The following is a 72,089-nucleotide window of genomic DNA, read 5'->3' as shown; positions in this document are numbered from 1 at the left end:
TCATTTGTATATGCTCCACTGAATTGCTGCCACATTGGATCTGGCTTCTAGGGATGCTGCCAGAGGAGAGTAAAACCTTCCATACCTCTATAATGAATGGGTATTGTTATTATTAAGTAAGCAAAGGGATATCAATTTTGTTCGTTTATGGCTTACAAAGTATTCTTCCAAGTCAGTACTGGGAAATACATGGTTGCAAAATGTTTGTTTGAAGAACAGGTAAACACAGTATGAATTGTGATAAATCAACTCAGCTGAAAGCAGCAGAGAGCAGTGTGATTAATCTGCTGAGAATAAATCTCTGGATATTCTTTCCATTCCTCATTACCACAAGACAGGCAGTGAAAGGATGGTGCTATGCAACTGAGAAGGTAGCTGGAAACTCAGGAAGGACAACAGCCAGAGTAAGGGCCTGTAACTAAGCTGATTTTCTGGAATCATCACATGCACATGACTCTAAAACTCACCTTAACATCAATCATAGTTGATACAGAAGGAAAACTGAACAAGCCTGTCCCCTAGCCTCATGCATTCAGTTTACCCTCAGCAATGCAAGCTGGAAAACAAGCCAAGCACTCCAGGGATGATGAAACCTTTAGACTTGGAAGGCAGAAGCACTTAACAGTACCATGTAACAGCGGAAATCTAAATGCAGGTGAAAGAGCTGAAGAAAACAATCAAGAAGAGAATTGCTTTCACTTAAAATGTGTCAGGTTGTTAGGACGTGCACTGACAGATGATGCATAAGCAGGCAAGAAAAAGAACAGAAGGAAAATAATGAGGAATAGGAAAGAATTAATCCAGTGTAAGATACCTTCTCCCTCCACAAGGTAGTCTGTAGTTGCTTGATAGAAGTTTTCATTATGTTTTCTTTGAAAAATCTTTGTGTAATTTACTCATCTGATTTGCTATGACGTTCCCTAATGCACAGCACAGGAAGTTTTACGATGAGAAAACAGCAATAGAAATTGAATCTAATGATTTTTGAGGACTGAGGGACTTTGAAGTAGGATCATAAGAAAATTACATGGGAGGGAGGGAGGGGAAAAAAGAAGAGAGACTAAGAGTTACCATGAAAGACATTAATATGCTATGTTGTATTATAAAAAAATCAGACTAGTATCTGGGTTAATTAAAATTATTAAACTGAATATTCTACTAATTTGGATTCCTAAAATAAAGGGGTTCTTGAAATAAAGAACTAAAAAGAAGATTAGAGTTGATTAAAAAAAAACAAAAAACAAAAAACTGATCACCAAACACTGATACATTTGAACAGTTTGCTTCTTTTACGATTTCATAAAACCAAATGCTGATTTTATTACAAAAGGGCCACACCTAAAACTATCACTTTGCACTGACATATACCTGGACATTGTGAGTAAGTCCACAGTGTAACTGTTAGCATGCAGATTTGCCTGGAAAAAACTGGACATCTGAAACTATATTGCAACTCCATCTAAGACCAAGATCACACTGAACTATATATAACTAGGACTATGTTTCTACAGTAATGTGGACCTAAAAGCCACAGAATTTTAGGCAATACAGAAAAATACACCAATATCTTGTCACAATTGCAAAGAAGTTCCCAGGAAAAAATACAGTATTACTGTCATGATCAGCACCCAAAGAGATTTTATTCAGTTTGCAGATCTTGTTAGGAAAATGCATTATGAAAATAAGAAACAGATTTTACACAGATGCTGTATGACAATATTTCACATCTTTAACTACCTTTTAAGTGAACTACTTCTAGAGTGCTAACTACATTCACTCCTCTGCCACGTGGTGACAAGTTTGGCCAAAATGGATGGACAGGCACAATCCAAGATATTGACCAGGATGTCAGGATAGGTTAAGAGAAATCTCAGCAAAAGTAAAATTCTTGTATAAGAGAAGTGCTGATACTTGGTACAACTCTACAAAAGCTCTTCAATAATACTTCACTAAAGCATAATTCCCAGAAGAAGCACTTCAGAATGAACACTTTTAGGAGTGACATCACTCCATAAGCTCGCGTGCTGGGTTGTTGTTTTTTTTTTTCCTGACAGATCATTTGGCAGGAAATGTTTCTAGGATTGATATTCAAGTATCTTAGTGAAAAAGATAGTGGTACACGTAACTGAAGTACCTGCAGGCAATCTACTTGATGATTCACATGTCCTCATTAAGCCTCCCTTCTCTGGGAGTGTGTTCTAAAGCAGCAAGATTTTACAATATAGATTTTTTTTAAATGTTCATGGAACAAAGATCCAAATCAAAATAATTGTCTCTAAATGCAGTGCTTGCTAAGTAATTAACTTGTATTATTATACAGACAAAGGGCTCTTTTGTTTCCATAATCTTATTTCCTCTACACCAAAGGTTTATGTATGACTAAAACAAGTACATATTGAGAAGATGATTCCTGTTCTGACTGATGACTTTGATTCCAAAAACTTAAAATCATCCCTGAGCCAAAAAGCTGCATTATTACTGTCTTAAAAAGTGAATCTTTTTGTCTGTGAATGTTCAGAAGCCTGTTTTATAAAACAGAACATAAATGCATTACCTGAAACATAAATAATGTGGGTGTTAGCAAACTATTCTTCCTCTCTAAACAGAGGTTCTTCAAGCCTAGTAAAAAGAAGGGGTGAGAAATCGATGTTATGATCAGTAGTTGACATTTGTCCACAGCAGAGAGGCACCATATGATTTGACAGTTGCTGATCCTATGCTTAGGGCTGAAAAGATATAAAAAGGCGGAGATTTGTAGGTCAGAAATTAGCTCCCTTGCCACTGCTTCGAGAGAAGCTGGCAAAGCATATGGCCCTACTGAAATGTCTGTTCTGTGCTTGGAGGCTACAGACAAATTCACATCCAAAGAGACACTTCTTTAGTTTCACCTAGTCTCTGCTTCAGTGCCTGGATTTTGTTCCGCTGTCACCAGGCCTGGGTAAGATCAATCACCAAGACTGCTGACAGACTGACAGCATTTTCCTCTGTCAATCCAGCACTTCTGGGATGAAGCTGGTCCACCTTCTCAAACAAGGCATCAGAGATAGCTTTGGCAGCAGCAGTAAAAACTGCACCCCAAAGGGAAAAAAACCCCTGTCCTAACAAGACCATGCACGTCTGTAATCTGAAATGCACACAATCAGATTTTACCACCCTTTTACTGGGTTTAAAAACAGCACTCTGAAGTCTTTGTAGCCAACTATTGCAAACTCGAAGATTATGCAACATTCATATATTAAACAGAAACAACCTTTCAAATTATAAAGTCTTTACTAAGTGTGCCTTACCCTGCCTCCTTCTCATCACACATCCACCTGAACACTGTCTACATGAACTGAGTTGTTAAAATTTCTGAGATGACGATACAACCACCTTCTGCACGGAAATCGAGCAGCTTAAATCTGCAGCATGCTCAACACCTTCAGCCTCCCCAAAATTCCTCATGAACTACTGGCGTGAATCGCCTTCCCTCACCTACAGACTGTCACCAGCCCGTGGAACAGACGAAGGAGGTTTCAGCTGTGTGTGGTAAGCATCAGGTACAGAAACAACAGGTTACTGGAGCAGGGAAGAATAGCCGTAGCCTGCGAGTAATACATGTACAGAAGAGCAGCTTAACAGCAACGTATTCTTACATATTCATCCTCCAAACAACCGCAAGGTTCTTTTGACTTACGATGCTTCTACGGCACAGAGCATCCCATGTATGTAATTAAACAGCATTTGAGGGTGGGGGCGAAGACAGGGGTTTCGGGCGTCTTAGGGGAGCCGTCAAACTTTTCCGACGGCGGTGACCGAAGTTGAAGGACGGGGAGCTCCGGCAGCCCCGCCGCCCTGCTCCGCGCCCCCGCCCCGCTGCCGCCGCCGCCCCGGCCGAGCCCCGCGGTACCTGCGCTGCCGCCGCCGCGGGCAGGGGGTTGTCCAGCAGCTCCATCTGCACCTCCTGCGCCGGGCTGGGAGGCGATTTGGACATGTCGCTCTGGACCATTGGCGAGGAGAGCGGGTGGCTGGGCGCCGAGACCCTCGGCGGGACAGAGCCGAGCCGTGCTGAGCCGAGCCGAGCCGGGTCGGCGGGCGCCGCTCAGCGCCCGGCCATGCCGAGGAGCGGGCGGGCGGCCCTGCCCAGCCCGGCCCTGCCCAGCCTGGCTCTGCCCTGCCCGCTCCGCTCCGCTCCTCTCCGCTCTGCCCTGCCCTGCCTGCTGCCGGCGGGGAGCGCTCGGCGCTGGGGGACGGGGCAGCGCCGGCGGCGGGCGCGGGGGGAGGGCAGGGGGCGGCGCGTGGGGAAGAGGGAAAGTGACAGCGAGCGGCTCCCTCAGGCAGCGCCGGCGGGGCGGCGCCGCGTCCGCGCCCGTCGGACCCAACGCGGCCGAGCGGCGAGCAACCGAGTCGGGGCTGTGGACCGGGGTGCGCTGGGTGCGGTCAGGCCCTGCTTTTCCCTTCAGCCCTGCCGGACGTCTGGACCCTGGCCGCACGGCATCGCCTGCCTCAGCCCGCATCGAGCAAGACCTCTGGTTTTAGTGAGCAAACCGGCACTTCCACAGAGAAAGTTCCATAGGTCTCTCGAGTTTGATAGGGGTTTTGCCTGTACTTGGAGGTTCCCGTGCACATACCAACAAGGAATGTGTGAGATGAAGCCCACTGTCTAATTTTATATAACCTGTAGCAGCACAGTCTCAATCGTCCTATCGGGTACCCCCCAGGAGGCTTTTGAAAGACCTGTTCGAAAACTGATCTGGGAAAATCACCCTCCACCCCTGAGATGATCTGTCATTATTTATGAATGACAGATTACTTTTGTGACAGCCAATTTAATGACTGTCCTGACAGAGACTAAACCCTCTGACCCCATAAAGCCCACAGTGGGCTGATACCTGTACTCTTTATCTTCACTGGATGGGACCTAGCTGTGCTCCATGAAGCATGAGAGGCAAACTTATGTTTTCAGAATCACTTTGTGGTGGCTTGTGAAATCTCTTACCAGCTGATTGTAAACACTGAAAACTCAGTCTAGAAACTGACTGGCCTGAAGTCACATACTTAAAATCACAGCCATTACTAAAAGCAATAAAAGTCACTTTCAGGAAAAGAAGCCAGCAAACCAAAGCCAGCACAAAAGCCAGATCAATTTCAAGAAGTACTTTCAAGCTGTCCGGATTGCATGGCTGATTTATTTCATTTTTCATAAAAGCTAATCAGCTTCCTTTCTGAATTAGCTTACCCCTGTGGATTTTCTCATATGAATAGTGAAAATCTTACAGGAACTGCTCTTTTTTTTTGTGAAGGAATTAGCTTTCTCTGCAAGTGGAAGTGCTCTGAGGTTTGAAGAACTTTCACTTGTCCAAAAAGTTTCATATTTAGTTTTGAAGACAAAATTTCAAAATTAATTTCCAGAATTTTTTAAGTTGTTGTCAATGACAAAACAGAACCTTAATTTAAAGTGAAAGTGTAGCTTTATTGCTTAACTTTCATTCAAGTAGCTCAATAGAGATGCTCAACGATCTTGAAACTATAAAGGTGCTGGAGCCTGGACTGCTTCCAGATGTTCTCCAAGTGGCAATAACCAAAAAGATGTTTTCTTTTTAGACATTTGGTGTGAAAAATGCATATTTCACCTTCTAGCAGAGTCCTTGAAGTAGTTGTTGCTTTGTCACTTACAAATTAGATTGTTTAAATTGAATTACTTTTTGTGACCATCATCATTATTGAGGAATTTACTAAAAAACCTAAACACAGTATTCCTGCTAATGATTTCTAGGTGGCATATTATTATTGAAAGATGTTGGCTTTGAATTTCTAACACCTTTATAGCTTTGGAACAATTTATTCTTCTGTTTTGAACCATGTCTAGGAAAGGCACTTGATGATCTACCATGATTCAGTACATTTACTTGGTAGATTTTCAGGCATCTGTCAGGGATTGCCTGTTCTCTCTCACACAGAGAAGGGAGTGGAAGTTGCTTAATCATGTAACAGTGGCCCTTCATATTGCCTTCTGGATTTTCACTTGGTAAAGAATGTATAAATAACAGCAGTTTTTAAAGTATACCATCCTTCTTTAAGAATAGTAGTGATCATTTTTGAAACATTACGGTTTCTAAAACCATAAATTGTGAATCTGGATTGAAAGAGTACTTCTACTCTCTTATAAATTAGAGCTTGAATATATCAATTGAAGTTCATTTTTTGTGTGCTCAGTCTTACATCTTTTTGTGATTAGTTTGTCTTTTTTTTTCTTTCCATTATAAAAATATAATGGCAATGATTTTGCTTTTTAAGTACACACATATAGGGTCTGTAGAAAGCAGACTCAGGAAAGACATTTCTCCCCCCCCCCCCCCCCAATAACATCTGAATTTTTAGTAAGTTTATTTGCTTTTTCTTGCTGAGGAAAAACATTCTACACAACAGTTCTTTAGCAGCAATTATCATTCATTGCCTTCATGTAATGAGTGGCTAGAAGATTAGCATTGAAAAATAATTAAATAATTATGAGTATCTTATTCCATTTCAGTCCTTTTGTTTAGCAGTTAATCCAAGTTCTCTAACCTTGAAATGTGCAGTGAAAATCCTTCAGCCGAACACATATGCATGCAGTCATCCCTCTGCATGCTGTTTTTGGCCCCATCTGCTCCAGGATAAGGGTCAATGTGTAAAAACAATGTGCAGAGATTCTAAATTGCTTGTTCTTTCTCAAGGGGAAAAGCAACCTGGTATGTCTAACCCCTTCTCAGCAGAAAAACACACTGCTGCATTTATTTACACATTTATCTGCAACGAAGAGGTGTTGTGCATGCTTATTTGGATTTTTATAAACAAGTAAATATTAGAAAACCAGAAGAAAACACAAGCTGTTTTATTCATAGGGCTTTTTTTTTTCTTTAAAAAAACAACCCCAAAAAGCTTAGGCTGAAAAACAAGATAACCTGATTTGGGTGCCAAAAATAGCTGGGTTTTTTGCATGAGAGTTTAGATGTTCTTTTAGAGCAAGGTGGGCTGTATTACTTTGCATGTTTAATTGTTCTTTACCACCGGTATAAGAATGTGGTGTCAGCACCATGTCCTAACATTTGTACCCATGTATGGCACGTACAAGTTTGGTTTAGCCTATAACTATCACCTGAATGTGCAAAAATAGGCCTAGGAGGGTTGGCTGATATTTGTGCAAATGCAGCTAAAAGATAGTAACTTAGACCCAAGGGACTTCATTAGAAACTTGCACGAATACAGACCAGTGAGCTTACAATTATTCTTATGAAACTAATAAAATGCTTCTAACTGAGCGTATGCTTAGAGCCCTGATATAGACAATTTCTTTAGGACTTCCACTTAAAAAGAAATGCTGGCCATCTATTAGTCTTTGCCACCTCCTACGTAAAATGAATTGTAGCCAGAAATTCAATATAGTGAAAAGAAGAATTCACTTGATTACCTGTTTTTAGTATCTCAAAACAGACATAGTTCATCTTCTTCGGTGATAAACTGGAAGCTGCCTGTCACAAGTGCGAATTGAAGGGATTCCTCTTACTTTTGTACTTTATCTTTCACACAAGTCTGAACAAAACCACTCCAGACAGGCTCACTTTTGAATCCGTTATCAGTCTGTATCAGAGCACAACACCACCTGGCTGGATTTAATGAACTGATCCGTTTTCCCAGCTCGTGTTTATTATGCTTTATTCTTGGATATAGGCGCCATGCAGCAAAAAAAGCCCTGATTGATATTGTTACAATGTATTCAGGAGAAGACAGGACTGGAAGGAGGCAGGTTTCCACATGGTGGGAGATAGGAGCAAGATATAAACACTGGCAAAAATGCTTTTAATGCACAGAAAGGCTCGCAATACTTCAAAAAGCCACAACACCTACTAAGCACATATTTTCAGCCCTTTGCAAAACGTGACCAAAAAAGGCACGCTCCTGCTCGCAAGCTGTTCACTTTGTGAGAGGCAAATCTGCTGTCGATGGGTTGTATACAAAGTTCATGTTTGATTAAGCACTTCTGCAGAAGTTGCTGGTTTCAGTTGATATTTTCTTTGCTTTTTCTTTGCTCTCCTGTCATAACTGAGATTGCATATCTCCTTTTGTATCCCCAGTCCTTACCAACTATGGTGTTCCTATTTATAGCATCATTTCATTCTTATTAAATACTTGAATCACAAGAGCACAAAAAGGCTTTATAGCACTCTCACCAACAAATATGCTCAGCCCATGTGAGTTAGTGACATGAGAGACAGATTTTAATAAATCATGTGGCCTGTGTCCAAGGACAAGCATCCAAGCTCTCCTCAGCTCCTTGAGGATGGCCTTTTCTCCACCCTTCATTGAGTCCTGTGCTCAGTTTGGGCTTCTCTACTTTTGGGTAGGTTTTTCTTTTTCAACCCAACAATCATTTATTTGTGGCACTGAGGCAAAACTTCATTCAGAATAAATGGTGTAAGAAAAGACAGTGACAACCTCTAGTCAGTGTGAGGATTGCAAAACCATCATCGTGGTTGACAGTTAACTCATCATTACCAAGGCTGCTGGCAGAGTTAATACGTCTGAGAGTACTGAAATTCTTTGCCAATTTATACATGCACAGATCTGAAGTGCAAATCGCTGATGGCACCGCTCCATGTTGCCATCAAGTCAGTTTTAACAGTGAGCATTTGCCAGATGTCATTTCCCTTCCTCCTTGCCTTGGCTGAGCTAATCTGATCCTCCATGGCACACTGCTTGGCTCTCAGAGCATGAGGGACTCCACTCCAGAACTAAAGGTAAAATGTAGCAGAAAATTAATTACCTTTCAATAGGGTAAATCTGCTGCTTTGTCTCCATGAGCCATCCTACCATGAAGACTGAGTAGTGCAACTGCCAGGGTGAAAGGGGAAGGAGAGACAGCAGGGATACGCAACTCGGAGCAGGGCTGAAAAATTCCTTCCTGGCAGCACACCAACCCTTAAGGAAGCCTAGCTATAAACATCAAACTGCAAGGGCTTGGTTTTGAGAACATTACTGCAGAATAATGCTGATTTGATTTCAGAAAAGTAATTTTTGGTAAGTACTTTGAGTTTATGCAGCAAAAGCAGGCAAGGAAAGACAAGTCTTCAAGCTTTTGTTTGCTCCTCCTTTTTCTCACATATTGCTAAGCCTCTTTTACTCAACTTTCACCCAATCTTTACCAAAATTGAAGTTCTCATTTTGTAAGAAAATGATTTTCAATTAAGCACCCTTCAAGTTTTATAAGAAAAATAATTCTGAGAAATAAAATATCAGCATTCACATCAATACTGTGATGTAAATGCTATAATAACCACAGTCAATTAATTGCCATCAAAACCATCTTATCTATTTCCAGAGAAAATTTTTCAAGGGAAACCTTTGTGCCCCTAAAACATGAAATGGTGCATAAAGTTTCACCATCTTCTCTGACTCTGTGCTGCCCTGAATTTTATTGAGACAACTGTCCTTGAAGTGTCCTTCAAAAACCTAGAAACCAAGTTAGTACTGACATAATAATTTTCTATTGTAACATTGCAACGGTATCCCATATGACTTCTCTAGAAAAAAAAAGCCAAAAGCCTAATAGCAGCATTTTGATCCCAGTCACGTGCAAAGAAGAAAACAGTGGCAAGTATCAATCAAATGTACTACACATTTTGAAACTAAATATATACTTTTATAGTGTTTTGAAATCATGTATTTTAAAACACACTCTCAAATACTTCCTATGACATGTTTCTCAAATCTTTATGGTTTCCTTATATCATTAGATGCTAAGAAAACAAATTTCCCTTCAAATTTGCCCTGGTCTATTTTGTAGGAGAAATAGCTTGAAATAGGTTTGTTTTTTTTTTTTTAAGTTTTTCTTCATGATGGAATTACACTTATAAAAATAATAGGAAAAGAACAACCTCTAAAATTACATATCTACTAAAAGCAACAGCTAATGTATTGGTGTCCCAGCCTGTGCCACCCAGGACTTTAAAAATCAAACCACTCTGTACTATTCCAGTGGGCAGCACAGGAGCTGCTGGTCCTGGTGAAAGCCATGGTGAAATGCATCCATGTTCACTCTTGGGTTGGTTTCCTGAATGCGTATATCCGAAAAAGGCAGCAAGGAGCAGAAGTGATGAAGCATTGCTTTTTCGAGGAGGGCATTTCAGGCCATCAGTGATCCCACAAAGCATCCATAAAAAACCAAATCTTTAGTATTACTTAAAATAATCCCTTAATAGGAAATCTGATCAGAACTGCTTTTCCTTATGGCATTTGGGAAACTCTGTGGTCACTGAATACAGGTTAGAGACAGGCTGCATCAGCTCTGGTGTGCCATCAGAAGTCTGCCCAGGTGAATTCAATAGGCAGAGGCAGCTCCATGGCAACAAATACTAAAGAAACATCCTGTTAGCCAGAGACCTAATTCTTCAAAGATACATGGAGCATATTCTAGCACAACAGGAAGAAAAATAAATTTCAAAGAGTGATAATGAGCAAAGCCTTAAAAAATTTCCTCCTCAAGTGAAGAAGCAGATCATGGTCTTTGGTAATTAGCCATAAAGGATTTTTCCTGAGAACAAAATATATTCCGGATGAGATTTTACAGCCTTTGTTTGGACAATATTCAAATAAATTTCATGCAGTTGTTTTGTTTCCTTTTATTTTTTTTTTCTGGTATAATCAGTGTGCATCTGTTTATTCACTCAAAGCTGAGGAAGTCCTGCAATTTTTCATGTCCACCTGAAGACAAAAGCATCAAAAAAGAGAACCATTCCTGTTCAGCTATTAGTTAAGCCCTAGTTTTCCAAGATTTGTGAATGAGCTGTATATCGGTGTACCAAAAGGAGTCCTGAAAATCATTCATGGATGTAGCTTCATTAGTTTCATAGAACCCTTCCTGAGTTGCAATGTGCTCTACACTAGTTTTTGACTGGATGCCAGAATCCCAAACATGATTTCTCATGTATTGGACCTATTTCAATGTGGCTTATAAACAATAACACTATTCTTACTTCATGCAAGTTTTTTTCTAGCACTTTATACAAACTAATTCAATATTTACTGTAGTAAATATTCTCACCTCTTCCTTCTCACTTCTTCACATCTACTGCTCAATACATAGCAAAACCCCCTGTTTTCATTTCTACAGGCTGATACAAAACATTTAGAATAGATCAAACACATTTAAAAAGACAACACTGTGTTAAAGTAAGTCTTTCAACAACAGAATAACATATAGGTGAATGGCCGCTTGTGTAAGTAGTATGGGCAATGTCATAAATATTACGTACTAGTGTGAGTCTCTGGGATCTGCAGTTTGGGTCACTGTGAGGTTGCTTCTTTGAGGTAAATCTCTGTTGCATGCTTTTACAAAAAAATAATACTGTTTTATTCAGTTTTGCTATATATGTCACCCAGCATAAAGGCAACAATGACAGTGAACATAGTGAGATAGAACAAAATTTTAGCTGTTTGTAGCCAAACTATTGTTCATGAATCAACTCCTGAACTCCTGCTGTTTCAAATCCAGTATACCAATTTAAAACAAGATTAATTCTTTGTTCTCACTCATACATTCAGTAATGGTTCTCTAAACAGTAGGCACTGCTGAAGCAGCAATGTCCTAAAGCAGCAAAGTGGCCAGCTGAGTGTGGTCACCCACTCAGCAATTCCAGCTTCATTTGCTGTGTATTTCCTTCTGGAAGAAGCCTCAGTTTTTCTGCAGTGTTTGTTCAGCCATTAGTGTAAACTAAAAGGGCTTTTACTAGGAACTTTTGCCTGAGTGTTTTTTTTCTTTTTGTTTTTTTCTTTTTTTTCCCTAAAAAAACAAGGTTAAAGTTTTAATAAGGGCTTTTACATGTCTTTTTATCACTTAGCAATGAAAACAGAATGCACACCAAAGTATCTACATGAAGATCATGTAGAAGAAAGAAACTTGTTATATTCTCCTTGCTCTGAGAGTTCATAAACAGATTAGGTGCTGCTCGTAAGTGCTCCTTCACGCTGCAGCTTAGATCACTATGTAGCCGGGTGTCTGCTCTGCTTTTCTTGGATTGCACATATGCTGTTGTGCAACAAGTCTATAAACTCTTTTTAATTAGCATTCTTGTTGATGTTTGCCACTGCAAGGAAAGTTCATTTACCACCATCTACTATACTGTCTATATATAATCTCCATATGCATGGCTACATTCTATGTGTTTTAAGAAAATTCACCACTCTTCTGCATTTGCTACCATGCTTCCATTAGAAAGGCAAAAAAACAGCTCTAAGAGAGGGGTCTTTCTTGCACAAATATGTGTTCCAGTATATTTAATGCTTTCATTATTCTGAATGTCTTATAGAATTAGTAATTTTCCCAAATGGCTTGCACTGTATAATTTAAATGCTATCTTTTTTTCTTTTGAACATTTTTAAATATAATGTCGGTTAGAAATAATATTATAATTATCTAGTGAAATTATATAACCTGCAGAGCAGGAAAAAGAAGTACAGAACAGTTCAGTGTTTCCAAGGTGAGACTGTACTGGCTTTTTAACCAAAATAGGCACTGGATAAATTATTCTTTAAGAACAGGAATCAAATCTCAGGATATTTCAAACTTCTTGGAATATTCAACCATCTGACTAAAAATTAATATGTACTCTACCCCTCATTCCTTGTCCTATCAAAATGGGTGTTCAGAATAGGGACCATTCGTGATCATAGAATCATAGAATTACAGAACAGTTTGGGTTGGAAGGGCCATTTAAAGGTCATCTGGTCCACGCCCCTGCAATGAGCAGAGATATCCTCAACTGTATCAGATTGCTCAGAGCCCTGTCCGATCTGACTTTGTATGTTTTCAGGGATGACACATCCTCTGCCTGGGATGGTTACAGGAACTACCTGACAGATATATACTGTGGATATAAGCATCCTTATAGGATTTTCTTAGGGGGAAAAAAGTTACCTAGTCTTTGGTCCGAGGTGCAACGTGAAAGATATATACGAAGTTCATTGAGTTGAGTGCCTTTAAAATCACTTGGCACCCCAGGAAGGTTTTTCAGGTTTGCTCTTTGCTACTGCTGAACCTCAATTCAGATCCCATTTTATGAGAATAATCCTATTTTTAGATCAGACCTTACATTTTAGAAGTAGCTAAAATTTCAGAGATACTATACAACATCTTTTAGAGAAAATCCAAACTTATCAAATCAAACAAACAAAATAAAGTCAATTTCAAACAGAAAAGCATGACAAAAAGTACTGAAAACACAAGTGGTAAAGCTGATCTGACATACCTTTTGGCTTTACCCAAAAGGCTTTTTTGGCTTTTGAGTAAAGCCAAAAGTAGATATCAGATTAAAAACCAAAATATCCTTAAAAACAGAAACAGAAACTCTTTCAGTGTAGTTGCTGTTTCCTCAGTTGGTCTATGCATACAACTTTTTTTTAATGATGAGCAAGATAAATATTAAAAAGGTAGACTGGTTGTAAATGTAACATACAAGTACAAAAACTAAAAGTGAAAAATGTTTTAAAAATAATTTCTTTAACAGAAAAAAAAAATCTCTATAAAAATGTCCAGGAGGTAAAGTGCTGTATTGCAAGCCACCAGTGCAATGGAACATTCGGCATTCACTATCGCTTTCACATCCTCCTTATTAAACACACACTTCTGTAGGGAACACACTGAAGAATAAACTTCAGTATAATAATATGAAAATGTAGTTTGATTATCTTTTCAGAGCTCAGAGAGTTAGGAGTAGCATTGTATTACAGCATTCAAAGTTGATGGTCGGACTGGGAGCCGTTTGCAATGAGTGTATAACATCAGTTTGTTACAAAACCAAACATCCTCCCACTCCAAACCAAAATGAAGTCTTTCAAGGCTTAGTATCTTAAAATTGTTTGTTGCTACCACTCTTATCTCTCAGAAAAATGGAATTAAACTTCTTTGGAATAATTCAATGCAATTACTTTATATGTGGGCTTAGCATTTGTACAAAAAAGAAGGACTAGATTTGACTGGCCAATTTTATTGCCAAAAGTATATAGTAAATCCTACTTGTAACCCTTAGCACAGGTTCTGTCTGTGAGCCAAGGCCAAGTTTGGGGCAAGAAAAAGGAAAATACAGAAAGACGAAAGAAAGAGACAAAAGAAAAATGCTGGTAAAATAAAAATAATAAAAACCTGAAAATTTTTAGAAGTGAAAGCACAGACAGAAAGGTATTTGATAAAAAAAAAATTCTTTCCTATAGAATATAAAATAATTCCCAAGCAGTTTTGATCTTTACTTAGCCATTCAGACTAGCAATAGAAAAATCACGTAGTTAACATAGAGAGGCCATGGACTCTACTATAAATTGTCCATTTCACTGCTATCAGAGCAGTACTATAAGGTCTCCGGTGTGAAGCCCTCAGGCTGTACAGTACAGAAGAAATATACCTGCTGCAGAAGTAAAATCAGCACCCTTCACAGTTTGTTAGGTGACAAAGACCACATGATCTTTGAATATTATCTTTGTCAGTAGGAAATTACAGTTCTCTGTGGGATCATAGATTAACAAGAACCTGCCTTGTCAAGAGGCATTTTTATAATCTCTATTTCAGCTTCCCTCGCACTGTAAAAATGCCCCAAGATGTTAATACTGTGAACAAATGCATCTGCAGATAGATAGCATCTTTGCATTTCTAGCATAAAACATATGTATTGATAAATATTTGTCAGTCAGTGACTTTGCTGAAAGCCAATCACTGCAGATTGGAAATCGAAATTATTTCATCACCTTCTCCCCTGCTTCAAAACTTTTTTGAAACCCTACTGCTGGTCCACAAAGATTTCTGAAGCCAAGGATAGATGAAAGCTTGGTGTGGAGCAACCATGGCTGTGTGACTCCACAGTTTAGCAAGGTGTGTGAAGCTGTGTCCCGGCGCATTCCTGGCAGTCAGAAGTCTGTACCGAGAATGGCTGAAGGTAGCTGGCACAGACAACAGGAGGAGAGTGTTGGGATACAGTCAGGGCTGCACATTCCAGCTGAACAAGCTGTAGTACTCAGGTGGCTGGCACTCACTGCGCTCTGTCCTGCTGGAAGCATGCTGCTTCTACACTGGCCAGCTCTCGTAAAACTGCCTTTGATTTATGGCTTCAGCCTGTGTGATCCTTGGCTATAGTGGGATATGTGCTGAAACTCAGAGGCCAGCTAAATGTAGGGCTCTCAGAGTCTCTAACCCTTCTGCTGTTCATTTTCCTTACTGTCTTAGAGGGAAGGTGATTTAACTGAAGATTTCTCCATGTGGATATGACTTCACACATGGAAGCTGTAAGGCCAAAATGCCCTAAGACAAACGCAGCAGAATGTCATGAATGGGAAGTGATGCTTGGCTGTTCTCTGATACTGTGAGTGAGTCCCACACACAACTTCTGTTAGCACTAATCCCCATGCATTTGGAGCACAGACAGGTTAGACTCCTGTGCTGGCACTTCTCAGATTGCATCATAATCAAAAGAAACGAGCCTAAAAATGTGTGCGCCAAAATCAGTTCACACAAAGAGCCATATAACTGCAGCCTTTTAAGCCCTACAGGAAATAAAATACAGTGCCAGAAAGGCAACAAGCACATGTACCACAAAGCAAAGACATCAGGACTGGTTGCACTAATGATAAAGTTTCTTGAACATCTGGCTATTAGTCTTAGTTTGGAAGGACTGTAAAATGTTGGCTTATATAACCAATTCCCTTTCACTCTAGTAGGTATGTATATGCTGAGACCTTTGTTTCTATGGCTCCTCAGTTGCTTTTCATGAAGTTTAAGAGAAAAATCTATTTAGAGGTCTACATCACGCTTAGAAAAAAGTCAAAATGTCAAAAAGCTACATTGTGCTGAGATGTACCACAGAAAAAGTTTTACTGTAAGCAGAGCAGAATCAAAAAGTAAGTTCATTGACAGAGATGAAGTATGATTCTGCATTTCAGAGTTTGGAATTTATCTGGTGACTGCTTATACATACCTACCAGGCTGGCATATTGAGTGGCAATCAGCCAAATATCTGTGGTGTTGAAATAGTGTCTGATTCAGTAGCTATTGAAGCCACCATATAGAAGGGAAATAATTGGTTGCCTAATAAATCTTATCACTTTCTTTAGGCTAAAAGTGCTAAATCTGCTCTCTGCTATCCTTCCCCTTTCATCAAAGCAACAGTTGCTCTATTGCTCATTGGTGTTCCATATTATTCCATGTAATTCCATTCCAAATACTTTGGTATTTATTCTGATTGTAATTTGAGTTATCAGTGCATTTCTACCTGATGATTTTATTAATAGAATTTTACAGCAACTCTTGTGTCCTGGTTATTTTAAGCACATATTGGTTGTAGCACTCGTTGAAGCTTCTCGGATTAACAATACTGATGTGAACACTCATCCAAGAGCACCAGTCTCATACACAAGAATGCTGCTGGTAAAAACACGACATATGATAACACTTCCAAAAATAGTGTTTCACCAGTGCTACTTCTGAGCAACAAAACTCTCCTGAGAGACTTGTAAACATCATACCTACATTTGCAATTTTGTCATGTACAATCACATCACACTGTACCAGGTCTAGGCAAAAACATTTTTTTAAAAGTCAGCATTTTATTTCTGCTTCATAAATATAAATCCAGTCCAGTAACAGATATCTTAGCAAGCAGGCTAGTATAAAAGTAATGATAATTTTAAAAAAATCCCTTTCTGTGACATCAGCTCTTCTAAAATGACTAAAGCTGAGTAACAGCCAATTGGGATAACTTCGTTGTTATTTTGATTGATAAACTCCTATAGGAGCGCTCGGAATTGAGGTAGAGACCAGGCAAGCTCTAATTATTTTAATAATAATTTAAAGCAATCTATTATTCTCAACAAAACTCTTCTTCTGTATTTCATAAAGATGAACTGTTTTGGAATTATTATCATAAATCTCTCAGAGAAAAGGAAAATATTAACAATATCAATATGCACTCTTATTTATAAACAGTCATCTCATTTACAGGCCTTAGGGAGTGTTTCAAGCTATTACAGAAGCATGCTTTAAATCATAATTGTCTCTAAAATGATGAATCATTTGAGTTCCAGCTAAGACAGCTCAGTCTGTAGAGCTGCTGGCTGGGTTGATGAGGTGGGATATGGACACAAGCCACCCCTTCCCCCTGAGATTTTATCAGGAATAGTTTTTAAGCACTCTTGTCACATTTCACGTTAGCATGGGCACAAGAAGAGTAGATCAAATTAGGTCAGGTTCTCTGAGCATTGCCAGATAAGTCACTCTAGAGAGGAGATCAGATTTTTCTAGTTTGATTGTTGCAGTGCTCTGGGCTTCTATCAAGTATTAAGGCTGCCATAAGATGAAGTTGGTTTATTGCAGTTCACTAAATTTGCTAAGACTATTGCTCTTCAGAGGATTTACAGCACTGATAGCTACTGCATAGCCCTTTTTGCATAGTAGCCTGAAAACCATGCTGGAATACTCTGTGTATATCTCTTCTCTATATGGATGCAATGATTTCGTACTGTAATACCAAAGAATCCAAATTTCAGTCCTAATCAACAAACCCAAGTTACACATTTATCTAATGCCCACCCTGATATGACTCCCCTGTAGTGCTGTAGCTGGTGGAAATTTGAAACCTGTGGAAGTGAAGTAGCAGTGCCCTGAGCTGGGCACTCCAGGGAAAGCCACTTCTCTCATCCTGAGACTGTCTTGCTCTACAGGCTGATGAAAAAAGAGGAGAATGCTGTAGCTACATTTACTGCCATCTTTTCCATTTCTCAGTAGTAACTTCACATGGATGCAACTTAGCTTACTTTAGTAACAAATAAATAAATAAATAAATGCAAGGCTCACTTCAAGATTTTGCATCACCCACTGTTTTAAATGCTTAAATCTTTAACATGAGATCTATTCAGATGGCCATTATTATTTCCTTATAAACTATAATCACTGAAGAGACCAGAAATATCCTAAGCCTCTGAACCTCTACAAGGTCTTGGGAAGAAAACAAGTTCACAGGTTAGTAACCTTAGTAACCTGTTTTCCACAGCAGCTTCCAAATCTTATCTTCCATTATGTTAAAATTTGATCTTGCTGGGAATTCCCAAAGGCATTTAAAAGAGAGGAATGCTATAAAATGAGAAGAAATAAATATTACTTCAGCAGTTTTTGAAGGTTTAAAGCCTTTTTCTCATTAGGCACAGTGCAAAAAACCACAACCAAATGTAAATATTTATTGCAAAGCCTGGTTTTGTATATATGAAAATTTTAAGGATGACAGCCCAATGTCTCATCAATTCACCGTGAGAGCCCGAAAAGAAACAGCCCTTCTTTATTGTGATATTCAGTGCATAATAATGGAGTAAATTTTCCTACCAGAAAAATACCTATTAATTTTCATTTCTACTATCTTGGATCTGGCCCACACCATAAATAAGGGATTAGTATGAAGTATGCAGCATTCAAAAGAATGCATTTACTACCACTTTCATTATCTCCAGATTTTCTTCAGACTATAAATGTATTCTCAGGGCAAACATGCAATATACAGGTAGTGTCACCACTAAAACTGTTGGTATTTTCAAATGACTGATGATATGAACTGTTATTTTCCGTGACTTTATGAGCAATGTATATCTGACCCAGAAAAAATTACAACATTTAGAAAGTAGGTACTAGTTTCTCTAGAGCAGCCATATCATCGACTTCTGTTTTATTGTTTATAACTAAAAGATGTCAAGAAACAATATCTTAAAAATTCCACAGTTTGCAAACTAATGAGCTTAAAATGGATTTTATTCTAAACCCACTAATTTGTGTCATGAGAAGGATAGAAATTACATTTCTGAAGGACATACATTTTAAAGATTTCACATTAAACCTTTACATGGGATTAAATATTATTGAAACATAACATTTCTTGGGTGAATAGAAGTTGTTTACAATTCCATAGCTGTTTACAGCACAAAAGTTGGTCTTTCATTGTACCATTGTAAAGTATCAGTCTTAAGGCAAATAAAAGCTTTCCCTGGAGGAACCAAATTTTGAAAATTTTGGAAAAAAGTCAATAGGAACAAATATTGCTGCAATAAGCCCACTGAATACCGTCCTCTCTATCTTGTAGCACCTTTGTGAAATGACAACTAGTTGTAATTGCCTGATACACCTTTGAGAAAGAGTGTGATCAAAGTAGAAAAAGTAAGTGGAACAGCACAGAAGTGTGTATTTGTGAACTTCCAAAGATTTAATTGTGTTTTTCTACAGAGGAAGTATTGCACAAGTTTCTACATTTGCAACTATAAATACTGATAATTTTTTGACAGCAAGAAATAAGCAATTTAGAGTCAGAGTGAACTGCTTCCTACAGTGATTCTTTAAGGGGCTCTGAAAACTGTTTTAATTAAAGGGTCTGTGATTTATAATTTTTTTATTTATTTAAATGCACTGAGATCACCTTTGAAATATATTCAGTTTGTTATTGTAGTTCACTCACATTTACCTTTAATTTCTTCCTGTTTTCTCCTAAGGTAATCTCTGAAGTGTAAGGGGCAATTTCTTTAACTGAGGACACATTTACTCAGATAAAGAGACATCTTACAAACTTGGCATTTTAAAGCTTGTGTTCCAGACTCACTAACAACTTTGGAAAGACAAGAAGTGCTGTCCAAATAGAAAATTTTATCTGATGGGCACATTTTGGGATTAACAAAATCATGGAAAGTACAGTCAGATCCGTGCAGTGCAGCAAGCTGAAGGAGTTTTTTGATAGCATGTAAACTGTTAACTTATGAAAACAAAACATAATTCTTTTAATTTCAGATTTTCAAATAAGCTTATTAATGAGAGAATATTTGGGTACTTCACATATTGACATAGCTTTGGCAGAAATGAAGACAGTAGTAAGTAGAGTTTGCACTCTTTATTTTTATTTTTCAAAAATGCTTACTTGTTTAAACTTTTAAACATATAAATCTGTAGCTCTAGTGGTTTTTGTACAGCATAAATTGTACTAATTTGCAGGGATGTGGAATGACTGGGAGTGTTAAAATAAAATAACTATGCAATATCTGTCTCATTCTCTTCCCATCTCTAGAGTTTGTAGCAGTAGTTTGACAGAGAATATTGTACACTCTTGGAACTCTATAAGGCTGGATTGAAAGGACAAAGTCAGGGTGTAGTTGCTATGTATGAATAATTTTTAAAGTTATATAAGCTTGTTAAATAATTCCATTTGATTGGTAAGCTCCCTAAATTCAGCTTTGGCTGTAACAGTCTGAGCAATACAATTTGGAATGTATCTCTCAAGGATTCAGGACCTAGAAATTAAGAATTTTCTAGGGCCCAGCCAAGACATGCTTCAAAATTGCCTAATGTGTGAACTATCCTCTGACAAAAGGTATGATCACTGCCTTTCCAGAGATGGTTGAGAGAAAAATACAGATCCCTATTCTTAGGCAAGATATCTAATGAGTGAAGAACATTGCTGGGGACATTGCCTTGTTGCTTTTATCAGGAGGAACTTGAAATCCCTGTCTGCTACTCCCCAAAGGACTATGCTTACATCACACTTACTGGCAGCTCTGAGGAGTGACACTCCTCTGTTCTCATTAGAAATCCATAGGAATTAATTTAAGGTAGTAGGTTGGAGAAAAAGAAAAGAAGGAATGTAACCTGCAGGTGGTACAGAACTGGGGGTTGTGCTGCCATTGAGAGGGACCTGGATGGGCTGGAGAAATGGGCAAACAGGAATCTCACCAAGTTCAAAAAGTCAAAATGCCAAGTCCTGTCCCTGGGGAGGAATAACACCATGCACCAGTACAGGCTGGGATCAAGCTGGAAATCAGCTTTGCAAAGGATGCTTTTGCCCTTTTGTGCTGTAAGGACATGTTGCTGGCTCATGTCCAGCTTGTCCCACAGCATTGCCAGAAGGCCGAAGGAGGTAAACCTTCCTCTCAGCCCTGATGAGACATATCTGGAGTGCTGGGCCCAGTGCTGAACTTCCCAGGAAAAGAAACACATGGAAGTACAAGGCCAGCAAAGTTCTACAAAGATGCTTAAGGGCTTGTAGCATTTGCTGAATGAGGAGAAGCTGAGACGGCTGGGACTGCTCAGCCTCGGGAAGAGAAGGCTTGCAGGCATCATAGCCATGAGTATGGATACTTGAAGTCAAACTGTTGTTGTGCAGAAGATGGAGCCAGACTCTTCTCAGTGGTATTTAGTGATAGGACAGGAGGTGATGTGCACAAATTGAAACAGAGTGCCTGAGCCCTGGCACAGGTTGCCCAGAGAGGTTGTGCAATCTCCATCCTTGGAGATTCCCAACACTTAGCTGGACATGACCGTGGGAAACCTTCTCTAGCTGAGCCTGCTCTGAGCTAGTATGGTTGGACTACAGAATCTCTGGAGGTGTCTGCCCACCTCAGGTCTTCTTTGACTTACTCTTCAGCCTGGTAACCAAGTTTATCACTTGGGGATTCTAGTCTTTGCTCCAAGGAAGAGTAGGCCTTGGAGAAAATGCACAAGCAGTCTCTGAAAATGGGATTAACTAGTTTTGGATTAGTTTTTGAGTATTCTGATCTGCAATTTTGTTTCATACAATTTGGCAGAACAGCCTCCTTCAGCCACTCTCTAAAAGAGAGGAGTGATCAGATTCAGATCTTTGATAGAAAAGGTATGCACTCTCAGGAGAGGATTACATCCCATTCTCTGTATCCACACTGATTAAAGGATTATCCCTGCCATCTCAAAGGCCTCTAAACTGTAGAGAAAAAGGCGGGATTAATATATTTTACTACCTTTTGCATTAGCCATACCCAGAAACAGATGATTTCTGTGCAGATATTTGGGGTTTTTCACTGGCAATTCTTTTCTGTCCTACTGCCCTTGTGGTCCCTTATGAAGTCTTGTGCAAAAATAAGATCACAGAGCTAAGGAAGTTTCTTTTGCTGTATCTAACTACTGATAGACAAATTGACAAACTTACCAAGTCCTAGGGATTACTTGAAGCATCCAAGGATGCTGCTTAAAACTGATTGGAAATCCTCATGTTTTGAGGTTTCTGTTGAACTCTAGTAGAAGTCTTTCAATTTTCTTGCCATTCTGCAGGACTCAGCTGATGAGATAACGTGAGAGACAAGACATGGAAAAGTCTCATTTGTGAAGGAACTCTCTTCTTCATTAAATTTTCCCTGAGAGAGCTTGACTGATTATTTTCTCATTTAAGTAGGTAATAGGGAATATTGCATAATTAGAGTGAAAATAGTAGAAGTAGCCAACAGGCAGAGTTAAAGACAAGCAAAATAGTGCCAAAACTGTTACATTAGTATTGATGATTATTATCTGGCATCACAGACATATCAAACACTGCTTCTTCCCTGTCACTGCATGGGAAATTGTTTTGTCTTATTTGTCTTACCTTCATAGATCTAAAAACTGCAAGGACCCATTCACACTGTAAGGTGCAGGACCAAGTAATTTAGAAGTTTACTTTCAACTCTTTTTTCTTTTTTTTCCCTTGGAGCAGATTAATTATGATAGAAGTATTTGCAGCAGCCTATCTGTCACCAGAAAATAATAATACAAGGCAGCTAGAACTGTAGGGGTAGATTTACTGGAAGGGTATAACATGATCTGACTAAACTTAACAAATTGAATTTACTTTTATTTTGTTAAAAATCAGTTCCACAATGGATTAGCTAATGAAGTGTCCTTGTGGTGACGGAAAAATGTAAACCAGATATAGGGTTTTTGAGTTGTTCTCTAGTAGAGATGTTTATATCTCACATTTTAAATAGACATAGGGGATAAATGAACATGCAATGTGTTTTTCATCAAACATACTGCCTAGGAACTTTGAGTACTTGAGAAACAGTGCTGGTTGCCAGCTGTATTTCAGATGATCTCCTTATCATGTAGATCTCAGTAACAGAGGCACTGTGCAGACTTGGGAGTTTTGTTATAAAGAATCCAAAAGCCCATGTTGTCTTTTGTTTAAAATAGAATGAAGCAGAAGTTACTGCTTCTACCAAAATTTTGCCAGTATAAAACGAACATGAGAATTCAGAAGTGGTTTATTCTTTACATGCTGCAAAGTCTCACTGATTTTAAGAGCATTAAAGAGCAAAATCTTGAGGCTGATATCTGATGCTATTTTGTAACCATGAATATAGTGAATGTAAATGTCTCTTCTGCCAAAACTCTGTGTGTCTTACCATGTGAACCACCAACTTCCCTGGGGAACAAGCTTGTCAATTCTTTGTAAAAGGTGGCTATTTCTGAAATAAGTAGGACAAAAATGCAGAAAGTGGGAAAGGGCCTTTTTACTATTCAAATAGCCATTTTGAACATACAAAAATGTAATTCTTGAGAAAGCCAGGGACCTGAAGCTTTGTTCTTACTGTCTGAGCTACCCTTTGTGTTGTGAATTCTGAAGGGAAAAGTATGGAATATTTCTTACTTGAAATCAATATGAGATACTCAAAAGCAACTCTTGTTATTGCTACAGTTTACATTCATACCAGAACTATAAACCACAAGAGTGTATTGCAAGTACATATCTACTTCTAGTCTTCAGCAATTTTCAGTTTATATTGCCTAAATCATATATTTATCCTTTATTAGAAACTGTTTTTCTGTCTTCATCCGTAATACCAGTAGGCTGTAGAAATGGAAGTGGTTAGCAATTGTTTTACTGAGAATTTGCAAAAGATTAGGCATGTGCCCAGGGTCAGTTACCATGTCTCAGCTGGGAAGCAATAGCTTTAAATAAAAGTGATTGGAGATGTGCAGAAGACCTGATCACTTGCAGTCTAATGTAAACTGGTGAGTACCAGTGTCACTATTTGCACCTTGACATTTAAATACTTTGTTGGGGTTCTAATTGTTCCTTTTTTTCCTTTTAAAGCTTTCTAATAAAAAAATAAAACAAACAATTTAAAAAAATCCCAAGCAACAAATCAACCAAAAAAAAAAAAGGTAGGAACCTCTTGCTCTATTTATGCTTCCTTAGAATTCAGATAATCCTTTCTGAAGTCTCTCTTGCCCATGATCCAACACACACTATAATAATGAAATATCTCTAAAAAATCAGGTTTTCTCTACCAAAACTGAAACTTAACACACAGCAGGAATTATATTGGTGGGAGAAATTAAGTGAGAGAAAGGGAAGGAAAGAAAAAATGCTAGAAAAGAATTTACAAATAGTCATGTGCTTTCTTAATCTACCGTAATAATGCCAGAAACATCAGATATTCAGCTACTCTGTTGTCTAGACAAATGGCATATTCTTGCTAATTGCAAGTACAAAATGCCAATTTGAAAACTCGGTTTTATGGTAGTAGGAAATGATAGAAAATGGCCTATGCTCTCATAAGCTTTTTTCCCTCTCATTACTTGAGATGGAATTGAAATCCTGTGCACAAAATTATACTGATTTAATCAACTATGAATATGTATTTTCCAAACTACATGGCTATGAACATACAGATCATATTTACAATGCCTGTCTCAAATTTAAGGGTTATTAAAAGTCATCTATTTTGTAATATGTGAACTATTTCCAATGTTAAAACTTGACTTCTTAGCCACAATATTTTCCAGCAACATTTGAGAGAATTCTGTGGGGTTTGTGTTTGCCAATGAGGAGGTACTGAAATGAGGAGGGAGTAATATTCTTTATGTATTTCTTGTTTGTTTTCCCATTTACACAGTCATCTACAAAAACTTTCTCCTGGACACTTCCTTGTTCTGGTTTTCCTGTTATGTATAAGTTTTGCCCTGTTTGTCTCAAAGTGAAAAGGGAGATGCTTTGCATTTGTGCAGGATGAGGAATCACTGTGCAATTTAGAGTGCCCTGCCCCTTGTGTTCAGTTTTTTACTATATTACAGGAAAGGCCTTATTGTCCATTGCATCTTTTTCCCTGAAACCTTGTGCAAAGTGCACAAAAAGTTATCATCAGTGAAGTTCTGGAGTGTAACAGAATGATTCTAACATTCATGGGACATCTCATGTGGATAGAACCTGGGAAAAGGACTGCGTTCATGGCTACAGCTCAGTGTGGATGTTTTCTGAATGCTGCTGTGCTGTCCTGGGCATCCTAAACCATCAGATGTATATTGCCCATGTGCAACTTTCTAAACTTGCTGATAATTGTAGCTACCTGCTCCTGAGTCACTGTACCATGCATATAGCTGACATTAGGTGGTATACTTAAGTTCAATACCCACCGCCTTCTGGATTGGGATGACAGTCAAAAAGTAGGTGTACTCTTGCTCCAGAGCTCATACTATGCCTTTGCACAGGAATACGCAGATGGCCTTTGAAGTCCTGAAACTAGGATACACTACCAGTTTTTTGTGATAAAACCACCCAAGGCCACCAAGACAACACCAGCGCATTTCAGTGTGGAATCAAAAGATAAATTACTTGTGCTTGTGCTCAGTACTCACAGCAGCATCTCTCCAAAAATGAGTTGCATTACTGGTACTGCTGTGTATATAATAATATCTCCTTCTGTGTGATTCTCAGTGAAATCTCCAACATTCTGTTTCCCTTTCTGAGGAAATAAACTGTTGCAACATAGAAACCTGTCCTTATCATCAGAAGAGGTAAACAGTTGCAACACAAAAAACCTGTCCAAAACCATCATTATGGGTGGTGGAAAATACCAGGTAACAGCCCGTATCATATGGATTATGGTATTTGCATAGCAGGGGGAAGGACAAACACTAGAAAGTCCTTCCCAGAAAAGCTAGAAAAGAGTTTTTCTGAGGTAGTATGATGGTGGATATACACCAGCAATACAGGGACACCTGGGATACTCTGAAACACTTGCCAGGCCTCAGCTATGGCTGCTACTCACCTACCACGTACCCTGACAAGGATAGGCTGGGTAGCTACCCAACAGAGCAGTGCAGACATTGTCCTGCTGCCCTTCCTGCAGCATGAGAGTCCATGGAGAACAATTTGGTGGGATCTTAATTTAAGACTGGACAATGTCATAATAATTGACTAATCTATTTCCCTATGCTTATCTCTTATCACGTCTCTTGGATGGGCCAAATTAGGTCCTTCTGGCCCTTGGGAAAAGGAGGAGGGAGGGTTCCCCAGCCAGCTGCAGTGGAATAAAATGATGTCACATATAGACACATTACAGCACTGCGTTTGAGTTGTTCGGCATTATCCTGGGCCGATATGCAAATGGTTGCTGGGCAGATTTAGGTTGCCAGGTAATGCTGTGCTTAATGATTTCTGGCAATGTCAGAGCAGACCCTGGCGAGGAGAGACCACCTCGTCGCGCTCTGTTTGGGCGCCCTGCAGCTGCAAAGCGGAGATGGACCTCCCTGGGTATCCCTGGGATCACCCTGACTGCTGGGCTCCTGCGGATTTTTGCCCTGCGGGAGCCCGCAGTCACGGGGCTATCGGCCAGACCGCTTTCACGACAGCTTTCACTTGCTAAGCCAAGGCAACATGAACCATCTGAGAACGTGCCCTGCAGTGAGCAGGGTGAAACAGAGACAGCTGTAAACCCTTGGATGCTCCCGCTGCAGGCGCTGAAGTGCCACCCTGCGGTGCCCCCTCGGGAGTCCCCGCCGGCTCTGGGCGCTGTCCCTTGCAGGGGAGCGGCACCAGCCCGGCACGGTCCCTGCACCCCTGCCCCGGGATGCTGCTCTGCGCTGCCGCCGACGGGAGCTTGGCAGAGACTTCAATGCTTCCAGGCGTCTGTGCAGGGTCTCCCGTTGTGCTTGGTCCTGTTATCAGGGACATAAAAGGAAAGAGGCACCTCTTACATTTCTCTACGTGACCCAGAGCAACAGCTCCATGTGTGGATTTTTTGTTCTTTTGGGGAGAAGGGAATGTAGGTGGGTCTAGTAAAATAAATTGCAGGACTTTTTGTTTTGATTAAAGCCATTGTGTAACTACTGCTTGTATTTTCTGTAGTCACATTCCTACAGCTACAGTCACAATAGAAGGCAGCTTATTTTTAAAATGAGAGGAAGGCTTGACAAAAGGTTACAGTAAAGAAAGAAAAAGCTAAGGACATTGATAAGGTATCAGCCCTAATCCATACATCAGACAGATATAAACCTGCTTAAAACTGTTACAATGATAATTTGCTTTCCCAAGTGCAATGGCAGGGTGATAGCAAAACAATCCAGGGGTAAATACCAAAAACTAACTATGTTTTCTGTATTTTTCTATGTCTATGTTTATATGTCTATGTTTATGTATTTTCCTGTCTCTGGAGAAATGCCACATTCATGTTTAAAGCATAAAATAAAGGAATAGATGGCAGTATTTAAAACATGCAGATGAGCTCCAGAAACTTCTGGGGGCATTACTATAACTGCAAAGAAGGTACTATTTATCTTAGGAGTCACTGGATAATGTGTAACATATACAGAAAAGTGAGGTACAAGGTCAGCTCTCATGCTTAGGAGCGCTGGTAGTTTGGAATTGGAAGTATTCTTCATGAGGCACTCTGCCATCTGACTTCCAAGAAAAAAATACTGTAGCAAACAAATTCTTTCAACCTTTCGTTTTCTCTCTAATTTTCTGTGTAGGAAAGCAAGACCTTTTCATCTTAAGAGTGCCTGAAAATTAAGAATAGATGAAAGGGAGAAAGCTAAGCAGCTTCTTCCAGAAAAATTCCTTTATCTATAGATTCATGTATTTAAAGTTTCAAAGGAACATTATGATTATCCAGTTAGAGCTGCCTGACTGGCTGTAAAACCTCACCAAGTAATCTCTCCATCAAGCACATAACATCTGTTTGAGTAATTGCATACTGCTTACAGAGAAACCTAGTCCTGATTTAAGGGCTGCAAGTGATAAAGTTTGGCAGTCCTTACACAGATTTGATTCAATGAAAATTATTCAATTGGCATATTATGCTCTCTGTCTGTTAGGTTTGGAGCAACAGAAAGATGTACCTGGCTTTAAAAACAGGTCTGTTTCAAATCTCTATGATCAAACTCTACAGAATTTAAAACAAACTAAAAGAGTTCATAAGAATACTTGTGCAGAGTCTTCTCTTTTGTAGGGACACAAAAACATACTCTGTTATTTTTTTTGGAATTTTTAGAGAACATTGACTAAAATTAGGAATTCCACAGGTGAATATCTTTGGTGTAAAACTCATTTACTTTTCTGTTTCAGTGATCTACAGGAACAGTTTCCAGCCCTCTGTAAGGCTAGAAGTCTTGATTTACGTGTGGTAATACTCCACCTTCTTTTTAAAGACACTAATGTAAAGAGATTTACAGCAGAGGCACTAGTCTTAAGCAGTGAGATAAGTTCTCTCATAAGTGCCACAGGAATTCAAACTTTCATATGCTGATGAGATTTCAGGTGTTCAGATTTGACACCAGGGCAAAATGATCATAGAACTACTCACTTACTGACAAACACCACAAAAGCCTAAGAGCTCTGTGGCAGAAATAAAGGTTAACTGGCATTCTGATCAACATATCTGTGCCTGTGGTGGAAGCTGTATAAATACACTTGGTTGTAAAATGTGATCAAGGTGCCTGATAAACATATATAGCCAAAAGATGGCATTTTCTTAACAGATGTGGGTACAATATGTTCACAGATCATGTCAGGATGGGAACCTATGCTCATATGCCACTTTAAAGTACACACTGCCAGAAATTACTTGCCCTCTTTCAGACACATTAATAAATAGTAGACAAATATTTCAGAATACAATAACATTACCAAAACATGATCATATTGGTAACCTTGTTTTCCATGGTAGCAAACATCAGGCATACATAAGCATTCAAACTATGGTAACTCTTCTCTTTGAAATAATGAATGTTTCCAATATTTATTTGCACCATCTGCTCCAAGAATGGATTTTGCTTACGTCCAGTGATGCCCTGCTATTGCTTGAATTGACTGCCACAGCTGAAGATCATGAAGTGACTCAGTGCCAAAACAAAGAGATGAAATATCAAGGAAACCACTTTTTAAAAATATTACCTTAATAAAATCAAGCACAAGCTCCTGAAAAAAATGTGAACTTTGAAACAGAAGCATTAGACATAGCTTCTCAATTCACCTTTCAAAGTTACATCAACAGAAAAAGCAATCGTAATATTTGCACACCTAAATAAAAGAAGCTAGGATTTTACTTTGAGCCTTAAAAAGAGCTCAGTTCACTCCCCTGTCAGATGCAGACCTCCTGTGTTACCTTGGATAAATTGTTTGGCACAAGGTTTCTCAAGGTATGTAAATGTCTAGGTTTGTCTAGATTTGCATTGGAGTATTTGCTACAGATTCCCATAACTAACAGGGACTGAAAATGAATACATATCTACTTTAAAAATTATCTCTAAATATTTTGTTTTTTTCCTGAGAGTTAGTCTGTGATTGACTAAGGGTTCACAAGCCCATGTACCTGGGCTATCATAAACAGTGAAATTCGGGGGTTTTTTCACTTTGTATTTTGATAAGTTAGTATGGTGCCCATGAAGCTTTTGAGAACTAACAGGTCTGACAGTCTGCTCCAGGAGAGTAGACTCTGTTCCCCTCTGTAATATGAGAATAATTGTACCTTCACTAGGAGCTATCAAAAAAACACAGGACACATTGTGAGACAGTCATGTTGTGTCATAATGTAGAGATATTTCAAGACTGAGTTAAGACAAATAAAAGAAAATTTTCAGTCGCTGAATAAAGAATATATGTCTGTTCTGTAACTTACTCTCCCTATTTCCACATCTCATCAGAGGAGAAATAAAGAACATAATTCAGTTCTCATACAAAAGTATAAATAAGGTGGTGGAGAAGTCCTTGCACCAGAAATTGAGAGCATGCAAATAGCTGAAATCACTCAGCTGAGTGTTGCTCAATACCTCCTGGAAGCTGCTCAGCACATGAGAATCAGGGCAGAATTTGTATATTTGTTTCAGACCTGGTTCTGCAATACTAAATTAAATTAATCATCTCAACTTATGCAGAATTACCTTGAAATCAAGAGGACTAATTACACAAAAATCACTCAGGATGGGAGGAGCTGCAGTGAGGCCACATTCACTCTAGACAATTGAAAAAGCTCTTTCCACAATGCACATCCCATATCTATGATTAAGCTAATTGCTGACAGGAAGGCAAGTGTTTATTGAATGTGATGTCTCAGAAGCAAGATTTGGCTCAAGAAATCCCTTCATTTGAGGAGCCTGGAAGGGATATCAGGGAAAAACAGTTCATAAGCAGTTTCTATAAGCAACCACCAGAGGTGAGATAATGCCAAAGTGGTTAGTCCAGTGCCTGACTGTCACAGAATCCATCACACATATGAGAAACTGCATTATAGTCGGGAAAGAGTATTCTCAAATTTCTATATGATAAACTTCAACATTCACACTTACCATTTTTTTCCTGCCACAGTGGACCAGCAAGTTGTAACTGATGAGAATCTTTATGTTGTCAACATAGATAGTGCAGACTTTATGAGATTGCTTTATGCCATTTAGCAGTTTAGCTTGGCTATGCTTTTTAGATTTAAAGAAATACACTGATTCTTTGTACTAAAAGGCAAAAAAACCATTCCTTATTCAAATTATTCAACTATGGTTAGTCCACTTTAATTATTGCATATAAAATTGTTTTATTCTTTTCTTCAATCAGACTGGCAGAGATCACTTAGAGCATTCAACTAAAACAGTCTCAATAAAAACTAATTAAAAGCTCCTGTGAGTTTGAGCATGGGATCTGGTAAACTCAGTAACAAATAAAACATAATTCTAAACATTCATGTTTACAAAAAAATAATTACAAAATCTGAACAATAAGTTAATAAAGTAAAATAGTTATCTACTGTTCAGATATAAAATCCCAGCAACTTAATTTACATATCACTATAGCAGACATGACAAAATTGTGAATAATGCTATCCACTGTCATAAGTGGTACTTCAAGATTTCCAACAGAAAACTTATATTTTAATTTTCTGTTCAAATACAGCCAAAAGTAAGAGGCAAAGCCAGCCTAATAGTAATCCAAGGTTCTGTAGGAGAAACATCAACCAGGGTCGCCGTGTCTGAATATGAGTCATTTCAGGAAGCTAAAAAAAGAATAAGACACAGAATGAGAGCCAGATACATTCATCTGTGGGAAAAAAAAGTTATGGGAAAACAAGGCAAACTTCATTAAAAAAAAAAACAAACAACTTTTAAAATGCTGAGCTTCTGACTATGGTTATTAATGTGTAGCATTTTCTGTACATTTTGACCAAAAGTGATCTTGACAGTGAAATATTTCAATTAATCAAATTCAACCCTCTTTGGTTCTTTTACTAGCACTGACAAGAATTATAAACAAGATTCTAAAATTTTTTAACTTCTCAGTAGTTTGTAGTAATTTTATACAGATGTCTGCAAGGAAATACTTCTTTAGTAAAATTAGTGATTTCCTTTTGTGGGAATAAACTAGTTGGAGTATTTTTGCTTCAGTACTATATATAGTGTCAATCATGCTTTTTCTGAAATAACTGGCAACACTCCTATTTACTTGGGCTTTAGTAAATGTACAAGTTGAAAACAGAACTTTTAAAATGCTTGAAAAAAATCATGTTTAGTATTTTTCTCTGTCAGTTTTACATCAAGTAATGGAGCAACACTTGTTTATGATCGTAATAAAAGCTACTTGTACTGACCTTTCACTCTACACAGTGTATTTTATCAAAGGTTTAAACTAAATATGTGTCTAAACAGAGCTTGCAAAAATGATGCCTCAGGCTCAAATTCTCTTAATATTTTTGCTTTATGCAGGGGAAATACTGATGACTGCTAATACTGTCACATCAACTCTGGAAATAAATACAGAGCAATAATCTAGTGCTGACCTCTGGTTTTGGTGTGTTTTTTCTGTGCTTGAATAAAACTACTGAGTTCCTCTGCACTTTGGAGCCTCTTTGCAGTAGCTGTAACAGCAGCAGCCACTGGGAGACAGTGGAGTGGTGCTGACCAAGGAGGTTAACGGGAGTGTTTGCTACGCTTGTCCTTCCCTCTGTCAGACAGGGGTCTCTGGGGCTGCTTCTCCTGCATTCTTCTTCCTTTGGAAGTTGGCATAGGCCCAAAACAAAACTGTACTGAAAAATCTGCCTCCGCTGTAAAGTTTTGCCTGAAAATAACAGGGAAACCCAAATGCCCTGGATCTTCATTACAACCAGGCAGTGGTTTAAATCACGGTGCAGAAACTTACGTAGTTATACTTGATCAGTGTTTAAAGATAATCAGAAACTTTTCATCTAAAGCAAGTGTAAACACCTCAAAGTCCTGATGTAAATCAAAATCTGAACTGACAGTTTTAAGTGCTCAGAGCCCACAGGGGTTTTTGTGTATATAGGTAAAAACTATTAATTAAGAGCTACCCTGAATCCAGGGTTCCAGTCCAGATGTTTAGTCTTTCTTATTTATCCTTATAATCAGTCTATTTTGTCCTCTTCTCCAGTGCCTGAGTGAACAAGTTCTCCAAACGGGAAAATTTCCTCCTCTCGCTGCAAAATCCAGTATTTTCATTGCTGTCAGTGAGAATTTATTTATTGCTATCAGTGACAATTTAGGAGCTACACAGATGCACAGCAGGTTCCTAAGAGAATTTTCAAAAGGAATTCTTAGCAAGTAGTACCTTTTCCATGTCCAGTGCTGATGTCTGCTCCCTCTACCTAACCTATGTGCATGTTATCAATACAAACCATTTCTATAGCCATACCTAGTGTGACATCCCTGCTTATCTGCTAAAATAAAATGGTTGCTGTCACAATATCAGCTATGGTTACCCAGCTCTCTCTGAACAACAAAGTGTGTGGTACAGCAGAGAGAATCTTGTTGTTTAAGAAGCATAGGCCTGCCTATTCAACTGGCAGATGCAAACCACTTCACAAGTTAAGGGAACATAGCACCACATCCAAGCTGTCAGAAGCTATCACGCTTGCTAATGCTTCAAGTCTGTCAGAGGCAAAAGAGGTACTGCTTTATTCCACTCCAGGTCATGTTATCATGAGCACACAAAAGATAAGAAGAAACAGGAAGCAGCATGCTGAAAGAAGGCATGAGAGGCTCTCAGGCTTGTACTGGCTAAAAAAGAGTTCTACCAAGCTGGGCACAGGTGGCATGGCTGCTACACTGCAACAGTCCAGTAAATCAGTTTAAAAACTACTCCCTTATCTTCAAAATGGGAAAAATTTTCAAAATTACATTTGAAAACATTTTCAAAAAAACATTTTCAAAGAGTAAACTTCAGTTTTGCACAATTTCTTGGTGAAAAATGATGAATGTAAGTGATTTTATCTTTTGTCCCTTATTCAGTTTCTGAAATTGTTAGTCTATACAGCTTGCTAATGGAGTTATGATGCCATTTGTAGAAACAAAAAACCTTTAGTTACCCACAGAAGTAGTTTTGTGGTACTTTGTCTTTGGTTGCAGTCTCACTGTGTTGTTCTGTCAACAAACCTCCACTCACACCCCTCAATGTTCCTCAATGCAGAAACCAGTGATGCTGTTCAGTTTTATTAAACTGCTGCTCTCAGAAGCACATGAATATGTGAAATCCCATAAAACAAGTACTGAAAATTATAGTCAAGTTTTGTGTACTATTAAGTGTTTGTACACCACTGGCAGGAGCACTGATGATTGCTGTTTGTAGATGAGAGTGCAGCAGAGAATAGAACCTATTTCTGTGCAGAAAGTTGAAAAATACATAAAGAATGGCTCATTTTCTCTTGAGATGTACTATACTAACATGCAAAAATTTTCAGATCTATAGATGCCTGCAGTGCTACATAAATAATTTTTAAAATAAAATAATCCTTGTGATATTTGACACTGACAAACAGGTGAGCCTCCTGATGGCAGCTCTTTTGACAAAATGCAGAGAAAGGCTGATGAGAGTCCTATTAATAAAAGGGATTGAGAGAAATAAGTTCCTCCCCTCTCTCTCCCTTCTTTCTCCCCTTCACATCAAGAGGAATATTATGATGACAAACTGAGAACAAGGGAAAATACGTCCCTGTCTCTGCCTGGAACTGTATTTTCTCTTGGGAGTTACAGCTGGCACATTGCTTTGAAGACTCAGGGTAAAACATGGTATTTTTCTAAGAGCTTGTGGATCCCTGATGGATGCCGATCCTACACTGAAGGAAAAATATGTGTACATCGTTCCTAGACCCATTAGTAAAACCATGCCTACACAGCTGGTAGGCAGCCTCACTTCCAAATGTCTCTGTCAGAACAAGCTGCAACTTGGTACACAGTGTTCTTGTCTGTTATTTACCACCTCAGTCAGGACTGTTGACACATCCACAATCCTTCAGCAGTTCCCGATTAAGCTCTTAGGTGCACTTTATGTTCATTTTACTTTACTTAAAATAGCAAAAATAGACAAAAATACTACCAAAGTCTAAGATCAGTTACTGCAGAGTAGAATTAAGTTGAATTTTAAATAGGTTATAATACTGGAATGGCATATCAGGTTTAAAGTATGATGCCTGAACCTGGTATAGAGCATCTCAGGCACAAAGTGGTAATGAAGACAAGGGGTGGTAATGAACATAAGAGAGAGACAGACGGCCTTGGGAAAAAACAAAGTAATAATTTATGAAGAGACTTCTTTTTTCCTCCCTCTTGATCTACTCACTCAAAACATTCCATCTTTGTGGAGGAGCTTGCAAGAAACTTTACATCAACACATGATGTGTAAAGAGCCCTGTGACAAAGCTGGGCAGGCATTTATGTTCTGCATTCCTACAAGCGTAACACTTACCCATCTCTTCAATAAATTATGTGGCCTGAGGAATCTGCATGAGCTATGATTCCTCCACATTTTGCTCAGTCCTTAGACCTTCCTCCTACCTCCTATCTTCACACCCTATTTTTCTATAGAGAGATCATTGCTATTGAACTGGGAGTATGAAAAACACTGGGCAAATATAAAAAATTTGAGGTTATCTGAAGGCTTTTTAATTGCTTAAGAGCTCATTGAAACGTCCCTAGGACAGAAACGAAATGTATCTTACAAGTATCTTACATTTTAGTTCTGAAACAGCAAATTTGCATTGAAACAACAGGTGAAAAATATATGAAGAAAAAGGGCAGAAAAAGAAAAAAGTAACCAATTTTTTCAAGATCTTAAAAACCCCTGAAGGTTCAAATATATAATTTTCACTAATTAACTAAAAATACATTGTTTAAAAGTCTTTAAAGTATTTTTTTAAAAAGACTCTGAAAGTCCATTATGCCTTTCTCTTATCTTAGTCCCTTAATGGCCTTTATTTCCCCTTTTCATTATAATGACACCTAGCATGAGAGTGACACAAAACAAAACCAGATTACTGTTTTAAGCACTCTGCACACACAGGACAGACAACATGCTCTTCCCAACAAGCAGCCTATGAACTCTTTTTCTCTCTACATTCATCCCCCTGCATTTGTCTGACACTCATCTATGATATGGCTATGCTATAAGGAAAATATAAAAATAGACTGAAGTTCTCACCATTTCTGCTAAAGATAAATACAAGAACATTCCAGCTGTAATAGTAAAGATCCAGTTTTGAATGGATGGGTCAGTCGATAGAGAAAGGCCAATATAAAGTCCTAAGAATGCTGTTAGCGCACTTATAAAATTCATCAAAATTGCAATCTTCGTGGGGAGCCCTGTACTTAGCAGCACAGCAAAATCTCCTGCATAGAGAAAAAGAGAACATTTATTATTTAGCTGATAAATGTATTTTTAAGGCTCTTGGTAATAAAATATGAAGGAAAATAATTAGGATATGCACAAAGATAGTGAATGACGGAGGGCTGCCTTTAGAATTCTGTAGAGTTAGTTATAAACTTGTCCAGTGTGAAAGAAAAATCTCAAAACAACAAAAAAGTCATATTGACTTGTACTTGTTTAGCTGTTCCGAAAGATAGCATACAGTATTGAGGAGGGCTTTCTGTTAGTTCTCTATGTTCTGTGACATTCCAACTTGGATACATGCAAAAGTGAAGTCACATGGCTTCCCAGAGTTTCTAAATCTTTCTCCACTGGGAACTTGCCAGTTCAAATCATGTGGGTATATTTGCAGCACGGTCTTTGAGTGTTTTACAGGTGCTGCAAGTCAGAGTAATCTATGCTGGTCTGATCCCAGTTTAATTCCACTGATTTCAGTCCTCATCAATTGGAGCAAGTTGTACATCAGAATCCCATTGCAGATTTTTCTTCTAAAATAAAAGATTTCATAACAGGCCCACAGTAGAAGATTCGAAAAACTTTGTTTCATGAGTGTAAAGGCCACTTTGACACTGAGGCACTACTGCCCCGGAATTAAGAAGGTGTCTTTGGAGGTAACTGTCAGGTATTTAAATTTTCTTTGCTATGCAAACAAGAGTTACCAGTTTTACAGCAGTCCTCCATCCCACCTTTTTGTTTGGAGGAATTTTCTACATAGCACATGAAATCTTCAGTCACTTAATGACGGAAATGAGAACCTGCAGTTCTCATCTCAAACTTCCCAGTTTATAAACATCTGTCAACACAATGCCAGGAGCAGCTTCAGCCATGCTGGAAGTTTTACCACAGAAGGTCAATCAAGGGCAATATTCAACAGAACAATCTTCCCATCCCCTCCATTAGTAGAATAGGTCATACACCTTTTATTATCTTATTGTTCTTGATTAGCAGCAGGAATGAGGGTAGCAAGAGGAATACATGCTTAAATAGCTCTGCTGCATATTGAAACTCTTGGATAGGCCACTGTGTCAGGCATGGCCATTATGCACACATGGGTCTTGCTTACAGTTTATTATTTTTTGTGTCTGTACACATAAGAATAACAGGTCACTCCTGACCTGATGTCATTTGCATTTGGAGAAGGCAAGATGGGAAGGCATCCAGTAATGAGTGCAGAAGCCTCCCCTGGTTTTTGTGAAGGGCAAAGAAAGTATCAGCCTCACATAGTAATGTTATAATTCATGATGCTATAAACAAGAATTCCCACAAATGTCATACAGGAAAGAACTTTTTAGGAAACCTGGAAATGCAAAGCCAATCAGGAAAAATACACACATGTATTTCTTACCCATTTCATGAGGAATTTCATGGCATAAAATAGCAACAGTCGTTGTCACACCTGTTTCTGTTGAGGATGAGAATGCTGCTCCTATTACCAAGCCATCAGCAAAATTGTGAAGACTGTCACCCACCAGAACCATTATTGCTAACAAGCTGATTTTCTTACCTCGGAAAACAAACAAACAGATAAAAAGCCCAGTTTTAACCCAAACAGATATTGCCACTTTTGTTATATTACAAATGATTTGGGGTTTTTTGTGACTTTGCATATAACATTACAAAAAGTCATGATAATCAGAGGGAAATAGTGTTTATCTGCTTTGTCCTTGTTATTACATGTCCGTCAATACATTTGAAACAAAAAAAGAAGGTTCCAGAACAATTCAAAATGAGATGCAGATACCAGGAAATAACTTCCTTATTCTTACTAGGTCAACTATTAGACAAAAATTTTGGTTTGAGTCCAGTCTCACGATGTATCCTAAGGGTTTCTATTATATTTCTTTATTTATATCTTTCTTTATATCAATTTATTTCTATATTCTTTCTTTATTTGATGAAATTCACACAAGTTTTGCTAGATGTTATGTGGAGTTCTTCCACAGTTGCTCACAGAATTGCACAGCTATAGTGAAGATAAATATTTGGTCTCACACAACTGATTGTTTTAATCCTGTGAAGCTTACTACTGTTGAGTAATATTTGCAGGGTTTAGTTTTCTTATGCAGTTGCGTTACAGTGAAAGATAGAAATGAAAGACAACAAGCCTAAGAGTATCACTTATAGTAGAGGGTTACAGTATGCTTATATCCAATATTTGTTCCAATCAATTAATGGCTGTTATGCCCATAGTACTCCTATCTGGAGCACCACTCCTGGGTGTAGATGGCTGTTTGTCTTTCCCATACTGCTCTGTGACCTTGTTTACTGTGAAACAGTGTACTGGGTGTTCATGGCATCATGTCACTTGACATGAGTGGAAAGGTGCCACTAGTGATGCAAGTACTGAGCTCAAGCTAGGGAATTAGGGACAGTCTCTCTGCCCAGCCTGTAACAGCTGGGTGGAATGCTGAACAGATTCACAGGGAGGGAGTATATCTCTTCAAGAAGCAGCAAGGCTCCATATAAGTTCAATGTCTAAACTTAGCAACACTTAATTAGCTGCCCCATCCTGTACTTTGTTTCATTCATTTTACCCACAATCTTACAAGCGGCTGCCTGATGTCTGTCAAGAAACCCATCCAGCTTCCCTCTACACAGAATGGACAGAACACTTTGAAAAGGGTTGGTTTCAGGCCTGAAGGAGCAGGTTCATGATTTGGGCCCTAAATATGTATTTTTCTGACTTTTGGTGACCCCACATCAACATAGTATGACAGACTAAGGAACAAACATGAAGCTGCACAGACCTGTCTGAATACAGTTATTACAAGGTTTCACTCCAGTAATGTTTCTCAGAGATGAACATTTTATAGTGATGGGGGAGATGTTTTTCTTACAGAAACTGGCTAGAAATCAAGCCTTCAGACTATTATGAAAAACACAGAGCACATAAAAGCCTAACAACCGTATTCAGAAAATCCTCCCTAGTTGCCTGGGAGCTCTGTGGGTTCAGAAAAATTGGCAGGCTTGTTAGATTTTGCTGCCAGCTTACAGAGCCGGACGTGGATGTCCCCAGTTTGCACAGTTCTTTCTAAACACTATGGGCAGTTTATAACCAATAGCACAGAGCATGAATTACATAGAAATAATAGATTGCTGCATTACATTAAGTTTGTGATTTGTAATAAGCACTGGCAAGGGTGAAATCATGGCCTGCCCTGAGGTCTTATTGGTCTGTTTTGTTCAAGTATCTGATTGTTGGAGAAGATATACCATGATTACTGGGACTCATTCCAGTGTATTGTAGTATAGCACAGGAATCAGGTTAACATGGAGCAATTACAGATTTAAGTTTTGTGAACTTCCTTGACAGAAAGTTAAGAAGATGTATGTATAAATAAATATGAATGTTTATCTTACTTTACTTTCAGCATATTTTAAAGCAGCTTTGTTACTGGCAGTTATCTCACTGCATTATATTCCAACACGAACTCTGAGTACTAACTTATTACCTTAACTATTTCTACAAAGCCTCCTCTTCTCCAAAAACCTTACTTTTTCTCTGCTTAAAGAGGGGATTAGAACTCATAGCAAATTCTATTCTGTAATTTGCATAAAACTAATGGGTACAGGACCTCAACATATACTACAGTTTTTAAGTTTAGAATAACATTTTGAAGCAAACATTTATCCATAAATAGATCTTTTCCCAATGTTTCCATGACCAACACAGAAAAAATAGTTTTAGTAAATGTAAAGTGTCACTAAGTATACCAAATATAAAATGCTACTGTTTGGTCTTCTCTGATCTTGATACAAAAAGTATGGATAAATGAGGCCAGTCAGATGTCTTTTTCTTTCATCTCCCTGACTATCTAAGGTGATTGACTCCTTTTGCAGTCCTACTTGACAGGCATTTACAGTGAAGCTTTGCAGTTCTGGAGTTGTCAGGCTTCTCTCTTAGACCTGCAGATTCCGTTCAGTTTCATGGAAGAAACATCTAGCTCAGTATCAAGGAACCCAAGTATGTTTATGCACTTAGCTATTTAAAAGAACTGTAATGAAACAAACTTTTGTAATTATGTATTCCCAAATAACCTCCCCCCGCTTCCCTACTAAGATTTCACTTATGGAGATAAGACCCAGGTATGAGAAAAAATTAAACTAAACAAAGATTACTGAGAAAATATCCCAAATTGAGTTAGTTGGAACAAATAACATTGAGATCACTAGAAATTTGTTGGTGCCTAGCAGGTAATGATGATTGAACTGAACAGAAATATCTAGAGATGAAGTATGTAGTCATGCTCAAACTTGCACTGGATTGTGTACTACTGGAGAGGTGAGAGTGAAGAAATGAAAATCCAGATTTCTAATGCTTCAGAAATAGAAATGAAGTCCACAAGAGCAGAAGAGAACATTAAAAACCTGGAAGAAGATAATGAAATATTTAAGTAACTCAAACTGATGACCTGAGATCTGACATCACAAAAGAAAGGGGAGGTAATTATAGTAAGTAAACTGATTTCAATTAAAATATTATTCCCTCAGTTGAATAACTGCAACTCTACTGAATTCACCAAGGTCACAAAGTACAGTTAAAGGCAAAATTTGGTTTGTACTCTATTTTGCTATTTTTAGTAACTAAGCAGCAAAAAACCACAGAAGACAGGAATTATCTGAAGTTCTCAGAAGCAAACAGATTATTCTAAAACTGAGAGCCATCATGAAGCTGTAATTCCATACCTGTAATTAATCATTACTGGTTTAAAGAGTCTACTGCTTTATTGTGTAAGAAAAGAAGGACATAGAATTATATTAGCATAGGGAGCCAACAAAACAAATGTTTCACCACCTTCAGAAATAAAAGCCTGAGGTAAGTTTAAAATTATAAAAATATGTTTTGTATTAATTTTTGACTATTTCCCTTTAAGCAAAGGCTTTAGAAAAGTAGATTGCAACAGTGAGACAGCAAATACTAAAGCAAGGACAGTGTAAGATTAATGAACTTCACAATTACAGGGTTGGCAGCTGAGAAGGTCTTTAAGCAGAGATTAAATTATGTAGCCAGGCGCCATGAGACGTGGTGATGTAGCACAAAGCAAACACAGAGCTAAGCCAGCTGCACACTTTCAATTCCATCTTAGAAAATACATTTGAAGGATTTTCCTGTCTTGCCTAGTGTTTTTATTGATACTAACTTTTTTTGCTGATCACCTTGCTCTCTGGAGGAACTTCAGCAGGTTCAGAATCTTCTGGGCTTCTCTAGTTAAAAGCAAAGATAATACATCAGTGTTAAGGGGCTCTTCCAGCTGCTGCCATAAATACAGGAAAATACCAACTAAGTTCAAGCCATTTGAATTAAAGATAGTCAATTGTCATTTGCACAGATATCATTAGAATAATTTACTGGCCACTGGCAGTGTGATTGGTAATGCAGAAACACATAAAAAAGAAATATGCCTTGCCAAGAGAGGGTTAAGTCTAATTCAGGTAGGAAGAAAGACTTTCATAGGCATTGTTGTAGCCCAAGAAAACCACACTTCTGCTTGAATACACAAAAAATCTGAGCCAAATGCAAGACTAAAAGGGACATTATAATTAAAATTGCATGTTTTGATTTTGTCATGACTGGATGACTGTATTTTCTTGGAGAATATGTCCACAGGATTTCCAAGGAAAAATAGGTAGTCTCTTTGGCACTCATGCTCTTCACAGTTTCTTTGTGAAAACACAAGACTAAAAAGAGATGATAATCAGTAGTTTCACCCCCTTTCAAAATATAGGAGGTTTTCTTCAGGGTGGTGCAGTCTCCAGTGTCTTGTGTCTTGCTTTTAGCAGGGGCTTCATCTCGGCACCAGGCAACACTAGCTGGGTATGGCAGCACTTGAGTACGCCCCATGGTGAAATTTACCCTCATTTCAAGTGAAGAAAGAAACAGTGTCTGCTTCCTTATCCTAGAGAGATAAGTTGATGTATCAGCCCTAACGTTTAATTAATAGATATTGCAACTGTTGGGAGAGAAGGGAGAACATGAGTAATCTCTCATTGCCCCTACCTCCCTGGGGCTTTGCTTTCTGATTGGAGAAATTATTAGAAGCGCATGTGAGGGAAGAGATAAGCCAAAAGACTTGTTTTCTTGAAACTAGAAAGACTGAATTTTATTTGCTGGGGGTTTTTTTTCCCAAAAAAAATGTGTTAAATGTATTGTGGCAGCCAGTGGAGTCAACAACAGCACGAGAGCACTGTGTCAGGGACAGCAGCCACCACTCCAAAAATTGTACCAGAGATGTGCACTGGCTACAAAATAGAATATGTTTATTGGCTGATATTAGCTTGGTTGTGATGAAGGATATGTGCTGCAGATGCATGAGGAAAGAAGGAAAAATAATTGTTTTTCATATTCTACATTATAAAGGAAAAATAAATGTCTCTAATTCCCATGATTGCAGCCAGTCATATGAATTCCAGTAATTGTTCCAGTTCGCCTATAATATTTATTCACATGTCACTTCTTTGAACTCTGAGTCAAAAACTGCAAGACTAATTACTGACCTGAAGGATTTATAAGTTTTTCTTAGTCAACCAGTGTTTGTCTTAGTATTACTCACATGATTCTGCAAAATTGGCTGCTCTTGTACAAACCAGCTCAGCCAGGGTAATTCATGTGATCTATATAGAACTTTGGGGGGATTTTGCAGCTGAGGGGAATGACATGATCATTTTTTATCATAAACAGGAAGCTATGACATGTCTCAAAAAATAGTAAACATGCTTCACTCCTCTGTTTGCTCTGTTTTCAATTGAGAGTTTCCCAACTGTGTTTTGGAGATTAGCAGTGACTCGTGAGGCTCTTGCCCATCACAACTACATTAGTAAAATGGAGTTTACCTATGCATCCAGATGCTGGACATAAACTGAAGAGATTTGTTGAAAGAAAGAGAAAGCATTTTAAAAGTTATGACTCATATTAATTTGCAAAGATTTATCTGTCTGGATAATATCCACAGACCAGTATAAAAGTGTGTAACTTCGTATAGGCAAGCACCATTCCCAGATATCCACAGTGTTTACATTACTCTTCACATCTATGGAAGAATGCCCGAGAACTGCCCAGGATTTAATCTTTTCACTAATTATGCACTTAACTCTCACTGCAGAAAATTCTGAAGTTTTTCCTATGGGAGAGTCTGTCTTTACATATGGTCAATGTTTAAAAAGAAGGGAGGAGGAAAATCTTCAAGAATTTTATCAACAAAATGTATAACAATACAGGAAGTGTATTGTTATATCAATCTGATACACACTTAAGAAGAGTTATTGTAAAATATCTGTTCTTAATATCTCTATGAAAGCTCATTATAAGCTTCAAAATTTAGAGATTCTTGACAATCATGTCAAGTAATAACAAATCAATAAAGACTGAAAATACTGATTTATTACATTAATTTTGTTCATTTATTTTGAGGAACAGAGAAAGAAGAATATAAATTCAGGGAAGTATGTCATATTGGTAACCTACCAACTGTATGGTTGAAGTAGATTTGCCTCTGCCTGACTGTTCATTTAATTCAGACTCCACTGGAAGATCATGGGAATGTCCCCAGTGCCCATTAACTAAAGAAAGGCCCTGCTGAATGAAGATGCTTTGCAATTAGTTCTGAAACCCAATGAACACAGGTGTAGCATTTCTCAGTCTTTTGTGAAAATTTAGCATTTTTAAGAATAATTTTTTTCCAAACAAAATCTATTGAAAAAGATCACCAGCTGGCATCAACAGTTCCTAATGCTTATTTTGTTAAAAAACCCTGGAAAGTGAATCAGATAAATCAGTGACAACCACAATGGTTTGATAAAACTAAATTTATTTTAAAAATCAAACTAAAATTGAAAGGTGACATAGATTTAAAAATTAACTCGGAGAATTCATCTAGTTCTCAGTAGAAAAAGTTTAAAGACTTGTGGGATGATGATAACAGCTTTCTCTCAAGCAAGTAACAAAAAGGACTCCTTTTTACCGAGCAAATAAAATATCACCATCATCAAAATATTCTCCTTCTATTAATCTCACATTATATTCCTATGGCTGAATCAAAGGTAGTGGGAATTGGGAGTCATTTCTGCATGTCTAAATCAGGCCAGTCTTCACACTCTCTGCAGAACAGAACCAGCAAAGGTTTAGCCTTCTTAAGTGACATTAAGATTGTCTCTCATGCTTAATGAGCCGTCACATTTTTTGTTACATTATATCCTTGTGCATAATCCTACTTTCAGGCTCCAGCCACAGTAAAATAAAGTATTAGAATTACTGTTAGCATAGCCGTGAGCAAGGCGATATTATCAATATAAAATTGGGTCCTATTGACTGCAACCCACATATTAGATTTTCAAATCATTGGGATAGGGATCAAAAGCAATCTGAAAATTTTAAGATATCATTCTTGAAAATATCTTATGCTTGCGTCTATCTTTCTATTACATCTTTCTCCTCTTCAAACAGAGCCTAGAACAAACAACTGTCATTGCTATTTCATATGGATACACACTTTTCACCTGCTCCAGTGCGAGTCATGAATGCAGGCTTATGGAACACATCCGATTAACTGTTCCCTTCTTGAGTTATAAATATATGGAACACACTCATGAAGCAAGCACAATCCACAGAGCAAAGCAAAATAGAAACTGAAGGTCAATCTGGTAGGAGCACTTTGGAAAGCAATTATCAATGCTTCATTTAACTCACAGAAATTATAATTTCCGCAATCATTCTAACATTCTATGCACTGCAAAATCTCAAAATACAAGTGTTTTTTTAAAGGATGAATTGTACAAAGCTTTACCTGGTCACGAGGTGTTACCAAAAGAAAGAAACACTTTTCTATCAGGAAAAATCCATGAATTCCTCCAATTATTCCCAAAAGTTTCCAAATATATTCTTTTCCCTCATAGAAATGTTCTAAATCTTGTGCTTCATGTTTATGTAAACCAAGAGTCTGAAATAAAAGAGACAAAGTTAAAAAAAAAAATTAAATGACAATGTTTTAATTTTTTCTAGAGCAAGTCATAATGTGTTAATTCAAGTTATTCTCAGAATTTTATTTTCCCGGTTCTTTCAAAGTTAAATTGTGTCTTTTGAAATAATCAGCTGAATAGGAGAGGATGAAATGAATTATTATTATAAACCTCTGTTACACTTGTTCATCTCTCAGTTGTGAAAGTAACAGTATTTTTAGGGACAGTTTATGAAATTACCTTTTATATATATGAGATATATCTTGTTTGCAATATATTGATGTTAAAATGCTATTAAAATTACTTGAATCATGTTACTATATAAACTTCATATTGAAAATAGATAAGGAGCTACTGGAGAGGGTCCAGCAGAGGCCCCAAGGATGTTTATGGGACTGGAGCACCTCTCTTATGAGAAGAGTCTGTGGGAGCTGGGCCTGTTCAGTCTAGAGAAGAGAAGTCTGAGAGGGGATCTCATCAATGGATATAAATATCTCAGAGGTGGGTGCCAAGAGGATGGTGCCAGGCTCTTTTCAGTGGTGCCCAGCCACAGGATGAGCAATGGCCATAAACTAGAACACAAGAAGTTCTACCTCAATATGAAGTAGAACTTCTTTACATTGGGGCTGGCAGAGCACTGGCACAGGCTGCCCAGGGAGGTTGGGGATTCTCCCTCTCTGGAGACATTCAAAAACTCCTTGATATATTCCTCTGTGACCTGCTCTAGGTGATCCTGCCTTGGCAGTGGATTGGACAAGATGATCTCCAGAGGTCCCTTCCAACTCTGACTATTCTGTAATTCTGTAACTCTGTGATTCTGTGAAAATAATGAATAAATTAATTAATGTATAATTAATGCAAAAATTCATTTCTATTGGTAGGTGTGCTTCCTTTTTTTCCCCAGTGTCACAGCACAGGAGCCCTCCTTTGCTCTGAAAGTGAGGGCTCTAAAGGCTACTGGATACATCACTTGAAACTGGTGAAAGAGAATACTTTCACACTTAAAAGGTGTTGCTGCAAGAAATGCAATTGTGTGAGTGAGAATTGCCTTCCTTGAAACACTCTCCCAGTTTTGCTTCCAGAGATGATGCATCAAGTATGAAGAAAATTTTGACCAGAATCTTAAGTGAAGCTTCTTCTATGACCACTAGAAGTCTACTCATAACATATGTGTCATACCAGAGGAACCTCTGTCAAAAACAAATGAATACACAATGGAAAATTTGGTTCTGTTTTGCACGTTATCCTGTTCTTAAAATTTAGATTATGAATTTAGGAAAAGATCATGGCACCCATTTTATTGCAGTTCTAGGCCTCGGGATTAATTAGGCTGATAGATCCTGGTTCTCTGGAACAATGTGTGGAGGGGACTATGGATGCCTCATAAAACCTTTGAACAATTTCTGTTAAAATGTGTTACAGAATCTGCCTCATGAAAGAAATTAATACCCAACTAGCACTTGGCTTGCACAGGACTTGTGGGGTTTCTGAAAAGTTTTTTTGAAAATAGGAACTTTATTTTCTTTGAATCCATTGATGCCTTTTCCTGGTCTTAAAATCAAGAGTTGTACATGGTTAGAAGGGGAAAAGGGATTTTACCTTGGTATTTATTTTAAGGATCCTTAAGTGCACACGTCCAGGTTGTATGCATTGAAATGCACCCCACCAAATATGCCCCAAAAGATAAGGTATAACATTATAGGTGTTACTAATTAGCACATCTATCAAAAATTCCCCAATGAGAGGCTCAAGTGAGACACCCCCCCTCCCCCCCCCACCCCCAGGAACCTTCTCCTGGATGGTTCTATCTTGGTTTACAGAATGTGTTCTGGAGAGGACCTTGGGGTCTGGGGCACACTGATCCCTAGCTACGAAGCTTCTAAAATGTTTAGTTTCTTAGCTTGACAAGCAAGCCCAAGAGTGTAGGCAAAAAGCACTAGTAATACAGAAGTTGTAAAAAGGTATAACGGGTAAAAAAGAAAAGGCAAAAAATCTTCGTGGCATCACCATAAATCATGGATTTCTACTAGTTATTATTTTTAATTTCTCTCTGAGCTACAGAGTGCAAACGTAATTGGAATGCTGGGGGGATTTCAGGGAAAGCTTTATTTATAAACTGATGAGCATTATCCAGGTTTAAATGAAACTTTTTTCCGTGTGTGTGCACACACAAATGTGTCAACATTTTAGAAGCACTGAAGTGTCTATTACTTACCTGAGGAATAAGATGTAGCAATGCATCTCCAGAAAGGGTTCCAACAGCCAAACCAACAAATAGCTGTAAAATGAGTGTATAGATTTCTTGACAGGAGTTAAATAAAATGAGAGTTGTACCAAACATAGATCCAACAGTAATAAGTAAAACAGCAACAGTGCTGTAACCATATTCTGTAGGGGAAAACAAATCAAACAAAACAAGGGCACCTTTAATCATCCAGTATTTGTATTTGTGTTCGAGTATTTGTTTTGTATTTGTAATTGTTTTCAAGGGTATGTTTTAATACCTCTATATACAAGCACACAGGAGAAGTGATTCATTGTGCCGCTGTCTGATTTCAGCTGGGATTAATTTTCCTAGTACCTGGTACAGAGCAGAGTTTTGGATTCAGGATGAGAATAATGTTGATAACACACTGTTATGTTTTGGTTGTTGCTGAGTAGTGCTTGCACTGAGCCAAAGACTTTTCAGTGTTTCATGCTCTGAAATTGAGGAGCTGCACAAGAAACTGAGGAAGGGGTGAGGGGGGAAATAGCTGGGACAGCTGACCAAACTGGCCAAAGGGATATTCCACACCACAAAACGTCATGCCCAGTGTATAAACTGGGGTAATAGGCCAGGAGGCGCTGATTGCTGCCTGGGGTGAGCTGGGCATCCGTTGGCAGGTGGTGAGCAATTGTATTGTGCATCATTTGTTTATCTTGGCGTTTATTTCTCTCTCTCTTTTTTTTTTTAATGTTCCTTTGCAGTACTAGTCATCATAGTAGTAGGAGATGGAGTTGCGTGAATTGTATATTTTACTTTATCTCAATTATTAAACTGAACATAGCTCAAGCAATGGGTTTTACCTTTCTCCAATTCTCCTCCCCAACCCCTGGGGGGGTAGGCAGTGGGGGAGTGTGCAAGTGGCTACTTCATATTTAGCTGCTGTCTCGGGTTAAGCCACAACAGCCACATAGATTTTTCTAGTCATGTGTGATACAGATGACAGAATTAGAAGCCCAGAAAACATTCATTTTTTCAGGCTTTACATGTAATAGTCTGGTGCTTCCAAATGTCAAACCTTAAGAGCTAAACAGACTGTGGCTATGCAAATTAGAGACACTCAGAGCAGCACAGTGAATACTGCTCTGCATTTTCTTCCTCTTTTAGCAGGTTTATGCTTGAGATTCTATGTTCTCACATGCCACACCTGTGTATCTTTACAGTCAACACCCATTTTTAACCAAATCCTTTTCTGTAAACAAATAAAGGCCTAAAACCTCAAATGAATGTAGGGATATAATTTAGGTTCTAAGCATGAACATTTTGGTTCAACTTGTATTTACAAATCTGCTGTGGAAATACATCCCTTCAATTAATACACCAAGACCACCAACATATTTTTCCCAGATTACTGGGATTTTTTTGAATGTTACTCTTAAAATTCTTCAGAGTTACATACTGCTCACATTTCCAACATGAAATTTTGCACAATATGAATCCTGATTAATTTGTATGGAAGTGTTAAAATGGGAGGTAAAACACTCATAAGAAACACACATAAAGGAATTAATGCCAAAATATTCAGAACTTTACTTAATGTTTCAAACTTTAAAAGCACTGCAAATGTTCAGCACCTCATAAAATCAGACAGTTAATTTCACAGACTGTACATTCAAATACAAGAGTATAGTAGATATATATGGAAGACCAAGCCTTGGTGACTTAGCCAAAACAGCATATCCTGTCTGTAAAATAGAACTCAGAATAAAACCAATGAGCCTATGCTCATGTCACTAGGTCACACATAGGTCAAACACGGAGTCCTTTATCTGTATCAAGACAGCAGAAATATCTCTGTGGTCATGGAAACCTTCCTTTGTCAAAAAGCACAGGGAAAGGGCTGCAGAAAGGGCCTTATTAATTCCATTCTGCACTTGAATAGTTCAGTTTTTCTCATCTCTCACCTTTATGAAATCACTAAAATGTCATTGATTGGGCTGATGGCTTTAGACTTGGAAGAATCCCACTTAACAGTGAATTATTCATGAACCTTGTATATGACCTGGGTAAGTTACTTTCTTTTCTTTCTTTGTCCCTTGATTCCTGATCTGAAAAATGGTCATATCTGTGTAGCACAGAAAAGATCAAAGCAGTGAAGACTGCACGGTGTTCAGGTAATGAAAATAGAGATAAGGTAAGAAAGAAGGACTGCTCCCTATTGAAGACCCATAATGATTCTTCCTATTCTGTATGTCTCTCTCCTATAACAACTCCTGGGATATCCAAGAGTGTTCTCCCATGCTTTTTAGTTCTGCGATATCCACGTGTGTCCGTTCATGCTTTATAATTCATGTGCTGTTCCATAAGGATCATTGGGCAGCAGGATGTGGGGAAAACTTACTAGCTCCAAAAAGACCTAGTCATCCAAAGCTGGCCATGTAGATATTAGGATAAAGGTATTGAAGACATTGATTTGTAGCCTAAAAAGTTCTCCTCTAGATGCAGGCATTTATGCTTAGATGGCCATTCCGTTTTGGTCATTCCCAAATGACCATATCCCCCCCCAAAATTAATGTCTCTGGTATTACACCTGCACACTTTGATTTGTAGCCACTTCCCAGATATCACTGGGTTAAAATAAAGAAAAAAAAAAGCCCAGAAAACACATTAGGAAACCCTCAGGTCAGATCAGATCCAAATTTTTCTTTTATAAGGTGGACTAAGGATTGATTACAGGAGAAGTGGAATCCATGGAACAGATGGGGCAGAAACTTCTGGAAGCAGAGTCATGTGAGGGCTACAACTGCAAGTGGAAACAACCTGATTATACTCTAACCCAGTTCTTGTTCCAGCTCTATCACACAAGTCCTACTGCCCTGTTACTGTATTTCTGGATATTTTTCTTACTACAATAGTATCCTCAAAGCTCCTCTGCTATAAAATGTCTCAAGCTGAAACACCATTAGCATTCACACAGAACTTACCTATATCAAGCATTTGTCACATCATGGTATGAAATGCCAGCTAATGTGACCCTGATTCTATATGTAAGAGCAATGCAGTGATTCCAATTTAAACCTGGTACAAGTTTCACAAAATAAGCCCTTATCCACTGATAAGGACTTGTTATTGCCTACCTGCTGGCAATATCAAGCAGTCCTCTAACAAATGAAGAAAATAAAACCTTACATATGGAAATATAATTCCAAGTACTATAAAATAAAAAGACCATTGAATCTCCTCACTTCTCAATATTATCTGACACATACGCTATGAAATTATAGGATGCATAAATTACAAAGGGCATAAATCCCATTATGTTTTGGTTTATTAATAAATGAAATGTCTCTGGAAGTCCTTGCATCTCTTTATCTGAATTTAAATGATAATTTATTAATAAGAACATAACTCACTTTCCACAGTTGTTGGTGGAAGCTTTGTCTGCTTGAAGTCAGGAAGCTGACATGAGCAACTTAAAAGTTGTTGAATGATAGCTGGACTGATTTGCTTGAAGTGGTCCTTAGAAATGGAGGAAGAACTGTTTTTCAAAAATATCTTCACAAGTTCATTGGCAGAGAAACAAACCTTTGTAGAAAAGTATATACAGTTACATGAACATGTTGCATATACCTGCATTTAACTTTGAGGTTAAATACAGAAACTTAGAACACAGGGCTGTCCAGCCTAGAAGAAACCTGCTATATATATACTCTTTCTTGCTTAAATTAGTTTAATTACTTCAATTACTGCATTTTTTTCCCATGTAAACTTGATACTGCTATATATTTCAGAAAGACCAGAATCTTTGGGATAAAGCAGCTCAATTTCTATTGAAGCCACTTAGAGTCATAAAGATCGTACAAAGTAATATCTTTCAATATTTTATTGTCATATGTGTTAAGAAAAATGTTTTAATGCTAATATGAACCATACCCTTAGCTATTCTTGTGAAAGTGCACTATTTGCAGCAATAGTTCTATTAATATAAGGTACTGCCTATATCAAAGCAATACTGAGATTTGTCCTTGAACTGGATCTTCAGTATATCTTTCCAAGATATGGAAATAAGTTAGCTTTTTAAATTCATTAAATGAGGGCATGTCAGCAGACTAGATGTTACATAGTCTAAAATTGGTCGAAAGATGCTTAATAATTGTATTATTAGAGGTACTTCAGAATTCCAACTAATTTTTGTTCTTGTTTGGAGCATCTCTTTGTCAAAAGAAGCAATTTTTCATGGGACCGTTTATATTTCAAAAATTTTCATGAAGAATTGGGTTTTCCTCTCCAGGATGAAACTTCTAGTAAAAACATGAGCAGTTAGCATAAGAAAACTTCTAGTGGAAATTTCTGTAAACACTTTTAAACAGAAGAACCCCAGATCAAATATGTTATGTTACTTAAAGGAATAATCGTTTCTTAATCTCATCTGATGAGCTGTGATTCAATATTAAAAAAAAAAAATTCATTTAAATTGGTCTGCATCTGAGACTCAAGGGATTCCTAAATATTTTTTCTCTTATTACTGAAGCTTAAGCTTCTTTTGAAGTTGTTAAGTATAATTACTTTTAAATAACCCAGTTAAAACCCAACACAATCCTGCCTTTGCTCATCCATTAGTGAAGTAAAATATGCCTTGTGGTTCACTAAGAAACTGAATTAATTGAGCACTGATATATTCTTTCTGAAAACCACATTCAAGCCTTCAGGATAACGGGTGATCTTGTCACCTGGACCTAGTGTGTTCTGCCTTCAAGCCAAAGGAGAGCATGAAGACAATTCAGAAGCTACCATATTGGAAAAGACCTTAATTTTGCCTGTTCTAAGCAGTGGTTTTGACTCTAGAACTAGGGAACACTGACATCTGGTATCAAGTTGGAAGACTAGCTTGTGGCTGGTTATGAGCAGCATTGCTGACCAGTCAGAGCAGGGATGATAACATTTAACACTTTCACCAACAACTTGAGTGATGGAACAGAGTGCACCCGATGGCATTCACGAGTGAAATCCAGCTGGGATCACCAGTCAGCATGCTGACAGGTGTGGCTGCTATTTAGAGGAACCTTGACAAGCCGAAGAAATGGGCTGACCAGACCTTCATGAAGATCAGCCAAGTCAAATTTATGGTGCTTCACACACAATAACCCCATGCATCAATAAAGGCCAGGGAAAACTGGCCAAAAGGAAGGTAGGCTTGCAGAAAAAGCCCTTGGGGTGGGTCCTGACAGGAAACTTGAACATGAGCCACCAGTGTGCCCTTGTGGCAATGGGCACTAACTGCACACTGGCTGCAAGAGTGGAGCCAGCAAGTACTGGAGAAAGAATATTGCCCACCACTCAGGACATGTGAGTCCACATCTGGACTATGTCCAGCTTAATAACCAGCAGTACAAGACTGGCAAATTGAGGGAAGTCCACTGGAGGGCCACCAAGATGGCTAGGGAACAGCAGCACATGATGTGCCAGGAGAGGCTGAGGGACCTGGGTTTGTTCAGTTTGGGAAGAGAAGACTTGGTGGGTATCTTAAGTCTTCAACTGTCTCAGGTGGTTTATAGGGAAAAGATAAACAGAATCTTCTCAGAGGCATACAGCAAAAGAAAGAGAGGCAAAAGGTATCAGTTGCAGCAACAAAAGCCTCCAATTGGCTATAATAAAGAAGTCCATCAATATGAGGGCAATAAAGAACTGTTACAGGTTTCCCAAAAAAGAATGTATAATCTTTGTATTTGGAGACATTCAGAATTCAACTGGACGTGGCTCTGTGAAACCTGATCTAACTTTTAAGTTGGCTCTTTTTTGAGAAGTAGGATAGACAAGATGAGGTCCAGGATTACTATGAACCTAAATTTTAATGTGACATTATTACCAGGAATTTTCAATGAAAAGCAAAATTTCATCTGTAAAAATAAACTGTCCACCCATACATAAAAAAATAGCTGTTAAGGTCTATTTAGTAAAATGTTCTTGTAAGACTTGGGGCACAAGGACCTGCATCTTTTCCTGTTGCAAGCCCCAGCCTTATAAGCTTTTTTACATAAGGAGACAGAGAACCGTCTCCATTAGAGAAGCAAGTAGGTGTGTGCTCCTGGAGGATGATATAAAAGAAATAAGCAAATCGAATTTGCATATTTTCATGTGAAAAACTGGATGGATGGATGGATGATTTGGGTTTCCAAAATCCATGTTTGTTTAATGAGGAATAGTAAATGAATACATAGATATTGTGACATAGTTTAATGGAATTTAAGATTATTTATCTTATTAGATCATCTGCCACTTACTTTTTTAATATACTTTTTTCAATGTAGAGACAATGATGACTTTAAAAGAAAGCAGTGACCCTTTTTCTGTGGTAATGTTTCAAATAATAATTCCTATATAAAAATTAAATTACACATCTTAATGCAGTTAGCAAACACAAGCCATAAATGAGTCAATGTCTTGTATGTAGCAGAATGCATTACTAATGAAGCACAATGGCTATCATGGGTGCAGAAAACAGGAGACAAAATTAGCAACACAGTAGCAAAACACAAAATGTTTTAATGGAACATGTCAAGGAAAATAGGCAGAGCTAAAAAGAAGAGGAATGGGAAAAAAAAACCACCGAGAAAGTAGGAATTAACACAGAAGAGAAATTATCTTCTGTCCAGATTTTTCTTTGTGATTTTATTTTTATATATACAGAATATTTGGCTCTCAGTTGACTCCTAAGACTCAGATAATGCCCCTGCACACTTATCTTTTGAGTTACAGATGGTCTCAGAAGTTCAAGAAATCAAAAACTGAGCTTTAAAAATACTTCAATTGCTGGAGAACAATTTAAGTTCTTTTACAGATAGTATCAGTACTGATTTCTGTCCCTCATAATTTAAAATTCATATGCAACACATTTAAAATGACCTTAATTTAAAATTATTTTGAGACTCCATTAAGAGCCTCATCATGCTGATCAGCATGATCCTTTTCTGTGGTCAGCTGCAAAGAAATAAACGTATTGATAGAGTATGCATTTCAAATGCAACCCAATTACACAGATAAAGATCTATCAGAATAGCATTTAACCAGATGACATTTGTCTCAGTTCCCCATCATAAAATGACCACACAGCAAAAGTCAGTTGCACATCACCCAATTCTCCTAAATGGAGAAGAAACATTGCCACTGAGTTAACGTAAACGGTAAAGAACTGAAAACAATAGAAAAGTGTTCTTTGAAGTATATATTTCAAATGTATGCATCAAAATATATACCAATTATGTACTTTGAAATCTCGTTTTTTGTCTAAGGAACGATACCCAGTCTAAAGGATGGAAGTCAGTTACTATCTTGATCTTTGGTATAAATAAAATTTATTTATTTTCAAATTCTTAGGATAAGGATAAAATCACCTGCAATGAGCCAGTGTCCTTCAAAGTCCTCAGAGAGGATACAGGGGAGTAGCTAAGGCTCTGTTTTACAGACTTTATACTTTCTAAAGAAGGCTTCTGGATTCCATAGATGGTTATGAAAAGAGTTTGGAAATGCCCAATCTTCAATTTACAGAAGCTTTTTAAAAGCAACTTACATAAAAACTTTAATTTACTTTGTTTTCCTTAGTACAAAACAATCCTTCTTCCACCAGGTCACTTAAGGGGTCCTGGAAACTCTGTGACATACGATCACAAGAAATCTCTGTGTGAAAATATCAAAGCCATGTTCCCCAGTCCTCTGTGTCTTGAAGAAACAGCTGATTCTGTGTAACACTAACCATTGTTAGCCCCTCCCAGTGACTTTAATTGCACATTCAACAACCATTAAGTTCTTTCCCCAATTAATATTTAAACAAATATAGCTATATAAATGTATATTTTCATCAGTATCTACATACCTTATTGAAACTTAATACATCTTACCTCAGAAATATTATATTGTTTGCAAATCAATTTAAACTTCTGTCACTGAAATTCTGCCACCAACACTATAATAACATAAAAATAAATTAACCTGGTCCCAATCTGTGTTTCTTTCACGATCTTCAAAATACCCTTTCAGATAGTCTCCTTTTGTATGGTTTCCTTTGACTGGAATATTTCTTCTTCCAGTATCTCTGATTGCCATACTGTAACGTCTTCTTTTGTGACTGTGAAATTGTCCATTTACAGTGCAGGTCTTTTTGGCTGTAAGCACATTTAGTAGTTGTTCTAGTTCTAGTAATTCATTAGAGAACAGATATGTTACCATGGGAAAATGCACACTTAAAAGACAAAACATTTAAAAGACAGTATTTTTTTCTTTTTGTTTGTTATAACATTAATTCAATTCCTCATTTTAATACTATTTTCTCAGTTTGGTACTGGAGGTAATTTCTGCTTCACAACTCTGGAAGTTCCAGACACCCAGCTCCTCAGCCTTTCCTTCTTTACATACTGCGCTCAGAGGTTTTGCTTATGACATTCTCAGAGGAAAACAGATGTGACTGAAAGGCAATTCATCTTTTATTTAATCATAATCTCTGACGAAGTTCTCTAGTCATTGCTAAACAACTTCACTGTTAAAATTTTCTTATGTAAAGGGAACTCCACACTAAGCTGCCACAGCCAGGTATTCAGATCAGGAGGCAGATCCTCTCTAGGGTGTCCTGAAATCAATCTTCAGGATGCTCTGCTGCCCTTACACTTCAAAAGTGCAACATAGGACAGCGAATTTTCTGTCTCTTTTGATTAACTGGGAAGCATGCCTGCTCACAGCACTCAAACCAGAATGAGAGAGCCAGAATCCCTAAGCCAAATCTGAGCTCATGCACGGATGTACCTCATGACATAGCTTGGGTGCAATGGGTGGTTCTGCTGATGGACTGCCTGATTATTTGAGGAGGCAGGCCATATCCCATTTTACTTATCACCTTCCTTCACCCCTGCATTTTCAAATGAAGCTATAGCAATAATTTCTGTAAACCTTAAAAAAAATGGTCCACAATGGACCTTCTGTCCATTAAAAAAAAAATGGTCCACAAATTAATTTTAAAGAAATTTAGATTAACGAGAATGTTTTCAAGTGAAAATTATTTTTTAATGTTGTTACTCAGAAACTGCAAATGGTATAATCTTAATCATAAATCTCACAATAAGATTTCTGGTAAGATGCTTCACTACATTCTTTTTGGCTACTTAAACAAAGAGATCTGAATGGAGCTACAGGTATATTTGTTTTCTAAATATAGTAACATCTAATTTTCTTTTTTCCATGCTTCCTGATTCTTACTCTTTCCTGAAGTTACTGTTCAGAATTTTAATAAATTTAAAGGGACAGTATAATTAGCTTAGACTTAAAATATGCTTACTCTGTAACAAACTGGTTAAGCACATTTTTTTATTTTTCTGAACATCCTAACACCACCAACCATACCGTCCTGCTATTATCTTCACTGGGGCCCAGATTTCACCATATATAGATATTTAGTAGCACTGTGCTAAAAAGCTACTGTACATCCATTCTTGTGAGTTAATTATTTTAGAAAATGTGGCTGGGCAATTTTAAAGGAAGGGCTTTGCTGCCAAACCAGTTTATGTAAACACAACCGAGGAGCCCCAGTTCAGGGCTAAGGATTAGTATTTTTTTTAATATTTATTTCTGTGATTCAATTCACCTCTGTGTAATCTATGAATGTTAAAATGTTTTTACCTATGCCCAATTCAACTTTTTAATCTGTTTTAACCCATACTTAATGTAACTTTTTAAAAGTGATTTGAAAAGCTTGTGAAGTGTTGCTGTTATCAATTGCCACAAACAAGGAAAAGTAGACGTCTTATAACAACCTTCTAAATCTATACTAGGCCCCTGAGTTGATGGTACAGCTTCATAAACTGCCAAGCAGGCACAACCTTTTACAGAAATTAATAGCTGCTGTTGCTCAGAGCTCAACATTTGTTTTGTTTTGTTCCAGGTTTTTTGTTTTGTTATTTTTGGACCACTTAGAACTCTCCTATTCTCCTATTTACTTATGGTTAAGTAGCATTTCTGGTAAGTCCAGCAATAAATTTTCCTAAAGAAAATGAACTTTGCATACTCCAGCTTACCTGTCACTTGGAGCTCAGTGGTACTATTTAGAGAATTGAAAATATATTTTATAAAAAATTCTGGGGAAGGCAAACTTGCTTTCCCCATACAGACTCCTTGGAGAGCCAGAGTAAGGATTAAAGCAGCCAGGCGTGGAAGAGTGTTTTCATCAGCACCATCTCTGTCCATAATATCAGCATTTTTCTCCAGAGTGCTCACATCAACACACTGAAATCAGGAGAAAACAGCATGAAGACAGTCCTGGTCACCTCCATTTAAATAATCAGAGTGACAGGAGGAGAAACTGGGGAGAACAATTTCACAGACAGTCAGAGTAGAAAAAATGCTAAGGTGTAAGCTGTTATTGCCAGCAAGACAGCTAATCAAAGGACATTTTCAGACAAACAGGCATAGAATAAAAAGTCTTGAACATTTACTCAGTGTCTAATGGGGAAAAAGTATAGTCTTTCATTCACGTTAATTTTGCTTAGTGTTATTTTCCTGCTGTTTCTATTGTTCCCAGTGTCCTCCTCATTTACATCTACATCTACTTCCAGAAAGTGGAAGAAAGGGAGGATTTTTAGTTAAGGCACGAGAAACTGGCTCAAATAATAGAGACTTTAACTCTTCATCTCAACCTTCAGAACAAATTCTTTAAATGTTTTTAGTTCCTTACCTATTAAATGAAATCAATAGTTTGTTATGGAGTAGTTATCTGGGGACAATATGGAAAGATATAATTTTGCAGAAAAAGGATGACTTTCCTGCTGGGTGGCCAAATAAAAACACTAGTCAGTGGTATACACCCATGTGTGTGGATGCCTGAAAACTCTCTCAACCACCCAGAAACTTATTCCCCTTTTCTCATTTTCTTCCCTTTTTTCCTTTCTTGTTTATTCTCACTGCAAATAGTTGGGTTTGAATGAAACAACCAAATAAAAAAACAAAGGCAAAAATTGCTTAATTTCATTTGTTTCTAACTCATATTAACAAAATTAAAAAGTCAGCTAGATGAGCCAGTACAGTAAGTAATTTACTTTGTACATACTCATGTCTCTGTATGTAGGCCATAAACACTGCAGAGAGCAGGCTGGCATTTCTTTTCCTGTTCATTCACTACACATTAAAATTTCCACAACCCAGAATTTAATTTCTCATTTCAAACAAGATATTAGGTGCTATGACTAAAGAAGACGATATTTTCTGTGAAACTAAAACACATAAAGAGCCACTAAAAATGCTTTTCTTCTATGACTACCCTGCACTGTTGGCCCTTTTCATAACACAAGTGTTGTGATGCCAAGGATTATGTTTTGTGTACCTTTCATAAAAGAAACCTCTTTTCCTTCAAGTCAGTGAGTGGGGAAGTCCCAGTCACTGGACAGGCTTGACAACTGATTATACTGCCAGCATAAACAAACAGAACCCTCAGTAATGCATATTATGGGTTGTTATTCTATCTTGACATTCCAAATACCCTCCAGTACCTCTTTACAGTTGCTCAGATACCATTGGAGTCCTTGGAAATCAGCACGTTCACCAAGACTCAGAACCAAAAGTACTGGTCAATGAATAATTTATGGTGGGAAACAATCACACAAAGAAGGAACTGAGGTCCTCAGCATTCTGGACACAGCCAGGTCTCCTACCCATCTTCTGTTTGTGCAGAAAACCCTACTACAGCATGCTATAAATTAAAATCTAATGAAACGAAAATGACAAATTTGAGTTTTGTATGAACCAAATTTAACTCAGTACATTGAACAGGTCTAAGGGGCTACAAACAGGAGGTCAATCTGTACTTTAAGAGTTATCTAATCTGGCAAAAACCTGTTTTATTGCCCATTACAAGGAAATCTTTTTCCTAGATTTTGAACTCTAGAATATTATTCTATTATTTTATAGACCCTATTTGAGATAAGAAATTCTAAACAGCAGTGAGAAAACTCCCTGCATGTTTCCTGACTTAGAAAGGATAATCTTAGCTGAAAATATGCAATATGCTTTTTTTTAAACTTAAGCTTATCTTCATCAATCTTTCTACAAGGCATATCCACGCTGGTAGGTAATTAGTCACAAATGTATGTGTTCCAACTGAAGGAAGCTATCACATCTTTGGACAGATTCCTTATTCCATCCAGCTTTGGATAGACATGGAAGTGTAGAACCTGGCAAGGATTTCATCACAGCAAAATAATTCATTATTTCACCTATATCAGCCAGTAATGGAGCTGTTCTGCTTTATACCATTGAAATGCAAACATTGCTAGTGTATTGATACTAACAAACACAAGAGATGAGAAAGTATTTTCTGTCCTTGGAGCCAAGTGGAAGATCTTGCATCTACACAGAGCTGTGCTCTTTTCCATCTGCCCTAAGCAGGGGAACTGCATCTAAATTACCTATTGGGAATGGTCCCTGAAGTGCAGTATCTCCCCAACCATGTCGCAGCAGTTCCTGTGGAAGTGGCAGATGCCAGAAACAACTCACAGAAAAGCATTAAACAGCACATATAACACAACACCAGCCTGTGCTCTCACACTGTCATTTACCAGTTTTCTGGAGGACTGTGATACTGGCACAGTGTCTGTACTAGCATAAAGGCATTCTACCTGTAATAAAGATGAAGTTATCTTGATGTATGTTTTCTTTACCTGGTTTTCAGAAGTTTTAAAATGTTGCCTTACTGCAGCCAAAATATCTTCCGTTTCATTCCGTGAAAAAAAATAACAGTCTTCATCATGTCTTAAACTAAGCATACTCTGTAGGTAAAATTTATAATCCTTATCATTCAAGCTGAATTCTGAAGAACACATATCTCTATGATGAAGAATGTAGTAGAGAAGGACAAGAGAAATTCTCTCAAATACTTCTTCACTGAGATGGTCTTCTAAATCTCCTCCAGCTACTAGTAACAGAGCATCCGGTTCAAGGCACTGTGAAGAAATAAAAATTAATGGAAATTCCACTCAAGTGACATGCTGCCAGGCATCTGCAAATACAGATAGGAAGGACAGCAGGAGAATACAACTTCTATATTTAAGGGATCAAACCCAAAACTACACAGATGCAGGCTGACGGAATGGCAGGAGGAGGGTGCAGGTAATTCATTGCAAGATCATACCATGGGGTTTTTTTCCAGACCCCTCTTTATTTTTAAGAAAAGTCAAGTGCCCTAGAGATGGGACTTTGAACAACCTTGTCTATTGGGAGGTGCTCCTTCTCACAGTAGGGGAAGTGGAACTGATGCCTTAAGAGGCCTCACAGAAACAGAGACTAGACAGGAGTAAGGGAATAAAAGTAGGTATTTATTTGAAAGGCCTTCAAAGGTAGCCCCTGGGGACTCTGAAGCTATTCTCAAAATGGACCCCAAGATGGACCCCAGGTCACGAGTTCTTCACCCTTTTATAGGTTTGGTTCATTTGTATAGCAGGGTTAATTCTCCAATTAAAGCTTCAGTTTTACTCTCAGCTTGCCCCCCCCTTAGAGGCTCTTTGGTTTACACTTTTGGGCCTAGGACAGTCTTGGTGTCCTTGGAAAGCAGGGCCACAGAGGCTTTGTTATGTCTACCTAGCATGAGAGAGCAGAAATTAACAGGCTACAAGAAACTTCAGAGTCACACACCAAGCAGTACAGAATTTGAAAAACATAAAAATTAAAACCTAAGGCATCAGAACTACATGATCTTTAAAGTCCCTTCGAACACAAACCATTCTATGATTCTATTTTATGATTCTATGATTTAGTGGTTTTAGACTCAGTACAATTAGGAATAATTCTGATCAATCATTGTAGAAAGCAAAAGCCTTCCACTGGCTTCAATAGATTATACTCCTGGTTATAAATTTATTAAATAAAGGCTAGGCCTATTCATATTTTCATCTGTGTATTCTATGTGTTTGCATTATAAGATAAAAACAGTTGCTGAACTGTAGTTAATTGAGGCTATGTAAACAGAAGTTATATCATATTCAATGCACTGTTCAGAGACTTAATTGACCCTATAATCACACAGCTATTTTTATGTTTCTCAATGGATTCTGTTAACTGCAACAATGAGATCCAGTGCAGAGAGCCAGCACAAGATCTAACCCCATTTAGTCCTTCAAATGCATTTCAAGAGAGACTGAAATTACATATTCATCATGTGAAGGCTTTACATCTGAGCACAGATCTTTTAATACGTGTATACACACACACACACACACACACACACACACACACACACACACACGTATCTATCTATCTCTCTCTCTCTCTCTCAATTTTTTCTTGCTACAAAGATGCTTTGCAGAAACTTTTGCCTCTCATACAAAAGTTAGTCTGTAAATTAGACCAGAAGACTAATAGAGGTCTATCTCAGGCCATGACAAGACACCGAAGTCCAAAATAAAGAATCCTCTTGAAGAGATCTTGTAATTAATGTTATTCATTCTGTATCTGTTTTTTTCTTACAGATTCCTTTCTAAGCATGTTATAGATGTGTCAGCTAATCTCAAGTATGGTAGAGCAGCTGAACTGTACATTTCAGAGAAGAAACTACAACACATGAGATACCATGGGAGGATCAACACTGCACTTGAATAAATTAATGAATCCAGACAGGATCCAGTTTGTAAGAATAAATTTTTTGTGTCTACAAGCATGATGTATTGGTTGGTGGGGCTCACCTTGTATGTTAGTTCATTTTCCTACACTGAAGCTCACATTGTCATGTTCAGAAGTCAAAGTTCCTTGGAGGAACTGAGAGAGCTGCTACTTTTTAATATGAAGAATTCTAACCAAAATTCTCAAAATACTGAATCTAAAATAAAAGGAAAAATGAAAACTGTGGATATTAATATCCAAATTAACTATTTATATACCTAAATAAACTAGATTACAGTATGATTCACTGTGTCCTGCCTACACTGCTTTTCAAGGTCTTTAAGCCTAACTTTTCCTAATGCAGTCTCTGAGAATTACTCTTTGGACTAGGAGGAGTCTATTCTGTTTTCTGTCCCAAAGACCTCGAGTCAGTCAACCAGCCTTTATGAACACGCAGTAGTAATACAATAAGTATATGGCATGAAGTTGAAGATTTTCAAAGATTTCTATAAGATTTTAAAACCCACTGAGGATAAATTGCAATCAGTGAGTCCATTGTTTGCAATCTTGCAAGGAAGATGACTGAAAAAAATTGCTATTTAGAAGGAAGCAGGTGCATTGTAAAAGTTACTCCATAGCATATGGGTAGCCCATGGTGAGTGACCCTTGAAGAGATATTAAGAGGATATAAATTGGTTTGTCATTGGGTTGGTTTTTTTGTTTGTTTATTGGTTTGGGGGTTTTTTTGCTGCTACTAATATTTTTACAGGAATAACCATCTGCATGTCCTTGATTTAGAAATGCTTACTTCCTATAAAAAAGAAGCCCAGAACTTGGGCACTGAAGTCTGAGTTTCTTTTGTTTAAGTGGCCAGAAGTACCAAAAAGATTTTCTTACCAAGGCAAGAAATATATGACTTCTGTGTGTTTAGGAGATGAAGTGTCAGATGCCATTCAATAGCTGCCAGCCCCTGCCCAAAGGGTCTTAGGGCCACTACATAACAAAAAACCAGAAGAACGTCTAAAAAAAGTGTTAAACTTCTCTGCTTTTAAATGCCCATTAGAGATATCATAAAAATAATAATAAAAAACTCTGAAAACAAAGTCATGTGGTATAAATGGAATCCTGGATTTGGAAAGGAAATTTGAATCTGAAATCAATTAGTGATTCCCAACAAGTATGAGGAAGAAAATGCCAAGACAAGGTGGGGCATTCTGTTTCAGATTTTTATGATTCTGAAGGATAGTGCTTCTTGCACAGTTTTTGCTGTCTTGGTTTACCAAATCTTGTTAAATAATCATGGGTGATTTCAGCACAGTGCCATGTGGATTCCATGTGACTGAAAATACCATATCTCTCTCAAGGATTTCCTACAGAAAACCATGCTCCTGTGGTGCTGGCACAGAAATACTGACAGTGCAGGATGTGTGCAGTGTTTCTGGCTCAGGTGACACTCAGGAGTACTGGAAATGGTGAAAGTCCTCAAACTCTTCCTATAGGAAATTTCCAAGATGAAACCTGAACAGAGCAGCAGAACTGACAAAAGTCAGCCCCAGCTATGTTTCCCTTAGATTTCTTCAATCCAAGGACATAGTGGGCAAGCTCTCCAGGAATACATCACAAATACAAGAAAAAAACCATGGCACTCAAGAAGAAAAACAAAGAAGATAAACAAAAACCTACTCCCATTTACTGAAGTTTAGGAGGACTCTATAACCACGTTTAATACAGTGTCAGCTTTCAATCTGGGGCCATATCTGATGCATATTCGTTGCCCATATGTGAATAATCTCCTTTATAAAAAATTATCCATTTAGTTAATGACAGACACCTACAATATTTATGTATGAAATTTCACATATGGGCTCGTATGAAAAATGGGAGCATTTTTAGAAAGGGTCAATTAAGTGAGCAGCTGTCTACTGCACAGGATGAAAAGATTCCCATTTCATTGGCTTGGTAGATTGCCGAGAATAGCACCTTGTAAAAGCATTCACCTCTCTGACCATCTTCATAAGTGTGGTATAAAGTGACACTGCTGTATGTAGGTCACTGAACAGTGCCAGAGCCAAAGTAATGAAAGCCAGGGCTGACCAAGCCCTTTGTTGTCCCTTTCAGCTAAGTTGCTCACTAACACTGTCCCTGTCCTTTCTTCATTGAATCAGGAATGAGTTCTGAAAATATTCTCAAGTAGACAACCAATCCCTCTGTTCAACTGTACACTGGACTAGTTCCAGTTTCAGTTTGGATTTGTAGATTCATTGTTCTGCCTTTCATTTTCCTTGACCTGAACTGCTTACCAAAACCCTCCCCTAAATCTTGAATGTTTCAGTGAAGTGGCACATAAATCTCAGACAATCCTGTCTGGGTTTTATTTTTATGAAGTAAAATCCAGAACAACAGCAAAAAAAAGGGGCAGAACTGGTCCCCAGCATTTACCTATGTCTTTCCATGGTGGAAATCCTGTGCCCCACATACAAGCTCGTGCTTTTATTGTTAGATCAGTTTTCAGTAGAAAAATTTTTGCTGGAAAACAAACACTTGGCAACTTTAAAAGAAAAGTTATTAGTGTTATGCGACTGAAGCATGGCATTTTTAAGGAATGTCTCTCATGTTTGGAACATCTCTTCACGAGCTCAAACAATAAATAATAATAATTCAAAATGAAACACAGCAGGGACAATTTTTTTGCTGCAACAACACGTTTTTTACATGTTTAGGTATCATATTCAGGACAGTATCACTAACAAATAATGTTAGAACTCACTGACGATCCTGTAAAGATATCCCTCATTAATTGAAGCACTAACCAGATTACAATCCTCTTGCATGCCATAAATCCGCTGTGGGCATTCAGCTCTCTCCAGTAACATTTTGACCAGTTCTCGTGAGTGGTTCATGTGGAGCTCAGTGTTTTCAGCTGAGAGAACGCGTAAAACTTCCACCAGAGAGCCTCTGCTGGGAGGATTGCTGCCATCCTGCCCATGCTCTTCCCCAGGCTGTCCTTCAGCAATGAGCACGCTGAATATGAAAGCAGAACATACCACCCCAAGAGCTGGATGCTTGGTCAGAAAACACATCTCCTCTTCCTGCAGTGTGTGATCTGCACTGAATGTTGGGTTGTTGTTTGCCCTTCACAGCTTAAACTCGAAACCTGAAGAATCTGAATGGTAAAGGGGGGAAAAACCCAGTCCTTTAATTAGTGTGAATGCAATATGTTCGAAAGGATTTATTAATTGGTCGGCTAAGCTGATTTGCAGTGACAAGCTGTTTTTGAACAACAGGGAGCCTGTAAGGGCTTTACAGCACAGAACAGCAGGAAACTAAGACAACCATGGCCTCAAAACTTCTTTAGAATTACCAACAAGAGGTTGTCTCAAAGTGCCCTTCCCTCTTCTTAAAAATAAAGTCTATGCCTTTCATTTCAGTGTTATGTTATTGCACTCACTAATAATTCTTTTTAGTAAGAACAGGAAAATACCATGGCTTTCACTTTCATTTAATTATGAAAACAGTTGTTTAGGAACAAAAATAGCTGCAAATAAATATTACTACTCTAATACTGATATGAATCTGCAGTAATTACATTACACAGCAATAATGTAAAGAAGGTTATATTGTCAAAACACTTTACCAGCATTACTAAACTCCATCTATACAGCAAAAAAAAAGAAGGAACTGGATGTACTTAAAAATTAGTGATATTTTATCTCTACTCAGACAGAAGAATTACAATGCTGAGGTTATAATTTCACTCAAAGAACTCAGTGAATAAACCAGACAAACAAGCTTAACTTGTTAACTCTAGGTGCAAAAGACATTTTGTACTATAAATCTGTCTTGTCACAATCCTCCCTAATAAACCACTCCCTCTGCTTTAACAGCAATCTATCTCAATATCAAAGCACAAGAAATATAAAAGAGTTTCACTTCTGTTTTCCACAGAAGTTTTGATTTTATTGATAGGCAGATGCTGGCAGTAACATACATACTCCGACAGTAATGCACATGTGCTAAACAGCCACATATACGTTCATCTTCTTTGAATTGCAATTTGAGACACGTGTTTTATTTTAAAGGAAACTCTGCTAACAAAATATTTAAAATGAAAAAAGAACTGCTGAATTCAAATGGGTATTCAGTCTGATAAAAGTTAGTATATTTTTAGATATTAGGAAATCTTTTGGTGTTTAGATATATTTTACTGTTAGCAATTAGGAATATGTATCATTGTTACAAAGATATTATGAACATTTATTTCTAAATGTTATTTTCTTACCTTCTGAAGGGAAAAAGAATGCTTGTGTATCTAGCTTTGTGGCCTTCTGAATCCTCAGAAGTATTTAGCTGCTGGAAGTCCAATGTTTTTAAAATTCCTTGATGGTGCTCTGGAAGCTGGAGAGGATTAGTTTATTGCTGCCTTGAAAAGTTTTCAGTTGCTATGGAGAGAGCTGCCCTTAAGGTAACAATGGAGGTGGGTAGGAATTAGTACATGTTCTTCTTGTACTTGCTAGTTCTAAGCATTGCATTATTAAATTTATTTCACATATTTTAGTAGTTATCATTTTATGGAAACAGTCTGTTTTAGAAGTACAAGATGTATAAAATCTGCTAAAGAATGTATTTCATTATGATGGATAATACATGCAAGAACTCATAACTGTTCGCTGTGTTACTAAATTATCGATCACTTCTATAACAAACCTGAAATTTTTTTTATTAAAATATTAATACTTTCTGAAAATATGAGAACACGATAGAAACAGAAATCTTCTTAATCACATCCATAGAAAAATGATATTTTTTCTTTGCAAAACTCTGCCCATAGAGAACAGTCTCTTTCATCCCCACTTATTCTGTGTCACATTTGCACCAACTGCAAAAGCTGGGATAGCTCAGCCTGTGGTGAAAAAAAATTTTGTCCACCCACTCAGATTTTCCAGAGGGATGCTGTTACAAAGTTGAATTTACATCACCATGCCATTAAAATATTATTGCACTGGAAGTTAGCAAAAACTGTCACGACTGACAGATTCCACAGAGACTGGTACACCAGTCATATCAGTCTCCCACCTTCCAAACCTTCCGTGTTGCTGTGAAGGACTATCATCTCAGCCGGCTCAACAAATCCTGTGAAGCAGTAAGCCTGTAGTAATAGAAACATCATCATTCTCTTTAAAGCTAGATTAATGAAAAAATCCTGCGTTCTAAAACGTCTGTAATGTCTCCTTCAAGGTGGCGAGCTCAAAGGGAACAGCCTTGTTTTGGCAAGACTGAGAACTGACAACTGACACTGACTATAAAAGAATTAAACTGACAAGACCAGCTTGAGGGAAGTGCAAAATGTAAACAAATGTTCTCAAAAATACAAAGTACAATTACATTACAGATTCTTGTGTAATGAAGGCTGAGTATTTTAAAAATCAGTCCTACTTTTAAATATTCTTTTTACTTCATAAATTACAAAGGATATTTATCAAACTAACATTACTAAATATACCACTGTATGAAAACAAGAATTACAGAAATTTTCATATAAATTTTTTTTTAGAAGAATGACTGAAAAGCAGAAATGCATGATAATATGCACTTCCTCTGGCTTTTATATAATTTGTTCTGTCAAACAAAGCTAACTATGTCCAGATTTGTTCCACTAATAAAAATAATTTCTCAGATAATGGGGGAATAGCTTCCAGCATTTAATTCTGGGGATTTCTCAATCTCCAAACAAACATAGAATAGGTTTATCTGTATATAATTTGATGTTTTGTGTATAATTACTAATTATAATTAAGAATTCATTCCATTCAATTAAAGTGTACAAACAGAGGGTGAGTTGTTTCAGTTTGCCGAGAAAAGCTAACGTTTAAAAACACGTGATGATTTATAACTATTGAAAGCTTCTGAGAGATTTGCATAATAATACTGGCTACGACTTACTTTAATATTTATATTACAGAGTGATAGGAAAAAAAGAAAACATTAAGTACATTAAAAAGCAACAGATAATAATTGGTACAGGCTACTATGGCTGATCTCAAAGGGGAATACACTTCCCTTTTATGACTAAGGGTTGCAAACCTCCTCTGGCTTGGGAATGAGCTTCTCAGTGGTGGCAAAATCACTGACAGTGACTCAAGGCTCACCCTCTGCTTTTACCCTTGACACTGTGTTTTCAGTCACGCCACTGTCATTAAAGAACTATTCTGTCTACACAGCACTTGGATTACTACTTCTGAAGTAATTGCTGGCATCAGTTGCTAAGTCTTTTCTTCAAACCCTTGTGCAGCAGTATTATTCCCCCACTACCTACCCATACTGAAGCTGTTCCAGCTGATCAAAAGGGACCATGACAACAACAGAGCTGTGTAGTTAGACGCCCATTAGAAATTTGCTGAGATACACAGACAAAAATGAATCACTTCTACAGTTTAATATCTTGAAACCTCCTGAAGCACCTACCACTAATATTGTGACTCGTGTTACAAGACTACCATTTTGACTCAAATTTGACTGCATGCCTTTTGGAGAATTTTGATAAAGGGGAAGAAAAGTCCATGCACAATGCTCATAAGCCAGAGACTCTCCATTTACTGTAGAATGATAAAATATATGGGAAGAAAACCTTGAGAAGAACTGGAAAACTGGGGTAACTCAGAATGAAGTAGATTACCAATTACCATTCTAACATGACAACAGACTCTATAGCAAAACCAGAGGTATGATGAATTTTCTGATTAAATAAAAAATTTCCTTCAAAATTATTATTCCATTTTACACTTACTTACTTATCTTGGCATGATCAAGCATGGATCTGAGATCAAGAATTTTCAGAAAAAAAATCAATACTTTTAAATTAGTTTGAACAATTACCATGCTGGGGTACTTGCAAGAGAGTAACTGATTGCTGACAGGCAAGGTATGTCCCAGGAAAATCAGGAGAAGAAGAAATAAGATAAAAAGAAGAGTGATAAATATGTGAGTGTCTCAAAACTATTTCATGAACAGATTCATGATCCCAAACATCTGCATATAAAATTTTTTCCACCCACAGATACAACCTTTTATGATTTAGAAAGCTCATACAATAATAACTGATGTTCTTAGTGAAAAGGAGTGAAGGCAATTTAGAAATGGTGTAACTAGACAGAGAACATGCTGCAAGGCCTCTCTGGTTACAGTGTTCTATTTACTTACTTAGTTTTCATTCTAAGTGAACCAGTAAGACTAACTGCAGCTTACCTGTTTCTCCCACCTTCACACCTGCTGTGAGAACAAAAGCAAGTTGCCACTCACAAATGCCAGGGATAACTGCACTCTGCAATTTACTGTGTTTCAAACGATTGGTGAATAAATTGTGTAGGAACAGGAAAACTCTTTAGAGGACTCACTCGGAGATGACAAAGGCATTCCCATGAGCTCTATCAACATGACAAATGGCTTTATTTTATTTGTACGGCAGAAAGGGAGAGGATTTAGGCATAATTTTAGCAAGACCCCTGCTGAACTTCACATCACACTGGATAATGCAGCTATATAACTCTTATTCCTTTAACACTGTGTAACTTGTTTTGATGCACTAAGCAAATGCATCTTTTTTCCTTTTTACTAATCACAGCAATTATGGAAAATAGAAGAGAATCCTCTGGCACTGCAGCTTTCCTCCATGTTATTAATGTGATCTGCGCACATTGTATAATTACAGCCATAGGCAGCATATTGACATATGAAAGAACTACATTTTGCATGCAATTTCCGTGGAATTTCAATACATAAAGTATCTTTGCCAATGAATTAATGCCAGAGTGCTGTAATAAAAAATGTCAGTACTTTAAAATTACCACAGTAAATTAAGCTTTTTTGGCATCACATGCCAATCTTAACAATATCACATATATTAAGGTTGCCAATGAATTAAAATAAATTAATATTATTGAAATTCTCTGAGTTACATGTATTAGCATAGAGTTTAATATATATACATGTGCCTGGAACAAGTCTTTTTTTAGTCCAGGATTACAAAATTCAGTTGTCAGCAGAAAGTTTTCCAAGATGATCTGGAAATCTATTTACATTAAAGTAGAACAGCAAGCAAGAAAGAAGTTATAGATTACTATACACTCTAGGCCAGCAAACCCTCTTATATTTTAAGAAATATATCTCCACAAGTGCCTTCTCACATATTACAGAGTTAAGGTGACATTTATTGTCCTAAAGTATTACTGTCATGAAATCTGTGTTTTGAAATTAAATGAAAGTGTTAATTTATATGGAAATTGTGATGTAAAACTTAATTAATTGCCTCCATCTGAGTACAGACTTCTCCCTCACACAGGCTCTCTACTGCTAACTCTCTGATTGTGTTTAAAACAAAACAAAACAAAACAAAAAAAGAGAAAACAAAAAGCATTGGGATGTAAGGATAACCATCAAGACAATTCAGTGATAGCAATTATTATAAAGAACTTAGAATGGGAGGTATTAGTATTTTGGGCATGAAAAAGAGGAGGTTTCATAAGTATGGTATAATTTTGTTTATTTTCAACTTAAAGAACACATAGAGAAAAAATGCTCTTGCGTTCATTCTTAGGAACTTTAGCAGCCTAACTTTTCTGAAGCTATCTAAACATTAAACTACAGCTACTAGACCACCAAGTCAGCTTCAGTTATCTCACTTCCTCTTATACTAAACAGATGCAGAAATCAGTTCCTAAGGTTTTCACTGCCTATTGTGTGGTTTTGTTCTCAGCATTATCAGACTATTATGTATGTTGTTTCTTTTTTGTTCCTTTAGGTTTCCAAAGAAACTGGGCTCAAAAACAGAGTTGATTTTACTAAGAGTGTCTTATCCAGTCCAAAGCATTTACAGTCTAGTTATACATGTTGAACTATTAAGTATCCCAAATGAACTATTGTGTAGTATTGCAGCATAGACCTCTGAGTAATATTTTAATAGAAAAAAATAGAGTTTAAAATTGAAAAATAACCTTTTGACAATTATACTGTTCACCTTGTAGGAAACTGACATAATATTGTATGTTGCACCTTTAGCCATTGACTTCTGACCTCAGCATACTGATTTTTTTCCTTTCCTGCTGATACTCATCAACTTATGCTTGAAAACCCCTCAAATGTTCTTTATGAATTTGTGTGGTATTTTTGCTTTATATAAATATTTTTAAAGAATTTTTACTATTAGAGAAATTGAGATAACAAGTGATTACTCACTTGGTTTTTTAAACTATGACTCAGTGTTCAGTTCTAAGGAAATTCTCACAATAAGGAAGAGTCATTTCAGGCAAATACCTGTTGTCTGAGAGCTGACTGATGTTTCTCAAGGTCTTCTAGTCTACACAATAAAAAAAGAAAAAACATAAGTTTCTGAGTCATGAATACAAGCCAGAATGAGAGAAGACAGTTTCTTTCTATCCCTTTGTCTTAAATTTAGGAAGTTTGTAACTGGCACCAACAGTAAGAAGAGCTCACAGAATATTTGAGTGATTAGATGGGCTTCAAGTAACAGCTGTTGAAGCAATAAAGGTGAAAAGAAAAAAAAGGAAAATCCTAGAATGGAAGGACAATGAAAGAACCAGTATTGATAGAAAACAATTTAGCCAAATACAAATTTCACTGCATGACAGTGACCTTACTTCTACCTTTATTAAAACTACGGAAAAACTACTATCTCTCCCATATAACCTGGTATTATATTCATTGTTCGAAGGCTTGGTAGCAAGACTACCGAGAAGGGAGTTCATATTAAGAAATGTTTTTACTTTATGAAAGAAACTTTTCCACTTTTAAAAGAATTGTTTCTCTCTCTATAACCATAGTTAATCTAAATACCAATATTCACAGTAAATGCACATATGCAACTATAAGATTCTAAATTAAATGCTTGCTTCTTTTTAGCCTTTTAGAAACATACAGAAAATACAAAATTAATTACTACCTTAACTTTTGAAATACAGTTTGAGTTAAACACACCATACATCCTTGTAGCGCTGTTCTATCCAATTTAGGAACGATTGTTTTATCATCAAGAGGGCACACTGTTCATTCTGCTCAGTGTTGGCCATAGAATTCTTTGTATCACTACCTCCTAGAGGAGAATTGCTGTAGGCGTCTGTGGGTAACAACTGTTAGAAGTGGCCAATCCACTTCTATCAGTTACAGTGGCCTTTAATTTAGAATTAGGCTGCATATATTTTGCTGGGTCTATGGCAACTAAAATTTTAGAAAATCCTGAAATGCTAACTTCAAAGTACTATGCTAAAGCTCAGCTTAAAGCTAACAAATTGATTAAAATGAGGTAAAAAGAGCAAGAGCTAGAAATCCACACAAGTAAGTGTTAAGTTACGTCTTAAAAAGCAAAACAGCAATATGCAGAACAGCGACAATTTGGTACCAACACTCTCTCTGTAAAGATTTTTCAAGCCTTTCCTTCTGCTGAACAAATTCTTCCAAAAGTACAGAAGCAGGATTTATCTTCTCCTTTGCTCCTCATGTCTCCTCTCTATAGATAAGGACAAGAAAAAATCTGTTAGAAAAAAAAGAATTCAGGTAGTCTTGAGTTGCAGTCCACACTA

General features: G+C 37.6%; 2 protein-coding genes across 15 annotated transcripts in view; both read right to left on the bottom strand.

Annotated features, from left to right (window-relative positions):
• The window catches only part of CACNB2 (calcium voltage-gated channel auxiliary subunit beta 2), a 249,770-nt gene extending 245,695 nt beyond the window's left edge, over positions 1–4,075 (bottom strand). For 4 of the 11 annotated variants that reach the window (XM_032113859.1, XM_032113849.1, XM_032113827.1 and 1 more), the window contains exon 1: positions 3,890–4,075. In XM_032113859.1, coding sequence (XP_031969750.1) covers positions 3,890–3,988 — 99 coding nt within the window. In that variant the 5' untranslated portion in view covers positions 3,989–4,075. The remainder of the gene's footprint in view (positions 1–3,889) is intronic. The other 7 variants (XM_032113698.1, XM_032113708.1, XM_032113718.1 and 4 more) reach the window with 3 other exon arrangements.
• A 25,511-nt stretch (positions 4,076–29,586) lies between these two features.
• SLC39A12 (solute carrier family 39 member 12) lies at positions 29,587–70,821 on the bottom strand. Of its 4 annotated transcripts, XM_032113684.1 has the most exons (15): positions 70,807–70,821; positions 66,574–66,646; positions 65,780–65,956; positions 64,545–64,663; positions 59,568–59,849; positions 56,934–57,141; positions 54,862–55,064; positions 50,289–50,460; positions 46,888–47,060; positions 44,501–44,653; positions 43,183–43,293; positions 40,862–40,925; positions 37,066–37,224; positions 35,496–35,683; positions 29,587–31,065 (listed from the first exon to the last, which is right to left on the bottom strand). In XM_032113684.1, exons 4-15 carry the CDS (start codon positions 64,578–64,580, stop codon positions 30,937–30,939), a joined length of 1,878 nt encoding a protein of 625 aa, XP_031969575.1. In that variant the 5' UTR covers positions 64,581–64,663; positions 65,780–65,956; positions 66,574–66,646; positions 70,807–70,821; the 3' UTR covers positions 29,587–30,936. The 4 variants fall into 4 exon arrangements, with proteins under 4 accessions (XP_031969575.1, XP_031969547.1, XP_031969555.1 ...); XM_032113656.1 differs by lacking the exon at positions 70,807–70,821 and having other exon boundaries at positions 64,311–64,663; positions 66,574–66,697; XM_032113664.1 differs by lacking the exon at positions 70,807–70,821 and having other exon boundaries at positions 43,183–43,290; positions 64,311–64,663.
• Between the last annotated feature and the right edge of the window lie 1,268 nt (positions 70,822–72,089).

This window comes from Corvus moneduloides, chromosome 1 (genome assembly GCF_009650955.1).
Source record: "Corvus moneduloides isolate bCorMon1 chromosome 1, bCorMon1.pri, whole genome shotgun sequence".
Taxonomy (NCBI): domain Eukaryota; kingdom Metazoa; phylum Chordata; class Aves; order Passeriformes; family Corvidae; genus Corvus; species Corvus moneduloides.
The sequence above is the reverse complement of the archived record's forward strand: the minus strand, read 5'-3'. Positions and strand labels throughout refer to the sequence as shown.

Excerpts from the sequence above, each read along its gene's own strand:
- SLC39A12 (XM_032113656.1), bottom strand. The coding sequence starts at position 64,580 with ATGTGTTTTCTGACCAAGCATCCAGCTCTTGGGGTGGTATGTTCTGCT. Across the intron at positions 59,850-64,310 it reads TGCAAGAGGATTGTAATCTG|TGCCTTGAACCGGATGCTCT; the intron begins GTTAGTGCTTCA and ends ATTTCTTCACAG. Across the intron at positions 40,926-43,182 it reads CTACTTCAACCATACAGTTG|AGAAGCCCAGAAGATTCTGA; the intron begins GTAGGTTACCAA and ends GCTTTTAACTAG.